Raw genomic sequence first — 68,356 nt, 5'->3', positions numbered from 1 at the left:
CTGACCCACCCAAGTTTGCATCTCCCCTAAGTTGTGCTGGTCTTGTCCCCTCTCTGAGTGGACTCCAAGCACCTGGGGTGGGAGCAGTGTCTGTCCCCTCTGTGGAGGCTACAGGGACGGACTGTTTATTGGACCCATGCTCACCCGGCACCATCCTCTCCTTCTCCCTGTCCCCATCTGTTGCCCTCAGTCCGGCCTCCAGGCCTATGCCCAGGACTGCTCTTCTATCCAAGGTCCCTCCCCTCCTTGGGCCCATCCCTTCCCCTCCACCCCTTGAGCTCAGCTCTAGTCCCCACACCTCCTGGAAGCTCCCCAGGTGGAAGCTCACGGCCAAGACAGATGAGAACCCTGGTCCTGGGGGGTGGATGGGCTGCACCGGGCCGGGGAGGGGGGGCTACGGGTCATATTCTCAAGGCTGAGCAAGCCCCTCCTAGCACCATGCCACCCTCCTGAACAGGTGTGCATGGTGGGGGCACTGCTGGGGCACGTGTCCCTGATCAGGATCAAACCCAGTGTGACCCGCCAGGCCAGCCTTTGCCCCCCTACCTGCTCCCCATGCCCTGCTGGGCGATCTCATATCTCCCTGGGGTCCCGACTGAAGTACAGGAGCTCAGCCCACACCCCCCCACAAGGAGTCCTCAGGAATCAGCACCAATAAAAAAATACGCTTTACTGTGGACCTCAGAGTCTGCAGGGTAGCGCAGTGGGCACGCGGGGAGCAGAGCATGCAGAGCGCCGACAGGGTGCACAGCACATGGCGAACAGCCCCTCCCCTGGGCACCCCCCGGGGCCCTGGTCCCCTCGGGCTGCCCCTGCAAGCCTCGGGACCCTCGGGGCGCAGCCAGTGCCCCTCCTACCCGTCAGCCCAAGGAAGCTGGGTAAGCAGATGGAGCAGGACGGGCAGCCTTCTGGACAAGAAGACGGCCGGCACTCCGGCCGCTCTCAGAGCTGCCCGTCAGGGCCCCGCACCCCGAGCCCGGGGGCGGGGTGGGCAGAAGCAGCTGGTGCAGCTCAGCCGGAAGCAGCAGCGCAAGGAAGGAGGGCGTGGGAGCCCCCGCCTGCCAATCCAGCCCTGAGCTCCTCAGCAATTTTGTCTCTCTTGATTCAACAGCCAAGGAACATGGAGTTCACGGACGTGTTTTCTTCGTCTTCCTGAAACACCCAGAATGGAAGAGCAGAGAACGGCCACGAGGTTCCTGGGGGGCACTTGACACTTTGGGGGCAGAGCGAGTTGGAGGGAAGAGGGATGTAGGAGCAGGCGCCTGGGCCTAAGCGGGGGACAGACAGCAGAGCCAACGGCCCAGGCTTGTTTGGGTGGCGGGGGGTGCACGTGCGGGGCAAACTGCTGCGTCACAAGGCGCGGAGCACACACCGATCACTTGCTTTGGGAAGAACACCGAGCAGTAATTGTGCGAAGGGTGACACCGCTGGCCCTCAGACCGTCTGTGGAGGCTGGGCGGCACGGCTGGGACGGCCCCTCCCGGGGTGGAGCCAGGGTCTGGGTGGCAAGGCGGGCGTCCACATTCTGGTTCAGGCAGCGAGGGCCTCTCCGGCCAGCCCACCGAGCTGCCTCCACTGCAGGCAGGTGGTCTCATACTGCCGTGGCATTGAGGGTGGGCCAAAGACAAGGCGGGCCTCCCACCTGGGGGGCGGCCAGGACAGCCAGGAGGGAGACGGCGGGGCTGGCTGCCCGGGAGGGGAAACCAGAGCCTCGAGGGGAAGTGGCAGTGGGAGGGCCCTGCCCCGGCATCCCAGGTGCCTATGAAGGGCCAGCTCACTTCCAGCAGCGCTCCAGGGAGCCGTGGGGCTGGATCTTGAGCTTCTGGGGGCAGAGCAGCTTGGTGAAGGCTCGTCGGAAACTGTAGTGGCACAGCGGGTAGAGGACAGGGTTGACAGCCGAGTTGGCCCACAGCAGCCAGAAGGATGTCTCGTACCAGTAGTCAGGGACGCAGTGGCCATGGCAGGCGGCCCGGATGATCATCAGGAGTGTGTATGGGGCCCAGCAGAGCCCGAAGATGCTCACGATAACCGCCAGCGACTTGGCCACCTTCTTGTCCCGCGACAGCCGGAAGCGCTGGGTGATGCTCTGGGATACCATCTTCATGCGCTTCTCCAGCGATGCGGAGGACGCCGAGGGCTTGGAGCTGCGTTTGAGCGAGCGCGGCCGCTCTGTGCCCCGTGAGGAGCTGCCGGAGCTGGAGGTGGGTGAGGCCGCGGCGCCCCCACCGCTGCCGCCCCCGAGGGCCGCCTCCCCGGGCTCGGTGCCAGGGGCTGCCTCGCCGACCCCGACCCCGTACCTGTGCAGCGGCACGGCCTCCCCTCGCCCCTTGTGCCAGCAGCCCCAGCAGCCCGGTGCGGCCGGCGGGGGGGAGGGCTGGGCCTCGGGCGCGGGCTCGGGGTCACGCGCCCCATCCAGCCGGACACGGGTGCGCCTCTGGATGTTCAGGTAGATGCTCAGGTTGAAGAAAGTGACGCTGAGGAAGGGCGTGAAGAACTCGAGCGTGGAGGCCGTGATGAGGAAGTACCAGTTGTAGAAGAACTCAGCGTAGCAGTGGCCCTCCGGGATGGCGCTGCCCCCGGACAGGTACTCCCAGCTCAGGATGGCCGGCCCGTACAGCAGGAAGGCCAGCACCCAGACCAGCACCATCTTCTGCACGGCCCGCCGCGTGTCGCCCTGCTGGGCCCGGTAGGACACCTGCCGTGGACGTGCTGGGTCAGGAGGGAAGGGCACCGGGCCCAGGCGGCAGCCACAGTCGGGCTGGGAGCACCCCCCACACCACCCCCCGCCCGCCGGCAGCCTCTGGGCCTCTGTGCACGGCCTCACTCCCCTCCCCGCACGGATCCTGGGCTGGCGGATGCCCCGGCTCGCTCGCCTACAGTCGGAGAGCCTCCCTCAGATCAACCCTGAATGCTACCTCTGTGCCAGGCTACCTTCGTACTACCCCCACCAGCGGTGAGCATCCTGAGGGTATCTTGCCATCGTCCCCTGTCCACTGAGCGCCCACCGGGCACCAAGCTCTGTGCTTGGCACCTTTTGGATGTCTCAGCAGCTCCATTGCCATCCTCACTTTCCTGGTGGCTCAGGGAGGGAGGCGGAGAGCGCAGGTGGATTGGCTCAAGGGGGCAGAGCTGGGGCTTGACCTCGAACCCATGCTCTGTCCTCTGTCTCATGGCCTCTCTAGACTAGGACACATGAGGCCCCCAGCAGAGGGCGCTCAGAGTGACTGGTAGAGCCACCAAGGAGGATACGAGAGGGCAAAGAAGAGACCAGTGCTCCAGCTTCTGCCCCCGTGCCTGCACGGCAGTGACGCGGGAAGGCCAGGCGGTCCAGCGTCCCTAACTCAGCGTGACCACTCACGCCAAGGGAAGCTTGTGGAGCCAGAAGCTGATGCCTGACTTCCTGGGGTACGCTCGCGCGCACACACACACGCACACACACGTATGTGTGAGGGTGGTGGAGGTACCACCAAGGGCCTCTGGCCCAGATCCTCCCTCAGCTCTCAGAACTTTGGACCTGCTCCAGGGTGGAGGCTGAATTGTCCCTCTTCCTTCAGGAACACTTGAAGTCAGGTCCAGAGAGTGCCTCCTGCCTGTCCCAGGACCCATCCTACTGGCAGCAACTGGCTACTGAGTGGGTAGCTGACCACAGAGTTCCCCGTATGTCAGGTGTGAGGCCAGCAGGGGCCAGGCTCACCTGGTTCCGCCTACAGCTTGGAAGGGCCGTCCTCTGCTGTGGCCCCTTCCTGACCACCCCTCCTCCCAGGACGGAACATGGGCAGCGCATCCCAGACTCACAGCGCGGGTGACTGACAGGAAGCGGTCGTAGCTGATGAGCACGATGTTGAAGACCGAGGAGGTGCAGAGTAGATAGTCCACCACCAGCCACAGCTTGCAGAGACCCCGGCTAAAGGGCCAGCGGCCAGTCAGCACATAGGGCACGTAGAGTGGGATGCAGAAGGCCCCTGCGGGAGAGTGGGGCCAGGGTGGGCCATGGCTGGGCGGGCGCGCGGGGTGAGCCCCAACACAGTGGAGAGACAGGCAGGACTTGGGGGTTACACAGCGGCCACTTTCCTGGGACCAGCAAGCCTTACCTTGCCCTCCCCTCCACCCTGTCTCTCAGGCACAACTTCTACCCTGCCCCTGGCCTTCAACCCCTGCCTAGCCTCCAATCCCACTGGCGTCCCTTGAACTTGGGGGCAGGAGGGAAGATCCAGGGGTGGGGACCTCTGGGCACCATGAAACCCTGAGCCTTGATTTGGGACTTCCAGACCAGTCCTCCCAAGCCCAAAAGGAGGAAGGAGAATTTCTTCCCTCTCCTTCTGCCTGCTGGACCCCAGCCCTATCCCGGCCCTTGGACAGCCCTTCCTCATCAGCTCAGAAAACGAGAAACCCTTTCTCCTGGCTCAAAGGGCATTTGGCTGCCGCTGCGCCAGCCGCTCCCACCAGTGTCTGGCAGACGCACCTAGCAGCCCCAACAGGTGTCTGGCGCTCGGGCCCCCTCCGCGAGCCCCGCCCCCAAGCCGGCAGCAGCGCACGGACACGTGAGAGCGCGCTCCTCCGAGCATCTCCCCCACCCCCACCCCGCTTCCCCCACGGCCCCCTCCCCCACCACGGCTCTAAAAACTCCTTTCTCTGTCCCCTCCCCCAAACCTCTCCCAGCGCCCTCCGCATGTCCTGAGTCCGCCAGCAGCCTTTGTTTGGCTACAGCGCAGGAGCCGCGCTGCACCCGGGGCTGCTGCGCCTTGCGCCTTGCCAAGCGCCCGCGCGCCGGGGCCCCTTCCCGAGAAACATCCCTCCCGGGCCCCCGGCCTGTGGTGTGGGAGGCAAGGAACTTCGCCCGCGCCCACCGCCCCACGGGTCCCGAATGCCCCCTTCCCAAACAGGGCTCCCCGGCGGGGCTTGTGCCCGAGCAAAAAAGACACCCTAGTCCACGCTCCAATCCCTGCTGGCCCGGCCGAGCTGGGCACTCCTGGGCTCGGGCGGGGGCTGGGGGCTTTACCCACGAGGAAGTCGGAGATGGCGAGGTTGAGCAGAAAGAAGTTGTTCTGGGTGCGGAGGCTCGAGTCGGCCACGAAGGCGAGCATGACCAGCGCGTTGCCGAGCACCGTGGCCACGATAAGCAGCGCCATGAGCGCGGCCAGCACCGCGGTCCAGGCGGCGGAGAAGCCGCGCGCCCCGCCCGCAGCCGCCGCCTCGCCCGCCAGCGCCCCCGACGCGTTCAGCGGCCCGTCGGGCGGCGTGCGCTCCATGGCCCCGCCGGCTCAGGCGGCGCCGGGGCGCGGGGCAGGGCGCGGATCGCCGGCCGGGCGGCCGGGAGGGGCCCCAGCCCGGGAGCCTGGTGTTTGCGGGCTCTCGGCCCGGCCGGCTTCCCCGGGGGGTGCCCGGCGCATGGTCCGCGGGCGCCGAGGCCCGGGACGGGGCCGGAGCGGGCGGCGCCGAGGGGGCCCGGGCCGGAATCCGGGCCGAATGGGGCCAGCGGCACCACCGCTACAGCCCGAGCGGACCTGGAGCGGAGCGAGAGCCCGAGCAGCCGCCAGAGCGCCGGTGCGCCCCGAGTGCAGCGCGCCGCCGAGTTCGCCCCGCGCCCAGCCCGCCGCCCCCCGCGCCCCGCGCAGCGCCCCCGCCATTGGCTGCCGCCCGCGCCCCGCCCCCGCCCCGCCCCCGCCCCGCCCGGCGCCGGCAGCACCACGGACAGCGCCGCGTGCCCGCCGGGCCGCTGGAGCCCCAGCCAGGAGCGCACGGCGGCTGGCGGAGAGCCCGGCCCGAGCGGGCGGGCGCCCGGGCGGGGGGGGGCGCTGCTGCCGGCCGGCCGGCTCCCACAGGAGCCGGTCCCTGCGCCGCTAGGCCTGCCCCGTGCCCTCAGCCCCGGTGACCCTGGCCGGCCCTCTTCGAGAGCCGGGGACACTGTGGGGACCTGGAGTGAGGGGGGTACGCTTTCACCTGCGCTCGGGGGAACTTGCCCTGTGAGACCCCTCCTCCTGTCATGCTTCAGGCAAGCGGGTTTCAGGGGAAGGAACGTCCCAAAGAGAAAGGATGGGAGGGGTCTCTGGGAGCGGGAGCCCCGGCCAGGGGTCCGCTCCAACCCCATATGCGTGGGACTCGGGGTCTCAGTCTCCCCGTGGGCAGGCCCCAGCGCAGGGTCTAGGGTGACCTGCAAGGCGCAGACAGTTGTGGAGTTACATAAGGGAAGATGGGGAGCCAGTGGGCCCAGCCGGGAAGGGAGCACACCCACCTGGGGCGCAGGCGGCCCCAGGTTGAGGGGGGAGAGGCCAGAGGCTCAGGGCTCAGCCATGGGTCCCCTCCCCCGGCTGACAGCGCGGTGGGGCGGTCACTGCTGCAGGGACAGACGAGGTCACTGCGCTCAGGGCGCAGCCGAGGCAGCAGCTGCGGCCGCGTTAGCGCCTGCAGGAGGGGGTGGGGGAGGAGAGGCGGCGGGAGGGAGCACCCCTCCCCCCCAGACACACACGCTCAGATAGACAGGGTCAAGGACAGATTCAGCAGGAGGCACTTACGGCAGACAGACAGATGCGCCCACACTCAGACACACAGACACCCACAGACCAGGGAAACAGCCACCCAGCGTTAGGCTGGGGACCCACCAGCGGCAGACACACACATCAGACAGCAGACAGCCAGGAGCAGTGCCCGAGGGAGAGAAAAGCAGCGATTCTGTTCGGTCTCCAGCCGCGCACATCTGCGGAAGCCTCGAGGACAACAGAAATGGGCGAGTCTGCGGGGGGGGGGGGGCAGTGAGGCTGGGGGAAGGGGCTGCTGTCCCGACCCCAGGCGCTGGCACACACAGGCACCCCCATACTTACAGTAGCTTCCTGACCTGCAAGGACCCACCCCCTTCCCTAGCCCCAAGAGGTACTTCAGAAACTTTGGGAAGTGGGGGAGACTAGGCTCCCTCTAACCCTTCCTCGGAGTTGTTTGCAGCAGGAGACCCCAGACCTTTGCCCCAGCGGACCCACTCTTCCGTGGCTTATGGCAACCTTCGCTGGAGGAGGAGTGTGGGGCTCCAGCTCATCCTCCCAGAAGCCCCCTCTGAGTGTCTGGCTATACTCTTCCCCTCCAGAAGCCAGCCCTGTTCCCCTTACAGGCTCCCCAGCTTCTCCTCACCACGCCCCAGTGTGCCTGGTGGGCAGGGCAATGCCAGGACCGGGCAGCTAGTTGGTGGCGAGACAAGTCATGGGGAGAGTCTCTGGAGTAGCCGGGTGCCACTGGACCCCACTGCTCCCATCACCCAAATTCTCCTACACCTTCAGTCCTGGGTCAGGACTCACTGTCCCCCATGCTCAGCCAGCAGCTGCCTGTTGAGCAGAACCCCCCCCACCCCCAGGCTCTGTTCTTCCCCAACCACTCAAGGCTGGCTTTGGCCAGACAGTACTGTGTGGATTGGATGCCCTTCAGCCCTGGCCTTGGGAGATGGGAGTTTGGTGGGGACTGAATGGGGGCTCTGGCTCTCTCTCACTAGCTGGGAGCCTCCTTTCCAGCCTCAGTACCCCCATCTTGGAATGGGGGCTATGTGCCGCTTACCGTACAGGATGGAGGGCCAAGTCAAAGGGAAGTCTGTGCAGAGGGCAGCCCTTCTGTAGTCTCGGTGAAGCTGGCCATGGTTGTCCTTAAGGCCGTCAATATTCTGGAGCCTTCCCTGGCAGTCTTTGGCCCCACAGCAGCTGGAGGGGGCATGGACTCAGTTCAGACCCTGGCACCAGGGGGCCAGCTGAATGACACAAAGGAGTCGTGTTTTTCTGAGTGTGGGGATCTTCCTCTGTAAGTTGAGGCCATCAGGAGAAGGAGGGCCAGGGTTGACCCACAAGTTTGAAGGTGACCATGGCCAAGGCTGGTGAGTGCCTCCTATTGGCATTTACATGCATGACCTCATTAACTCCCATTTGCCCTCAAAGGTGGGTAGGATTGGAGGTCCCTTTGTAGAGCGAGGAAGCCACCTACCCAAGGTCACATGAGGCTAGAGCCCCCTCACTTAACGGCCACACTCTTGTCACCGGAGGGGACAGCCTTCCAAAGCACAAGTTCCCTGAGGTCAGCCTTGACCTTGGCTGGACAGAAGCCTGATGTCCTCTGGGCTGGGCCCAACTTGGCCAAGGCAATTTGTGGTGAATGAAGCAGGTCCTCATGAGGCTACGCACAGGATATCTTGCCGTGGGGGCTCTGTCCCAAGTAATGGGTTTTCAGGTCCCTGGATGGCAGAGAACCCTCCAAGACCCTGGGAAAAGCAGGTGGGGTTTGGGGCACAAGGGCAGGCCCCTGCTCTGGGCTCAGCAAGACCCTCACAGAGAGAGTGGCCTGGAGCCTCAGTTTCTCCATTTGTTGAAATGGCTGACATATTGTGCGCCAAATGTCCCATCCAACAGAGAGACCATTGAGCAAATGCCCATTCACACAAACTCTGGCCAGATTCGCCAAACCAGATCCCCTGCAAACCCCTCACAGAGGAGATAGTTCACCCACTGATTTGTTTGTTCATTCATCCTTTGGACGAGGTTTTATTGAGCACCTACTATGTATCAGGCACTATACTAAGTTGACCTAACAGAGGAAGGCAAACACCACGCAGTAAAGAAGCCACGTGTGCGTCCACTGGTTGTAAGAAATGAAGCAAGGCAGGACACAGAGAATGCCAGGGCACAGGGCTGGTCCGCCATGGGGCATGCCTCTCAGCTCTCCTTTCAAGAGAGTGGGGTGCAGGGCCAGGACTGTGGATCCGCTGCTGAGATGGAGCTGAGGTGAGGCACACGCCTTCCCAGTGGGTGAGGCTTCCAGCGCCTGGTGGGGTGTGTGGTGTGAGCCGGAACATGGCCCTGATGAGAACATCTACAGATTCCGTGGCACTGCCTAAAGTCTGGGGGGGGCGGGGCCTGACCCATCGGGGTCGGGGTAGGGACAAAGGCTCTGGGCCGGAGCCCTGTGGATGGACAAGTGACCGTGGGGACCAGTGTGAAGGGTTCTGTATCCCCAGAAATGGCATGATAGCACAGAGTGGTCACATCGGAGGCCACATGTGGGCCAGGAGCATGGACTCCCACCTGCCTGGGACAACCTGGCTACTGCCATCTCTGAATGTCTGACCTACCAGCCACAGACACCAAGGCTGAGCCCCCAAGTGGCCCATTCTTCGTGGAGAACAAATCGTCCCCTGGTGGCGAATGGGCTAGGTTGGGCCCCTTCTGCCATGGGGGGGTCTTCACAGACCTGCTCAGGTGTGGGCTTGTCACCGTGATCTGGGGCCTCACGGAAGCCTGATCCAGGGACGGGGAGGCCCCCAGCCCAGGGCCCACGTCCCAGCGAAGGGCCCACATCCCAGCAAAGGACCCACTGGCTCCGTTGTGTGCTGCCCCACCCCGCTTCACCGGAGGGGACAGCCTTCCAGAGCACAAGGGCGGGGCAACGTCCGAGAGGATGGGCGCCGTCCCTCAGGATGCAGTGTAGTGAATCCGAGAGTTTTACACGGCGCTGCACTTCCAGCGGGAAGAGAACGAGCACCCTGGGCCCAGTGGCCCACTGAGGAATTAGTGCCCCCCACCCGGGGCCCTGCAGGGTTACAGGTCCCTCCCCCATAGGGCACACGCTCACCGGGAGGCCTGGGAAAGAGCCCTCTGAACCGGTTGCCACGAGCCCCCGGAGCCCAGAGAGGAGCAGACAGCAGGGGGAGTGACGGCTAAGTCAGCAGGAGCAGGTGGGGCCGCTGGTACTTCCAGTGGCCGGGGTCTGGGCCGGGGGGGGGGGGGAGACACGTGTGGAATTCAGGGCCCCCCTGGCACCATGGTGTCCCCTGCGTGACTATTATGTGTGTGGACAGCGCCGCTATCCCAGCCTGAGGAGGCAGGTAAGCAGGGGCTCAGCCCCTCGGGAATGAGGAGGGGGTCACACCCCAGGTAGGCCCCCAAGACCTGCAGAGGTGACAGCAGAGGTGGGGTGTGGCCGGACAGGCAGGCTGCACAGCAGAGGAAGGAAGGGATGAGCCCCAGCTGAGCCCCGGGAGCAGCTGTAATGACGGGGCTGGTGTGTCTGCCCCCCCGTTGGAGATCTCCCCCCAGGAAGAGCGGCTGGGGCACCGCTGGAGGAGCCCCCACGTGCAGGGAGACAACCTGCAGCACGAGGAGGGGTGCTACTCAGCTGTCCCTTCCAGAGAGAACTGACGAGGCTGGCGTCACAGCCCCGGCTGCCGCGAGCAGTGGGGACTCTAGGGGCCGTCTGCGCTCTGGGCTGCCATGGGACGGACTGACACAGGGCTGCGCCGTGTCTGCAGCCTTTCCTACCCACCCTCCTTCCTGCGCCTCTCCCTGCACGGACCTCAGACCTGCTCTGCCCTGGGGGAGCTCCTCACCTGCTCCCTTTCCCTTTCTCTGTCACAGGCGTCCTCAATCATCTCACGACCCTGAACCCCATCTCAGTGTCTGCTCCCTGGAGGACACAAGTCGACACAGGCCAGGTTCCAATGGTGAAAGGGCGGTCAGTGAGTCTCCCCTGAGAAGGGGACTCTTGAGCGAAGACCCACAGGAGGGCGGGGGGAGGGGGCAGCCAGGTGGGTGTCTGGACGGAGCAGCGCTCGGGGCAGAGGGGAGCTCGGGAGCAAAGGGCGAGGAGTGGGGGCGCGTGTGTGCGGCTGGCACACAGAGAAAGGGGAGGGCGTGGGAGAGAGCTCGCATGCTGCCTCCAGCCATGGTAGGGATGCTGAGGGGGAGCCCCAGGATGGCTCGGGAGACACTCTGACAGCAGCCCCTGCTTTGGTGCAGAGTGCCTGGCAGGGCTGAGGGCAGAGGCCGAGGGCCGGGTACTCCGGTGAGGGCAACGCTGGCCGGGCAGGGGCGTGGCCGTGCCGGTGGGAGACCTGGCCAGATTCTGGCGTTTTTTGAAGCTGACCCATGAGGCGTGCGACAGAAAGGCGGAGGTCAAGCCTGACTTCAGGGTTTGGGTTCCAGTGGCGCTGAGGAGGGCGTAGCACCCGTGAGCTGGGAGTGTGCAGAAAAAGCAGGTTGGGGGACGACGGGGTGCTGTGAGGTTCAGTTGCCCACGGACATTCCGGAGCAGAGGTTGTCAGGCCCCCCGGGGCCCAGCCCCAGCTCCGGAATCTGGAGCCCGGCCCAGCGGCAGCCCGCCCACGTCCTTCTGAGTCTCGGGTCAGAGGAGCTCTGTGCTAGAGGAACAAAGCTGGGTATTGCCCACGTCAGACCAGCAGGACACTGTCCCTTGTGTCCTGTGCTGTCACGGGGCAGTGGGCTCTGCCATTAGCCACCCTCACTGTGCTAGAGAAACCTTTCTCCTTCAACCACACGCACGCCCGGTGCTGTTCCTGCAGAGCGGGGCCCCTGCCGCACGGGACGTGGCCCACTAATGAGGAATAATGAGGGAGCGCAGCCGTGAGGGCAGCTGCAGGGCGACCGTCCCGCTAGTTCCGGCCAGGCACATTTGCCAGAGCGCTTGTCAGGGTGCTGGGTCCAGCGCTGGGACACGTCTTCAGAGGCGCCACTGCTGCTTGCTTTCTCTTTCTGCAGGAGCTCATTTGAATATGGGAATGCAGATTTTTCTTTTTTTGTTCCTTGTCTTTTTTTTTTTTCCTGGTGACATTCTGAGCCAGCTCCCAGTGCGTCCTGATGAGTTCAGGGCCCGGGTGTGATCAGAATGGCTCTGGAGGCCACCAATTTGGAATAAACGCTGAGTCTGATTTCCCTGCCTTTAGGGACAGAGCTGTACTGGGCCCAGGGCCCAGGTGGCAGGAAGGAGAGCGCGGACAGGAGAACCAGGGATATAATTGCTATAGTTTGTCTGCAAATGACAAAAACCAACTCAAAAAGGACCAACGGAAAGGGGAGTTGATTGTTGCCTGTGACTAAAAAGTCCAGGGGGTGGGTTTCAGACACGGCTGTATCCAGGAGCTCAAAGAACACCTTCTTTCCATCTGTTTTTTCCCTGTATTCACTATTCCCAGCAGGCAATGTCTCCCTAAAATCTCTCCCTTCAGCTTCAGGCTGCCCTCCTGTGCTCTCATCCACTCTGCAGGACGAAGGGGGGGCTGCCCACAGACATGCAGGGTGAGCCCCCCTGGCCTGGCTCAGGCAGTCAGGTACGACTGCCTGAGCTTGCAGCAGCTTCGGCTGACACCATGAAGAACCCCACCCCTGTGGGGGGCAGAGGAAGAGTGGGGAGGGGGAAGGGTGGTGGGCAGGGAAGGAGAGCCACCCACTGCAGCTACCCCGGGGGCCTGGGGGGTGCCTCTGCTCCTTCCCCCAATAGGGCCTTTGTCGGGGAGGTCAGGGGCCTGGGGGCAAGTGGACCTGGGCACTGAGAGCTCAATGGGGGGCCCCCTGAGACAAAGCCCTGGGCAGGGGTCCCTGGGGACAGCTGGGACTGCAGAGCGAGCCCTCTGCCGGGGCCTCCGCTGTGAGCACAGGGCGCAGAGTGAGAAGAGTGAGCAGGGGCGTGAGGGGTGAGGGTGGCTCTGTTCCACAGCAGACCCAGCAGACCGCGAAGAGCTGGGCAAGGCTGCTCAGGAGGACGCCTCCGGCTCGGCCTGCGGGAAGGAAGCCTGCAGCCCTGTCTGGCCTACTTCTTGCTGGCCTGGAGCCAGCGTGGCTGCTTAGAGGCTGGGCTACCCCAGCCCACAGCCTGGTCAGAGGCGCGGCGCCCAGACAAGCCCAAACCCCACTGCAGCCCCTCCTGCTCATCCTTCCTGGGGGGACCCCCACCAGGGCCTTGGTCTCCACTGAGGGAGCAGAGAGGCTGAGGGCAGGAGATGAGCACTTGCAGAGGCTCAGAGGCTGGCTGAAGGGGGCGGGGACTTGGCCCTGGGTCTGAAATGTCCTCACCTTGTGCTCTTTCCTCCCAAGGATGGTTCCTGGGTGGAAATATCAAACATGAAAGAAGGGTAATGTCAGGAGGGCTCCCTGGAGGAGGTGCAGCCTGGAAGAAGTCTGGTCCGAGGGGTATGTGGACAGCTGCCTGGGGAGGGGCAGGGACAGCTGAGGGGCCAGAGGGATAACAAAAGCCTTTCTCTGAGGAAAGAAGCACCTACACCTTCTGGAAAGCCCCTCCTGCAAGATCCAGGCTGTCCCTCTGGATGTGCCCACCTCCCGGGGCTGGCTAATAAGTATCTGCTGAATGAATGAAACAGGTTTCATCTGTGCAGGTTCCCTCCATGGGCAAAACATGAATCCGTGGTGGAGAAAACAGGAAAGAGAACTCAGATCTTGTCCACCGCGCCTCCTCCAGAGCCCTGGGTCGGGTTGCGTGTGGGCCGGTGTGGGGCCTCGGGGGTGTCTGGAGGGCTCAGAACCCGGCCCAGCCTGGGAGCCCCCACCACATCCCCAAGAGTATTTGTGGGGCCTCCATGGCTGTGACCCAGCATGGCTGCAGGTCCCCTGGGCCTGGGGACCCGGACCAGGCACACACCATGGCCCCCCAGCCAGTGCCGCTCCAGGGCCTTTGGACCAGAGCCCATGGGACCAGGCCCCGGATGGTAAATGTCAAACCTCTGGGGGTTGCCAGCCTGGAGAGAGGTGGGCCATGGGCCGCGCTGACCAAGGACCCAGCTCCGGGGCTTGTGGCAGTGGGCCAGTGGGGAGGGGTGGGCCCGTGTGCCCAGGGTCCTCTTCCTCGACGGCAGCGGCACCCCAACCCCAGAGCTCCCTGCCCGGGACTTGTGCCCTCCCTGCCCTGAGCCAGGCCTTTGTCTGGACTCCAGCTGGTCAGTTGCTGGCTGCCACCTGCCTGTCCTTGGAGGTCCTGTCCTTGGAGGTCCTGCCCTGACCGGAGCATGTTTCTGCTGCTTCCTGCCCTCTGCCTGGCAGCATCTCCATCACAGCACATTAGATCCCCGGCACGTCATCCAGGGCTGACCTTGTCCCTCCCTTCGACGTTCCTGTCCCCCCACCGGCCCTCTCCGCTGATGACCAGGTGGGGTGGCCCCGGTGACCGCAGCCCATCTGCAGACCCCAGGCCTGGGGGTCAAGGCTGGGCAGGCTGGGCTGGCACCACGTGCCGCACACAGGGGCCAGTGAAGCCTCTTCCCGTGGATGGCACAGCTGAGGGCGGCATGGTATGGGTAGGGTCATGCATCTGCAGCAGGGGACAGGGTGACCTCTGGGCTGGGCACGCTGGGGGCCGCCCTGGGACTCTGGCTGCTGCCCGGTTCCACTCTAGGGGGGAGGCTGAGAGGCCGATAGTCCCCTTCTTAGACCTCGTCAGGGTCCCCCAAGGCCCAGTTCCGGCCCTGGAACCTGAAGCCTGGCCAAACTTCTGTTCCCACCCGTGGGTCCCCATGCCGCCCTCCCCACGGCGGAGCCCTCAGGGTCAGCCTGGCTCCTCCTCATCTTGCCCACGCTGTTCTCGGAAACACTGACGCTCGGCCCGGAGGACGTGTGTGCACGCTGCGAGCCCCGCCGCATGGGATCTGAACCAGGGGCCCACATGCCCGCAGCCTGGCCATGGAGAGGCGCCTCTGCGGACTCCCTGAGTCGCCCAGGGCTTAGGGTGGCTCCCTGGGGGGACCTGTGCTTGTCAGGAAAACACTGAATGAGCCAACTGTTTAGTGCTGGGGGTGCAGGATCCAGTTAAGGAAGATGTCCCCAAAGTCCCCGGGAGCCAGGTTCCAACAATGGCTCCACCAAGGCGACCAGCAGAAAGTGGACAGTGGAGTCCCAGCCCCCGACCCAGACCAGAGACTTGCCTTCTGTAGGGGCACAGCGGGGCCATCGGAGTTCTCCCCAGGGCCCTGGGGGCGGGGCGCTAGTTACCCCAGTGAGACCCCTGTTCATTCCCCCCAGCCCCTGCCCTCTTCCTCCCCCTGCCCTCTCCCCCTGCCGCCCCTGCCCTCTCCCCCACCCCTCCCTGCCCCTGCCAGACTCAGCCTGGGTCTACCTTTTCCTGGCACTGCATAATCCTCTCACATTTTCTAAATTTGCTCTGCTGATTTATGCAGAGCTGGAAACATCCATATGATGAGTAATGAGCCCTTCTCTGGGCTCTATTTTCCCATCTGTACAATGGTGTAATACTGGATAAACCAGTGTCTAAAAGCCTCCTGGAAACCTTTGGGGCTCCCTGGAGCCCGTCCCTGAGTGACTCACCTGTTCACCATCTGGAAGGGTGGCCCCAGCCCGGGATGCCCTGATGGGGAGGAGAGGGCTCCAGAGGCCTCTCCCCACGTGAGGACAAGTGGGCATGGAGACTTCCCCCCAGAGCCTGCATTCCCAGCCCCAGGTTCAGCCGTGCTGCCCTCTGCATGGCACAGCATACGGCCTTGTGCCCAAGCCCCTGGTCTGCCTGATCATCCCTGAGTGCTGTGCTGATGTCCTGCGTCCCGGTCATGCGCCCTGCACGGGTCAGCCTGTGGGCAGAGGTCCCGCAGGGGAACCCAGGCTGCTCCTGGAGACGGGAGTGGACGCTGGGGAGAGCGCCCGCCGCCTGGCTCGCCCAGCCTGTGCCCTCCTGTCCCCACAGGTGCTCCCACACACCTCGGTCTCCTCCGGGCGCCACCAAGCCCTGGAGAAACAGGCTGGGAGAGACCCCCTGTCCCAAGCGGCTGGGCCCGGACTGGCACGGGCCCCACCGGAACGCCAGCCGTCTGCCCAGACCACCTGCACCCCCTCCTGCCAGCAGCCAGGGGCGTTTACGGAGCGCCTACTCTGCGGCTCGGCTAGGAGCCCGGGAGGCAGTGTTACTCCCACGGCCGGCGAGTGGGTGGAGCTGTCCGGCTGGCTTCGGCTCTGGTGGTGCCCTGGGCCGTGCGACTCCGGGCAGGCCACCTTCCCGAGCTGGGGCAGCTCTGGCAGAGTTCCCAGCATGAGGCCTCTTCCCCGGAACAAACCTGACCGGCTCACCCAGCCTGCCACCCTGCCTGGAGGGGACCGCGCTACCCAGCTGGCTGCGTGCAGTTCCCGAAGCCCGGAACTGGAGAGGCGGCGCCCCGTGCACCCTGATTCCTGTACTGAGCCACCCGCAGAATTTGTGGGGCTGAGTGCAAAATAAAACTGTGGGCCCCCACCCCAGAAATTGAGAATGTCAAGGCGACAACAGCAGAGCAGTGAATCGGGCAAGGAGCCTCACGCGACTGCACGGGCTGCAGACCCCTGAGCCGTGACGCCCCCCGCCCAGGGCACAGCCCAGCCTGCGTGGCCACCTCCGGCCCCTCTCTGAGCCACAGAGGCAGGCCTGGGGCGTGCCTGGCACATGGTTGCTGTGCCCTCCTCTCCCCTGCCCTGCACCTCCTAGGGATGGCATGGAGGGAGCACACTGACCCCCAGAAGAACCCCAAGTGCCCCAGTGTTTCCTACCCAACACCCCCAGCCCCACCTGCTGGAGTAAGAGCGCAGCTGCTGGGGGAGGGGGTTGCCCCTGCAACCAGCTCCACCCTGGACCTCAGGCTGGTTAAATTGTGCCCCCTCTGACCCCCGAACCTGGCAGCTCCCCTGGCAAGTTAAATTGAACCAGCCAAGCTGTCCTTCCTCCTGCTTCGGCCCACCCTACCGGTTCCCCGCACACAGATGCACCCACACCCCTCCCATCCCATGTGGGCCCCTAGGAAGGGTGGAGAGAGAAGGAGCAGAGCCCACCCTCCCCCCTCCTTGCCTGGGGTCCCCTGTGGCCTCCTGGGGCCATGCCTGCCCAGGGTGGCACCCCCGTGCCGGCACAGCAGGCGATCCACGGGTACTGCAAGAAGGAGCCACCTGCCTGAAGTCAGGGCACAGCCAGGAAGGGGGAACCTACAGGCCCCCGGTGAGCACTTCAGTGCTCAGGGACAAGGCTGAGCATCCGCCAGGCACGGGGCACAAGCCGTGTGCAGCAAGGGAGTCAGAGACTGGAGCCGAGAGCTCTCCCTCGGGTCCGGTGCTGCCTCTTCTTCCCAGAGCCCATCTTGTGAGGTGTCCACACTTCTCTGCCCCCACCCTGGCCACAGCTGGAGCAGACCTGGGAGCCACAGGACACTGGGTGGTCTCAGAGGTCTCCATTCAGAGAGGCCAGCAGGCAGGTCCTCTGACCAGCGCCCACCCATAACCTTCTCCCCTGGGTCCTCTGTTTTGTTCAGGCTGGCAGTGCACTCAGCTTAAAATGCTACTGTCCCACCAAGAATGGCATGGGATGCAGTTCTGGCCAGTGAGATGTGAGCAGAAGTGCCTGGCGCTCTCAGGGACAGACCCTCAAAGAGAGCTGACTCCCCCGGTGGGGCAGCACTTCTGTGCTGCTTCTCTCTCTGCCTCCTTCTTCCTGGTCGAATATGCATGAGATAGCTGGAGTGCCCGCAGCCATCTTGGGCCATGAGGTGAATGTGAGGATGGACGCTAGCTCTAGAAAAGTGGCACAACAGGGTAGGAAGTGGGTCCTTGATGATGCACGGCCCCATGTCAGCCCTGGACAGCCTGGGCTTGTGTCATGCAAGACAGAAGTACATTTCTATCTTGTGTTATTCTGAGTTTCTATATATGCAGCTCCAACTAGTCCTAAAGGGCAGACAGCCAAATTGGTCCGAATGTTCCCCCAGCAAGGTAGGAGGCCACTCCAGGATTGTGCAAAACACTCCATGAAAAAAGGTTCCTAGTTCCAATAAATCCTGGGTCTGCAGCTAGGCCTTCTGTCTCTGGGAGGCTCCCACATACACCAGAATGAGAAGGGCCCTGGGACCCCCTGCCTTGGAGGGGGACATTTGTTGGCTTTATTTACATAGCTTTCCCAAAACCTACTTGACCACGGAACACTTTCCCCCAGAAACACCTAATAACAGAAAGTCCTTGGGATTCCATGGCACCTGGTTTGGGAAGGTGCACTCATAGATGCTGGGCTGCCGCTGGGTACACAGTAAGTGCTCAATAAATGCTAGGGCTGCTACTGAAGCTAGAAATGGGGCCTATGTCAACTCAATGAGCATGGAAGTCAGGGCCCCACCAGGCCCCTCATGCCTGCTTGTTCTGGCCTCTGCCTTGCCCTTTGTCTTGGCCCCTGGGGGTCAGCTCACTCCTGCCCATTCCTTCCTGGGGCAGACTGACCTCAGGGCCGCCTTCCTCCCCCAGAGCCGGGGGGCACTGCTGAATCAGGTGGGGTCGAGCAGGGAAGAGTCGGCTCGCAGAGCCTCAGCGGTGAGGAAGCCGCGGGGTAAAAAGTTGGTAAGAGGAATGCATCTCTTTTTCTTTTGGCAGAATTCAACGGGTGCAGATTGCTCAGGTCCCAAAGCCATGGGGAAAAAAAAGAAAAAGCCCTTTGCCGCTGCTATTGATAACTTGTCTCTCTTCACGTGGTGGGTTCAAAACTAAAAATACTCTCCTCCGACGATGGGGAAGCCGAGTGCTGTCACGTTGCAGAGATGAGAAAGTTGCATGGGGAAGGATCTGCTTGGGGCACGTGAGGGCCGGGGCCAGGCCTCGGTGGCCAGCGCTCTCTGGCCGTCCTGGCTGCATCCAGAAGAAAGATGCCCCAGCATTCCGCAGAAGGGACTGGAAGATGTCCTTTCCAAAGGCCTGGGGGTGGGGCAGGGAAAGGAGTGAGTTCAGGCCGCGCCCCCTGCAGAGCAAAGGCCAGGCCAGCAACGATGGGCGCCCAGCCCTCTTGAACAACCAGCCCCGGTAGGCTAACGGGGTAGCTCTGGCTGCAGACCTGCTCTGCAGTGGGCAAGTTGCTCTGCTCCCTGAGCCTCAGTTTCCCCGTCTGAAGGGGGAGCGATCATCTCTGTTCTGCCTCCTCATGGTGAGATAGACGGAAGTAGGACAATGCAGGTGAATGTGCTTCCTGAGGGCAGGTCGGGGCGTATGTGCCCACAGTTGGGGACTTTTGGAGCCCAGGCTCTGGGCCCACAGGTCAGCCACCCACAGGGCTTGTGGGTCATGGTACCAACTGATGCTCATGCAGGAGCTGGGACTGGGAGGATCCAATTCTGGGGTGGTGAGTGACAGGCAGACGTGACTATAGGGTTGCTCTTGGGCTTGGCCTGGTCTGAGAGCAGTTCCAGTGGGAGCAGACACCCCAAAAGTTACCTACTCGCCCAGCACTTCTCAAAGCTCTGAGAGCACATACATGGATGGATTCTGGGAGTCAAGCCAGACCTGAGTGCTCAGGATGGAGGAGACTCTGGGACAAGCCTCCTGCCATGGGGAAGGTGATCAGTCAGTTGATATCAGGACCCATGAGCCCCCCAGAGGTCCCAGCCACCCAGGAATACCTGGGCGTCTTATTCAGGTGCAGACCCCAGTCAGAGAGGTCTGGGAAGGTACCAGCCTTTTCAACAAGCTCATGGGCCATGCTGGGCCATGGGTCTGCAGAACCACGCGGTGCCTGGACCACTTCCTCCCCACAGGCCTGAGGTGAGTCACTTTCTGGGCCTGAGGCTCAGTCTGAGCCTCCGCACAGTGGACCTGGCACACAGCACCTACTTGATTGGCTGTTGCGCACACGTAAGCCCCTGGACCCTGGAGAACACCAGCTGTCATCACCACCATGATCACTGCATGGCCCCAAACCCTCTGTCTCCTCTTCTGCTCCTGTCTTCCATCCCATTCTTAGAGAATTTTGCCTCTGGAATCAGCCTCTTGACCCAGTGAAGATCATGAAAATTGCTCCTGATTTGGTCCCATGCACCATCCTTCCAGCCATCAACTGAGAGGGGATCCCCACTCAATCCTGGCCATGAGGATCAGGGAGGACCAGCAGCTGACCCTTGGAATTCGGTTTATTGCATCTGTTTAAAGGGGGTAAACTGATATCCCAGCTGCAGGGCCCAACTGCGGTCAGACCCTACCCGACCCCAAGGCCAGGGCAGAGGCGGTCAAGCTCCGCCCCACAGTGGTCTGGTGGTCCGTGGGCAGACAGGAGACTCTGTCCACTCAAGCCTCTCCTCTGCTGTAAGCCCTCTGATGTTGCACTCGCCCCAGAGGTCATGGCTGAGGGGTTGGCCAGTAGGTTGAACCCCTCCGGGCATGTCCTTTGCATTAGGTCAGAGTCTTGGAGACTCATCAGGGTGATGGATGGTGGTTCTGGGACCCTGCATTGGACTTGGGCCAGGCCCACAAGGGAAGCTTTGGAGTATCTCCATGGCAACAGGCCTTGTCCTTGTCCTGGCTTGGGGGCCTGCACGCACCTTCCGCGCCTGCTGGGGTCGGTTTCTTCAGGGGTAACCATGGCAACGCCTTTGTTTCTGAGGCCTGGCCCCGCCCCCTCCTGGTTTCTCTCTACAGCAGAGGTTGGGAGAGCTCCTTTTCAGTCCCAGCACACCAGCGGCGCCGCTGACAGGGCCCACCAGTGAGCCGGGCCAGCCTCTAGGATGGGGGATGACAGGCTTTCTGGGCCCAGAAATGCAGCCTGGGCCCCCCCATGCCAGAGACCCCATCCACTCTCTCAGGCCCTCATCTTTAGGGGGCAACCAAGACCTGCTCCTGCCCTCAAGGCACCCCTAGTCCCGCTGGGGGCGACATGTCAGTCCCTCCTCCTTGCTACAAATGAGGAATCACGTTCTGAGGAGGGAGTGCAGAGGCTCCAGTGGGTCTGACTTTGTGGAAGAGGCGGCAATGAGCAGAGCCATTTCAATGTACCACATGGTCACGGGTAGTCTATGGGTACTCTCAGGGTTGCAGGGACCTGGTACTCCTTTGTATTCTAATAGGCTGAAGCAGCAAAGAAAACAGAATCGCTCATATAACTGAAAAGTCTAGGGCAGAGCTTTTGCTTCAGGTGTAGCTCTTCCAGGTGACCCAGGATATCTGCTTTTGCGCTCCTCTGGGCTGGCTTCATTCCTTGGTGGCTTCTCCCCTCATGGTGGCGAGATGCCCACTAGTAGCTCCAGACATGCATCCTTCTCTCACCCAGCCTAGTTCTTTCTGGAGAGGTCTGTGGGTAGATGGGAGAGTCATTTGGCCTCAGCCTTCCTTCTGGCCTGAGCTCTCTGACTCCCTGCAGAAGTCCCAGGGCTGACCCTCATTGGCCAGGACAGGGTCTCTTGCTCACCCCTGAACCAGTTGCCATGACTCTGAGCAACTAGCCTGGTTCCTGTTACTCCAAACCAGACCCATGATTTAAATGGGATGAGGGTGGGAGAAATATGGTTTGCAAAGGAAAATCCGGGTGCTCATAGGCTCAGGGAGATTATTCAACTTGCCCAAAGCCACACAGCTGATAAGGATGCAAACTCAGGGTCTGACTCCAGAGCTTCTGGGCTCCATCACGGAGCCACTACAGATCAGCGGGTTTTAAAGAGAGGAATGAACTGTCAGGAATGTAGCCAGAGGGTAAATTGGTGCCGGGTTTTGATGAGAGATGAATGGTAGGCCAAGAAGGGTGGACGATGGGGAGCCCTGCAAGACGCCTGAGCTGAGGGGGACAGCTTTGGGAGGATGATTCCCGCCTCCGCCCGTCCCTAGGAGTTGGGAACTGCGGGCGCAGAGCTACCTGCCCGCGGAGCGCCCCTGGCACCTGACTCGCTGTTTGTAAACTCAACTCGTCCAGCCACGCCCCTTCCTCCCTCTCTCCCGCCCCTTTAGGGTCAATATCTGCATAACCCCGCCTCTCCCTGCTGTGACTGGCTGTCCGTGACATCACTCTTCCGCCTGGGCGGGACTCCCAAGCGGCGCGGGGGGGTTGCCGCTCCCGCGAAACGAGTAGCATAGTCCCGCCTCCCGGCGCGACCCTCGGGCAGGGCGCTGATTGGGCGGGCGGCGGCTGACGCTCTGGCGCCGGGCGCTGCGAGTGGCGAGCGCGGGCTGTCAGTCTGCTCGGCGGCCGGCCGCACTTCCGCCTCGGTGTCAGCGGGTCGCGGGCCTGCGGGGCGGGGGCGGGGTGGGCGGCGAGGCTCGGCGGGCGCCGGAGGGACCGCGGTCCAGGTGAGCGGCCCGGGACCTCGGCCCTGCGTCGGCGGGGTTCGGGCGGGCGTTGGGCGGGCGGGAGGCCGGGCGGGGCCGGGGGGTGGGGGGGGAGGGGAACCGGGGCCCCGTGTTCCCCGCCCGCCGGCCAGGCCCGGCCCCGGCTCCCGCTCCCCAACCCCGGCCCGACCCCCGCCGTCCGCCCCGCCGGCCCGCCAGCCCGCGGCCCCGGGGAAACTTGGGAGGAAAGTTGGCGGCGGGCGGGGGGCGGCGGCGCGGGCCCCGCGTCGCCGGGCAACTGCGGCGCCGGAAGCCGGGTGGGCTGGGAGGCCGAGGCGCGCCTGTCGGCCCCACTGGGGGGCGGGGGGGCGGGGGCGCGCTCGGGGGTCGCACGCGCGCCGCGCGGAGGGCAGCGCCCCGCGGGGACCCGGCCGCTCAGGCGACCACCTGTGGGAGGAGGGCTGGGCGCCCCGCACCTGGCGGGCCGTCCGGTCGTCGTGCTGCGGGCGCTCCTGGCCCGGCTCGATGTCACCCAAGTTAGACGTGAGCTCTGATGGCACAGGGAGCCTCCGGACTTGTTGAGTGCACGCGCAGGTCAGGGCCGCGGGCAAGCGCGGGGTCGGGCCTCCCGCCTGTGCTGGAGGAGAAGCTGGGGCCAGCACGGTGCTGCGGGGGAGCCGGGCTCACGTCCCGAATCTTCATCCTGAATGTCAGTCCAGGACCAGCTGCCGACCGACTGGAGCCAGCAGCTGCAGCGTTAGCCTCTTTTCAGGACCGCCTGGGCGCATCTGGAGACCTGGCCTCGTTCAGTTCGGTTCAGTGGGCATTTCTACCATGCCCGCCGCCTGCCTGGCCGCCTGTGGCCTGACCCCTCCAACCCAGTGGGGATGTTGGGAGGCCACAGCCCTGGGGCTGCAGGGGGACCCAGGTCCTCGTGGCTCCTTGCTGGGCAGCAAGGTGGAAGGCCCTTCCTGACGTTGTCTGCTGGGCGGTGGTTTCCTGTCTCCCCTAGCTGCAGTTCCTTCCTCTGGGACATGTGTCATTTACCTGCAGGGCTGACGAGCATATGACACGGTGGCACATAGTAGGAGCTCCAGAGGGCTAGTTCCCTTTCCTCCTGCTTCGGACAGGAACCGTATGGGCTGTACTTCCTCCTTGTCCAGCGCAGTGCGTGCCTGGTGCTGTCACTGAGAACATGACCGTGCAAGGATGATTGAGTCTCCCCGGTAGAATTTGCTTTTCCTGTTTGCATCACATGTCCTTGTGTTAATAACAGCTCCTAACTCAGGGGCGTTAATATGTAAGTTGTTTTCCCAGGACTGCTGTGAGCACATTAGATCCACTTCATTCATGTAGTGCTGACATTCTTAGTGGATTCATGAGGAAGCTGAGGAACAGAGAGGTTAGGTGACTTACTCTAAGTCACACAGTAGTAGATGAGGGAGCAGGGATTTGAACCCAAGTAGGCTGGCTTCAGAGTTTACACTCTTAAGTATCTCTCCATATTGCCTTTTGAAACCAAAATTATTTACAATCTCCTCTTTGCATTTTCTTCTGGACTATTCTAATTGTGCTGCATTACTCTGTCTAAATTGTATTTCTTACAACATATATACCTGATTTTCATTTTTTGTGAGCATGAGTGTTTATAAAACCATTTTATTTCTTCTAAAAGAAAGTAATTCTCCATCTGGCTATCCCAGATTTTGCTGAAATACTCCCCCTGCCGCCCACCTCCTTGGTCAGCAGTGAGGTGGTTGAGGTCCGCTGCGTGGAAGGCCGAGTGAAGGAGCAGGCTGATGATGGACACACGCCCAGAACTACAAGGTTGTGGCCCGCAATCAGCTCTGAGCACACCCCCTGCGGCCGCTGGGAAGCATGCACTTCGGGCGTTCCGTGTCCCAGGCGCGTGTCGGGGTCAGACTGGTGTTCTGTGTGACACTGCTCACGGGTACCACTTGCCTTTCACCCTCGTGTCCCTTAGCCGTGCCCTCTGTCCTCCGGGAAATGCAGGCAAATGAGTCTTTTAAGATTTTATTACTTTCAGCTAATTATAAAAGTGACGTTTGCTTTTTGGTGGGGAAGTTTTTGAAACTTGTTATGTATTCTTGTACTGTCTTCACACAGGGGGTCAGCTGTCTCTTGCAAGTGATTTCTTTAGTATTTCCGTGAAAAGCCAGGGCCTCGTCTTTTCCTGGGACTTTGGCTGTGGCGGCCATGGGGCAGGTGGGGCTCACAGTGAGGGAGAGCCGTGATGTCGGTCCTTGAGGTGGCCGGCATGTTGCATTCAAGAGTTGGGTCATTCTGAAGGCGGTGGGGGCAGCGGGAAGCGCCCTGGCCGGGGGCATGCAGGTTCTGGCTGTGGCACTCTGACCTGGGGGGGGCAGGGTGACTTCTCTTTTCATGCTTCCAGGGTCTGTGGCTGTAAATCGGGTTACTGTGAGGGATGTATGTGACAGTGTCGTGGCGAGTGCCCAGTATTGTCGCAGGTGCTCCGCACACCTTCAGTCCCCGACCAGAGAGCGTTGACGTTGACCGTGATGCACAGACACACACGGATGCAGGCTAGAAGTGAAGCCCAGGGCATCTTTGGTAGGCAGGGCTACGTCCTGTTGAAATGCGTTACAGTGAACTTGCTAGTTCCGACTATTGAGGTGAGGTTGTACAGGACTTATGCAAGCACCCCTGGCCCCGTGGGGATCCCCGTAACTCAGCAGAGGGCCCTGCACGCATGGGGACGTAACCCTGCACTTCGCTGTTGGGGGCGGACACTGGGCTTGGTGTTGAGCGCACACTGCCTTGTGAGCGGCTCAATTCTGAGCTTGGAGCACTGACTCGTAGCTTGGGCCTGAGAAGGAGTTAGTGTTCGAACATCACTGATTAATAAAAAGTACCTCCGTCCTCAGGGTTAGTATCTTAGGTTCTAGTACGTAGGTTCTTTAAACGCAGATTCCACCTACAGTGACTGACCTGTGTGTCTCTGCGGTCAGTTGTGCTCTTTCAGAGCGTTTGGTGTTGGAGTGCGTGGTGCTCGGGTTGGGGTCAAGCCCCGACTCAGAAGCATGGTGTGGGGTACAGCCCATCCCGGCAGCTCTCCTTAATAAACGTGTGACTGAGAGCCACGTAGACGTGTCTGTGAACTTTATGGCGTTTTTCCCTTTTCTTTCCAAACTCAGAAAACAACTTCGGGTTATCTGGCAGAATTTCAAATCACCGTTCTTTCAACTGGATCTTCAGGTTACACAAATACTATAGTCTTTGTGTTGAGCTAAACAGTGGACGTAAGCCCTTACAAACAACTGTCTTGGGGCACCCAGCTGGCTCAGTCACTAGAGCATGCGACTCTTGATCTTGGGGTGGTGAGTTCCGAGCCCCACGTTGGGTATAGAGATAACTTAAAAAAAGTTTTTTTTTTAAGATTTTATTTGAGAGAGAGAGAGCATGAGAGAGAGAGCGAGATCACGAGCAGGGGGGAGGGGTAGAGGGAGAAGCAGGCTCCCCGATGAGCAGGGAGCCAGATTCAGGGCTCCATCCCAGGACCCTGGGATCATGACCTGAGCACAAGGCAGATGCTTAACTGAATGAGCCACCCAGGCGCCCCCAAAATAAAAAAAGAATCTTAAAAAAAAATGAGAAGGACTGTCACGAGGAAGCGTGTTGTTGGCAGATCCCGGCCTGCCCTCTGCCTCTGTTCACTTCATCTTTCTGTCAAGATGGACCCTGCAGGGTTGTTTTGAGACACAAACTCTGGGCTTAGTCCTGGCCGAACTGGCCCCTGGCTGCACAGCCGTGGGGCCTGGCCGGGGGGCGCAGAGGGGAGTGCTGTTCTGGGCATCATCGCACCAAGATGGTCTATTCCGGAAACCCCGGGTCCCTGGGTGCTCGGGATCTGGGGCCATCCCCAGGGCTGTGGCCTGTCGGCAGTGGGAACCGCCTGGGTGGACAGGCCTGACTGACTGCTGAGTTCATACCTTTACGAAGGGTTATAAGGTGCTCGGAGTAAGGCTTGTTCCAGGCTGGTGCAGGGGTTCTGGGGAGAGAGCGTGATATACATGAGAATGGTCTGTAGGAGAGCTGTACTGAATCCAGATTCTAGAAAAAACTATGGCAGCCACGGGGCAGGGAAGGCTGTGTGTTTTGCTGAACAAAAGAAGGCTGATCAAAGGCTGGTCGTGAGAAAAGTTGAGCTGCAATCTGACACCCTGAGCCACCTGCTTGGCTGGAAAGTGACTTTTACTGCCTTAAAACCAGCGTGACTGTATGATTTAACGTCCAAACTGGAAACCTGTAGAGTGAAAAGAAGCACCGTGAAGAATGACCATGGTGACAGGTGCAGCGGGGGCTGTGTGGTCACACTGTCAGGCCCCGGAGAGGGAGAGGGATCCTGCTGAGTTAGGTACCGAGCACCTCTGTTCCAGGGACTCAGTACCCAGAGGGAGAGGACTGCAGGAGGGGTCCCCTGTGCTGGGGGCCAGCTCCCTGAGAGGTGCTGTGGCTTCTTTCTCTACGGCAGCTGGGCTTTGGGTGGAATGCTGATGCCTGTCAGGGTAGAAGGCTCCTGGATTAGCATCATGGGGTTCTTAAACTGGCTTCTCATCAGAAAAACCTGGGGAGTTTTGTAAGAAGTGTAGGTTTAAGGCCCTGCCTCAGATCTCCTGGACCTGGGCTTCCAGGGATGTGTGTGGCCTCCTGCCATTATTCTGATGGGCCTGGTGTGGCCGGGGTGGATTCTTGGATTCTCAACGCCCTGCATGGCGCCGCTGGCCTGGGGGCTGCTTGGCGGTTTTCTGTGAGCACAGCCTGGAGGCCGTGGTCGGAGCTCCCTGTCCAGTGTCCTCCCGCATTCTCTCGGGCTGCGTGTTGGAACCCCTTTTTTCTGTGTCACAGAATGACGAGATGGATTAAAACAAACGTGTGTACGAAAGCTGGCATTCGTCCTTGGTGCTGGATTCTAAGCTCCTGTTCCTCAAAGTGTGTGATGTGTTTCTGGCGCTCGCTGTTGCACGATAAGCAGGTTGGTCGAGTGGAGGCCAGGAAGTAGAGGGAGATTGTCGTGGGTGGTGGGGCGCTCCGCTCCCACCTGCTGAGCCGGGCGGCTGGCCCAAGTCCCAGTGGGAAGTGCGGCTCCCACGCTGCCGCTCCCGGGGTCAGGCTGGTCTACGCTCCACCTGCCTTTCCAGGCCACCCTGTTGGCATGGAGAATGGTAAATAATCAGCGATTAACACGAACGTTTGTTTACGTAGCATGATGAGTTCGTTTACCTTCCTCAAGCCTAGAAGCACTCTGTTTCTTGCGTGGACTCCTAACAAAACCCAGCCGTCCTTGTGTGATGGCCACTAAACTGGCCCCGCGGGTCTGGATGTGAGTCTGGATGTGATGCAGCACCTTCTTAAGGTAGGGCTGCCGCTTGCCCATCTGTGGGAAAGCAGAGCTGGAATCTGCCCCTCGGTGCAGAAGCTATAAATTCTGTCCCGTGTCAGGCAGCTGATTTCTGTGATGATGACACGGACCTGGGAAGGCAGAGACTGAGAGCCACACACATCGGAACACACAGCTCCCTCCTTGTGCCCTGAAAACGGCACCCTCATGGAGCTTCACGTGCCCCTGGATGGAACCATGTTCCACACAGGTCTCAGGAAGCGGTGTCTGAAGGTCCGTCTCTGCTTCTGCCCATAGTCAGTGAGACCCGGGTGTGAGAGGTGCCCCGGGGGGTGGGAGGCAGACAGCCACGTGCGGCTCCCCTTGTGAAGGAGGCTGTGTGCCTAGAGCAGGTTGTCCACCAGCTGCGGGAATAGGAGGGCCTGACCCTTCCTTAGCGGGTAGTAGGCACGGCACAGGGAGTGCACGTTGAGCAGTCCAGGGCTTGGAAATTAGAGTGCACAGCAGGCTTGGCCCCATGTCCTTACTGTGGTTTGGGGAAGGCTGCTGCTGGTGGGACTGGCCCCTTGCTTCCACCACTCCCTGCTCTGCCGGCTGCCTCCTTTCCACATGCGTCCAGGTGGCGGGACCACCAGAGCTTTCCAGGGCTCCCGGGCGGTCAGCGTGAAAGTCACCCATGGTCTCAGCCCAGTGAGGCCCTGGAGCGTTGCGTCCGGGATGGATGCTTAAGTGGAAGGCGTTCATTCAGTTCATTAGGATACATGAAAGCAAGCGTTCCCTTCGTCTGACACGTCGGCCACGTTTCAGGTGCTCAGGGCTACTGCATCAGACCGAGCAGACGGGTGCGTCTCCAGCAGGACTGGAGGTTCTGGCTCTGGGGCCAGTGCAGGTTGAGTCTTTGTTTCCATTAATTTTTGGTGTTTTACAGAAGAAAGAAACTGGGAACTGTGGCATAGTGGGGCATCAGTAGGGCGAGGGTCTTTAGGATTCCAGGTGACAGGTGGGTTTTGTGTGCAGAGCGGACATTTAAAGACTAAAATGCTAAAACGTGAGTGACCACAAGGGCCGTGTAGCCAGGAAGCACTGTCTGCCCGCAGCGGCGCGGCTGTGGGAGGGGTGAGGTCTCTGGAGGCACGGGGACGTGTGGCCCCGGGCCCCTCGCTCCTGCCTTAGGGGCTGCCTAGTGGAGAGATCCAGTGGGCTGTGGCCACCTCAGGGCCGGCCTTCTCCTTGGGGTGTGTTAGCGTCACCAAGCAGCCTTGGTTTCACTCTTCTGATTTCCTTCTCCCGTGTCTGTCTTTCCGTTCTTTACTCCCCACTCGTGGCCAATTGTGTGCATCGTGTGCTGAACTGTGGCTCGCACTCAGGAGTGACAGTGTTCCCCGTCCCTCATGGGCCACTCTGATAACATCTTGGTGCCGTGGGAGCATCTTTCCGGGGTCTGCCCGCCAGGCTGCCCGTGGGGAAGGAGAGCCCCTGCAGGGAGGCAGCGGAGACTTTGGTTTTCTCCATCACTAGCCTGAGGCTCCCCGTGTCCTCGGCACCGTGGATGCGCACAGGTTTCCAGAAGTGTTTGGCCTTGACCTCAAGAGCCCCAGGGTGCTGAGAGCCCTGCAGCTGCTGGTGGAGGCGGCCGCGGCCCGCTCACCTCCGTTTCTGACAGGCGTGACGGAAGCCCGGTTTAGGCAGTAAAGCCGTCAGGCCCAGGGCTTTTCTTCACCGCGAGGTATTTGATCACTGATTCAACCTCCGTACTAGTCAGAGATTTTCTGTTTCTTTGTGAGTTGGTGTCGGTGGGTCCTGTGTTTCTGGGCATCTGTCCGTTTCAGCGAGGGCATCCAGGTGGTTGGCGTGCCCTTGCTCACAGCACTCTCATTCAGTCCTGTCTATTGATGTAGACTTGGTAGTAATGTCCAATTGTAGTTGAGTATTGTGTCTTTTTCTCTTAGTCTGCCTAGCTGCCCGTGATCAATTTTGTTGGTCTTATCAGAGAACCAAGTTTTGGTTTCATTGATTTTTCTCTGTTTTTCTATTCTTCTTATTCCCTTATATCTGCTAACGTTGGTATTTGTTCTTTTTCCTTCTATTGTAAAGTTATTGATTTGAGACTTTTTTCTTATTTTTTGATGTTGGTGTTGTTTCATCGAGTTCCCCTCAGCACTGCTTTCGCCACATCTCCTAAGTTTGCATATGTTGTATTTTCATTTTCATTTGTTTCTAAGTATTTTCTAATTTCCCTTGTGATGTCTTTGATCCCTTACTTAAGAGCCTGCCATTTAATTTCCACAGTTTTGTGAATATTCCAGTTTTCCTTTTGTTATTAATTTCTAACTCATTGCCTCACAGGCAGAGGAGATGTTTTGCATGAGGTCTAGTTTGTGAAATCTATTGAGATGTAATTTGTGGCCTAACATGTGGTCTCTGCTGGACACTGTCCCGTGTGCTTGAGAAGAACGTGTGTCTGCTGGTGCTGTTGGGTGGCACGTTCTGTGTGCGTCTTCAACCTGCTTGGTTGGTGGTGTGAAGTCCTCTGTTTCCTTACATACCTTCCATCTGGTTGATGCTTGCCAATGCATTTTTAAATTATTAAATAGAATTTATTTATCTATAAAAGTGCTTTTAGAATATTCATATTGCTAGTGTCTTTTTCTTTCTTTGTGAAGATCACACCTTGTGACCATGAAGATTAACCTCTGGGTCCTTTAGCTAGTCACTTATTCCGACGTGAGTAGATCTGTTTTTCTGGGAGAATCGTACAGGTGGATTTGCAAGACTGGAGTGGTATTTGTACAGGGGTACTTGTATTTGTACAAGTGGTAGTGGGACATTTTGCATTTGGAGGCAGGCTCCTGGACGTATGGATGGCAGTCAGTGCATACTGTAAAGAGAGCTGGATGGGGCTCTTCTCAAGGGAGTGGGCATTTTGTGGGAGACTGGGAGGAATGGTGGTGTCCTGGGCTGGTGTCCCCCTGAAGAGGCTGGGAGTGAGGATTCACTGCAACCCCTGGTGGGAGGTCCCCACATGGAGGGATCAAGACCTCTGCCTCCTTCGTCTGTTCCCTCCATGAGGCCAGGTCAGCCCTGTGGCATCACCCTTGGGCCTAAGGGCAGTGCAGAAGGACAGCAAGATGACAGGAAGCCAGTGAAGATGTGCAGTACAGGCTTAGTTTCCTGGGTTTTCTTTTTTTTTTTTTTAAAGATTTTATTTATTTATTTGTCAGAGAGACAGAACACAAGCAGGGGGAGAGGCAGGCAGAGGGAGCAAGGAGCCCGATGTGGGACTCGATCCCAGGACCCTGGGATCATGACCTGAGCCGAAGGCAGACGCTTAACCGACTGAGCCACCCAGGCGCCCCAGTTTCCTGGGTTTTCTCTGCAGTTAGAAGAGGGGACAGTTGAACAGAAACAGCTAATTAAAAAAAAAAAAAAGTCCTTTCCTGAAATACTGTCTTCATGGATGCACAATAAAATCTGCCTGAAGAAGAACATATGTAGGAAATACTAAATTCTGCCTTCGTGTTGATGCTGTTTCTTGAACAGTTGACTTTTGTACCTCCGTCTACTGTGCTAGAGGGCTGAGGTACAAAGCCTGAGTGCCCCTCAGGTGCATAGCCTTCTTGCCTGGGGGGGGGGGGCTTTATGCACACGGCCCTGCACTCCCCTCCGCAGGGTGTGTGGGTCAGATTTGGGGGTGGGAGACCCACGCCCAGCGCCCCAGGCGGCTCAGCTTGCAGGCAGATGACCAAGCGCTGCAGGGCCCAGGGCAGCGGGAGCCCCCTCTTGTGCGACGAGGTCAGGGGGGTGGGCGGGCGTGTGAAGGACCCAGGGCTGGGATGCTCACGGGAAGCCTGCCCCACAGAGGCCTCCCAGAGCCCCCCCCCCCCCAGGCCTGGTACCAGGTGGCAGTTGGCGGATGTTTGTGGAAGGCGTGAGGGAAATCGCCGTTCCGTGTTGATGGTCGGTGGCAGCGGGGAGTTCGATTGCCCAGGCAAAGTGAAGACCGCTCTTTCAGGAATTACCTCGAGGCTGTTGGAATTAATCACTGAACTTGTAAAATGTGAGCCAGCCCGAGGGGTGCTGTGAAAACTCCGTCGTTGGCCTTGTGGAGCGCTCGGGTGGGGTCTATGAGAGAGGCCTTCCCGGCGGGGTCCGCGCCCCAGCGGAGGCCGGGCTGACAGCCAGCGTGTGTCCAGCCTGCCAGAGCCTCGCTGTGGAGATTGCCGTACGTTTTGATTGACTTACTGTTAACATTAGGACTTTTGTTCTGGGTGAGAAAGTGTATAAAAAAGGAAAACGTCATGGCCTTTAAGGTACCTTTCATCCTGGGAGATCGTCAGCGCACAGGAAGGCAGGCGGCAGAGCCCGAGGGCCCCCCGCGCGGACACCCCGGCTTCCGCAGTGACCGGCTTCGGCCGCGGGTCGGCCCCGCCGTCTGCTTCCAAGTGACGTGGAGGAAGCTCCCAACGTGTCTTCCGTCCACCCGGATGTCAGTGTGTAGCCCTAAAGAGAAGGCCCCTTGTAAAGAATGCCATTACGACACGTGGGCCTTTTTTTAAAAAGTACCTTATTTGAGGTTTAAGTGATGTACAACGAAGCAGCCGTACGTGAGCCGTACCGTAAGTTGGACCCACGCACACGCCCCGAGCCTCCCCGCTCAGTCGGGATCGCAGGCCGGCCTCCACTGTCCGCCGCGCGGTCGTCCTGGGCGGTGCCTGCAGACCGTTCCCGGGGCGGCTGGACGCGTAGCTGACGGGCCCCAGCACCCGGGGGACCGCCCTCCCCGCGCCCTCCCCGTCCTTTGTGATCTGTTGCTCCGAGAAGCTGGGTCTGTCCTGCACACTTCCCGGGAGTCTGGGTTTTGCCGACTCTGTCGTCGGGCTGGAGCTCGGCGTGTTTCTCCGTGTTCCTGACGGTGGTGGTTAGAGCTGGAGGCCGGGCCACGTCTGGGCTGGAGTTTCTGGGCGCAACGGCGGAGAGGGGGCGGCACGCTCCTGTGCGGGGGGGCACATGGTGCACCCGGCCCGGGTCCCGCAGCGCTGCTGGTGGGTGGCACGGGGACGGCACGGACGCGGTCACTCGTCCCGGTCACGCAGCAGTGCCGCGCCCGCACTCTCGCTGCCTCTGCACGGATTTGTCAGAGCCCGGCTGTCAAGGGGCCGTTCTCTGTCGTTCGGCCCGACGGTGGCCCAGAGCCCGCGCAGGAAAGAAGGCTGGGTGGAGGCTTGGTGCTCCCCTGTTGCCGACTGGTTTCAGAAGGGTATGTGGGCATCACCCAGGGCGACCACCTTGTCTCCTTCCCAGCATCTGTGGGAGCTCGAGGCCTAGCTGTGTCCGACGCGTCTCCGTCTCTTGCCGCGTGCTGGCGCTCGGTCGGTTCCCTTGTTGCAGCAGGAGCCTCTGTGGGCTCATCCTGAGCCTTGTGACACGACCCGCTGGCTTCGTGCTGCCTGAGAGGGATCCCAGTCCTGGATTCCGCCATTTCTCTTCCAGGGACCCTGGTTCCTTTGAGTGGCTGTGTGTTGTAGATGGGACAGGTCATGTCGGAGAGGAATTGGAGGAAGCAGTAACTTCTCTAACGTGCTCAGGCAACAAATCCTGGACTGCTGAGTGAGGCTTTGTATGGGTGTTTCCAGAAGCTGCCCAGTGCCTGGCTCCGCATGGCGGGAACGAGAAAGGGATCTCTGAGAGAACCTTTCAGGGCAGGAAGAATGGAGTAACTTCATGCCGATTTGTTTCATAGTGTGGAAGCTCGCGTATGCTCAGGACAGGGCCAGAGATGAGCCGCTTTGGAGGCGTCACCCAGTGCTGTGTCACCACTCCAAGGATGGAGGGCACGTCCCTCCCTGGGGACCGTCTGCGCCTTCGCTGCCCTCAGAACCGGGAGGAGGGCTCTGGGCGCCACCTCGGTGCTACTAACACAGTTAGACGTAGACTCAGCTTGTTTTCATAAAAAGTCAAACCTTTTGGGACAAGGGTGACTTTCTGCTTCAGTCTCTTGCTGTTTATAAGATACTGCTCTTCATAAAGGGATGCGTGAGTTCTGCTAAAATAATTTTGAGAAAATATAAGTCGATTTCAGTTTGTGTCAGTAGCAGCTCCCTTATCCAGCTGCCTTAATTCTCTGGGATGGAAACTTGGTTTGAAGTTGGTGTGACACACGCACTCGAACATCACTGTGTACTTCCTTGTTTGCGGCGACCTCCAGCGGGAGGTTCTGGGGTGTGCTGGAACCCCAGACGCGTGAGCGCCTCGCCACAACTGACCTGCCCTTCCGCCTGTCCAGCAACTTCCCCTACCTCAGTCATTCCGTGGTTTTCTTTTTTAAAGAGGGGAGGGGGGAGAGAGCAAGCGAGCGCATGAGGTGGGAGGGGCAGAGGAAGAGAGACTCTCAAGCAGGCCCCCACCCAGCACAGAGCCCGTTGCGGGGCTCCATCTCACGACCCTGAGATCACGACCTGAGCCTTTAAAAACAAGAGTCAGACGTGCCCCTCATCGTTTTCTTTTTTTTTTTTAATTTATTTTTAAAAACAGAAGTATAGTTGACACAATGTTACATTAGTCTCAGGTGTACAACCCTGTGATGCTGAGCTCACAAGTGTAGCTGCCATCTGTCACCACGCCGCACTGTCTCAGCGCCATCAGTGACATCCCCGTGCTGTGCCTTTGATCCGAGACCGTTCACTCCACAGCTGGAAGCCCGGCCCTCCCCCTCCCCCTGGCAACCGCCAGTCTCTTCTCTGTATGTACAGGTCTGTCTCTGCTTTGTGTTTGTTTCCTTGTTTATTCATTTGTTTTTCGGTTCCACATGTAAGTGAAATTGTATGGTATTAGTCTTTCTTTGACTTGTTTCACATAATAATACCCTTTAGGTTTATTCATGTTGTTGCAAATGGCAAGATTTCATCCTTTTTATGGCTGAGTAATATTCCACACACACACACAGACACACACACACACACACACACACACACACACCATCTCTGTCCGTGGACACTTTGTTGCTTCTGCACACACACACACACACACACACACACATCATCTCTGTCCGTGGACACTTTGTTGCTTCTGCATCTTGGTTATTGTAAATATTGCTGCGGTAAACATAGGGGTGCATTTATCTTTGAGAATTAGTGTTTTTGTTTTCTTTGGGGTAAATACCCAGCAGTGCAATTACTGGATCATAGGATAGTTCTATTTTTAACTTTTTGAGGAACCTCCACACGGTCTTCCACGGTGGCTGCACCAGCTTGCAGTCCCACCCACAGTGCATGAGGGTTCCTTTTTCTCCATATCCTCACCGACACCTGCTGTTTCTTGTGTCGTTGATTCTAGTGTTTAGCATTTTCTTATATATAACTGTAGATAATGATTTTTAAAAATAACTTCAGATGATTACTTATTAATCTATTATTCATTGATGGATATTTATATTGTGAATGTTTGTCTCATATTTTTTGAAATCATACATTTGTTAGATCATTCATTTAATTTCTTTGCTTAAATTGTAATTGAGATTGATTTCAAGAATGGTGATTGGGTATTTTTTAAATGTTTCTAAACCATGAAACTTTTGAAAGCTAAGTATACAGAAATGTGTTTCCCCTTAGATCTCCAGTGCCTGTTGGGTTTTTACCAAAAGGAAAGTTGACAGCATACGATTCCTTACACGTCAATGTAGGTCCAGTACGATGACTTCGTAGAAAGGCCGAGACCAGGTGGCAAGGGAGCCCGGCTACCGAAGGATGAACGGCGAGGAGGAATTCTTCGATGCCGTCACAGGTGAGCGGGGCAGGAACTGACTCCGGGGCCGCGGTGTCCCGGTCCCAGACTTGGCCTTGGGGGCATGAGAAGGCTCGGTAAAGCCGTGCAGGCGAGAGGTGGGAGCCTTCGTTGGCACAGACAACTGAGCAGAAGCGTGCGGGGGAGGCTCTGGGCCACAGGTGATCACAAGAAAGGGCAACCGAATTTCATCTTTAAAAGAGTTACCCTGGAGTGTAAACGCTTTTATTTGCATCCCTAAGTGAGATGCTCAGTTTTCTTACGTCATTTGTAGTCACTGATCAAGCCTTGCTGTCTTCATGTTAGAACTAGATCTGGTTTAGCTTCGCTTTCCCAAGACTGTTGTCGGGACTGATACACAGCCTGTCGTCTGTCCCATAGATGACGGTGTGAGCCTGCCAGGAACTAGCGCGTGGCAGGGCCTGTGTGTACGTGTGTGGGGCGGGCGCGGGGTAGGGGAGGGCAGGCTGGGCTGGCTCAGCTCACACTGACTTAGAACAGCCTCTTCTCCCCGTCGCTGGGAAGAAGCCCTGAGCACCTGAGGCAGCAAGCGCGCCGTGACCGTATGCTCCTCACGACCCTTGACGTTGAAGCTGGCCATTCCTTCTCTGCCCGCCATCCCTCATGATCAACATTTGGAACGTCGTGTGTCGTCTGCTGAGGACCGTTAGTGGTGGGAGGGGACTTCAGGAGACTCTTGTAGTCCAGTGCCCTGCTTGTTAGGTAGAGGATTTTAACGGCAACTCTGAACTACTTCTCGGGGCCAGGTTTTTAGTGACGGACTCTCGGGTCAGCGGGGCTCCTTCTGCCTGCTCGATTGCTGTGACTGTGCCCTCTGGGCCTGCTTGGTGGCGTGTGCCGCCCCATCGGTCTCGTGGAGCCCCCGCAGGGCTCTCGGGGCGTCCGTCACTCGCCAGCCGCGCTCCTCCCCCCAGACCAGGGTCGCAGCGGGTTGGTGGACTGGCAGCCCCGGACTACTGACTTCTTCTTTGAAACCCAAGAAGCAGGAGGCGCTGAGTTGCCTACGGTTTTCAGAGGCCAAATTATTAAGTCCTCTTCCGTGATCTCATGGCTGCAGTGCTCCTCCTAGATGTGCTCCTGGGAAGCGCGTCGGTCTGCCTGACCTGCTCACTCCTCAGTCACCGCTCGCAGCTGATTCCCGCCAAGCATGGTGGTCGATAGGGACGCAGGCCCTTGGGCCACCGGGCCCTTGTGGGGACGACTGCGTCTGTAAGCAAGAGAGCCGGCCTCGCCGCACCCTCTCTTCGGGGTCTCGTAGGAAGTTTCCTTTCGCCTGGGACCAGTGTAGCCAGATTCCTGAACATCTCTGAACTTGGCCTGGAGGGTTTTCTCCAGAGAGGACTTGAGCTTTGTGCAGCGTGCTGTTTGGAGAAACTCATCTCTGCCTCTGCTCATGGCAGGGGCGTGTCCCTGAGACCGGCGGAGGCAGCTGTCTGGGGACAGTGCTTTCTCACCTCAGTCCTTCGGTTCCAAACCAGATGATAGAAGAAAAGCACCGAGTCTCCCAGTGCAGTGACACAGCCCGGAGAGACACAGGGTGCTGATGGCATCACTGCGGAGGCCTGGTCTGACTCTAGCTCTGTGGGAAAAGTGGCACAGAGTATCCACGCCCAGCACGGACCAGATGAATGGCTTGGTAGGCAGCTCCTTTGGCCAAGGATCAGCACTGTTAAAGGGGAAAGTTTTATTTTTATGTTTTCTATTTTATTTTTTAAAAATTTTATTTATTTGAGGGGCGCCTGGGTGGCTCAGTCGTTAAGCGTCTGCCTTCGGCTCAGGTCATGATCCCGGGGTTCTGGGATCGAGCCGCGCATCGGGCTCCTTGCTCTGCGGGGAGCCTGCTTCTCCCTCTCCCACTCCCCCTGCTTGTGTTCCCTCTCTCGCTGTGTCTCTCTCTGTCAAATAAATAAAATCTTTAAAAAAAAAAAAAATTTATTTGAGAGAGAGAGAGCACGAGCAGGATGAGGGTCAGAGGGAGAAGCAGACTCCCCGCTGAGCAGGGAGCCCGACTTGGGGCTTGACCCCGGGACTCCGGGATCATGACCTGAGCCGAAGGCAGACGCTTAACAACTGAGCCACCCAGGCGCCCCAAGGGGAAGGTTTTAAGGTGCATGGAAAACGTGTACAGAAACAGACCGACCTGTTAGAAGTGTGTGCCTCCAAGTGATCAGATTACAGGTGATTTCAGGCTTCTTCGCTTATCTGTCTTTTCTGTTTTCTACAATAAATGTGTGTTATATATGAAAATGTTTAACCTGTTTACATAGTGTTGGCTTGATCTGAGGAAAGACTTCAGCATGATTGTCAGTGATGAGTTGCCTTGTTTTCCTGGGTGCACATTCAGGCGGGACCTCCTAGTGATGAGGGACCCGTGGGGACAGGGACACTGGCGGAGGGTGGTGAGGCAGGTCCTGCAGGACAGGGTCTCCTTAAGAAAGGAGCAAGGGGCGCCTGGGTGGCTCAGTCACTTAAGCATCGGCCCGGCTCTTGATTTTGGCTCAGGTCATGTCCTCAGTCAGGGTCCTGGGATCAAGCCCCACATGGGGCTCTTGCTCAGCAGTCTGCTTCTCCCTCTGCCCCTCCCCCCTGCTCGTGCTCTGTCTCTCTCAAATAAATACATCTTAAAAAAAAGAAAGAGTGAAGTTTAGGCTGGGGATTAAATAGATGTTGCTCTTGGGTGGGTAGCAAGATCAGAGGCGACAGGCTGTTTGAGGAAATATTGATCATTAGGAGGCTCGTTTTTAACAAACCTTGCAGAGCCATTGTGTGGTAAGTATCAGTGCTACATCTTGCGAACCTGTCACCGTGGAGGAGCAGGAGAGAGGATTTTGTGCATATCCTCAGGAAAGTGTAGCAGCAGATTTGTTTATGTTTCGGGTCTGGCAGCGCTCCCCCGCCTGGCCTTATGCCCTGGGCCTCGCCTTCCTCTGCCAAGTGAGGGGCTGGCGGGAACTGAGCTCCCGCTGGGTCTCGTGTCGTCCCTACAGTGGTCACGGCCACGGCCGAGCGCCGCAGTCCCGGAGCCCCTTCCCCGGCTGGGTGGGCTTTGTTCTGGCAGCCGCGGCTGAGCGCTCGCGAGCCCGAGAGCAGAAGGCGTGCACCGGCTGATGTGAGAGGAAGCGGGCCTCCTTTCCCCTGTAGCGTTTGGGAGAAGGCCCTCCTGGTGGGGACGTCCTCAGGAACCCACTGCCCGAGCTCTCTGTTGACGTGGGATGCTTGCAGAGCTCCAGCTGCTCATGCCGCGCTTGGTTTCTTGCTCACGGCGTGAGAATCCGGCAGGGCGTTCCTGTACTAGAGAAGCTACTGCCGTGGCCTGTATTCTAGAACAGACCTTGTGCAGGGGCAGAACACGCTGCAGCCTTGAGGCGGGCCCGAGGGCCATCGGGGCGGCCCGCCGCACACGGTGCGAGCCCCGACCGGAGCGAGGACAGACCGCTCCCCGCCTGACAGCAGAACCCCGGGCGGCGGCCGCGTCTGAGCTGCTCGTGGCAAAGCCCCCCGAGGGCAAGCACGCCTGCATTCTCTGCCTCGGCCTCGGGCTCTTGCTGGGCAGAGCTGATGGTTGCAGCATGTGTCCGTCAGAAACCACGTGGGCTTCAGATAGTCTGCTCCATGGTCAGGGCTCTTGGAGGGGGGCTTGATGTCTTCCCAGTCCTGCGAGAATGACCATTCTGCTTGTTGTGCGCAGGCTTTGATTCTGAGAACTCTTCCGGGGAATTTTCAGAGGCAGATCAGAGAGTTGCTGGAGTGATGCGCGTGGATACCGGCAGAAGCAATGGGATTGGAAAGGTCGGGGAGAGGCCCCCTCAAGAGAATGGGATTCAGAAGCACAGGTATGTCATCCTGCACGTGTGATTTAGAATCTTCCAGTGTATCTGTGACCGCCCCCCGCTGTGCTGCAGGGCACCTCTAGCTCTCCTGAGCCCTGAGCGGGAGGCGTGACCCAGCCCGTGTCACCTGGGCCCTGGGGCCCCTGGACGGCATCCCATGGCGATGGGAAGGTGGCCTCCGTCCATCCCACGATGACTTGCTTTGTGGCTTGAGGGAGCCCTCCAGCCTCACCCCAGACCCCACTCTGAGCCTTAGACGCCCGTGCCTGCTAGATGTGTGCACAGGGGGACTCAGGCGCCTCGCCCACACCTCTGTTCATCCCTTCATTCGCTCAGCAGATGTCAGAGCACATATATGTGCTCCTTAAGAAAGGAGCAAGGGGCGCCTGGGTGGCTCTGCTGACCTGCATGCTCAGATGGCACGCCCGAGAGCAGGCCGGGCTCTGCTGACCGGACCTCTGCCATCATTCCCTCAGCGCCCCGGGAATCTGGTTCATATGTCGGCCCGATGCCGCCCTCCTTCCCCCATGCCCTGTCGCCCAGCTCTGACCTGCTGGCCTCGTTCCATGGGTCTGGGCCCCTCAGCCCCCCTAGCTCCTCTGTCGTACCCCAGTCCATCTGCACTGCTTCTCCTGCGCCTCATGGCGCCTGTAACGGCTTCCACACCCTCTCCTCTCCTCTGTGCTGTGGGCAGTCGTCTTTCCACAAGACTGGTCGGACTGGGCCTCCTCCACCCCGTGGTTGGAATTCTCGGCCAGTGTCCGCCCGGTCCCCGGCGCTGGCTGACAGAAGTGTCTCAGCTGGGATAGGGGACTGTAAGGTCACCCTGCTCTGGGGCGAGGGCTGTCCCTACTCCTCTGGCTCCGGCCCCTGTCCCGTTGTCCCTGGTCGCAGCCGACAGGGGCCTCTTTCAAGTCCTCAGGGGCGCCCAGGCCTTTCCCACAGTGGAGCTCTGCTCTCTCCCTCGGCCACAGCGCTCTCCTCCTGTGTCTCTTTAGTTCTGGCTTTTCCCTCCTGACTCCAGCAAGGCTCACCTCGGGGGGCCCCTTCCTGGCCCTGGCCAGAGCTACAGCCTTCCACGTGGCACCCCTCGCAGTTCGTGCCTGCCCCGCCGTGGCTGCTCCTGGTGTTCGCGGAGCCCCGGAGGAGAGCTGGGGCTGGAGCCGAGCGCTGGGTGCCGGCAGCCTGGCCCGTGGTGCTGGCCAATGTTAGTTTTCTTTCCCATTTCATCTCCAGCAGCCCTGTTCTCCTCTCCCTCTTATCCCTAAAATAAACAGTGTGCCCTGAGCTGGTTGCCCCTAATGTGATGTCCCCAGGGAGAGTGTGCCTCCCGCCCGGGCCAGCACCCACACTGTCATTGCTCGGAAGCCCGGAGCCGCCAAGCGGAGGCGTCTGAGCCGGGTGCTCCTGCCGCAGGTGCAGTCGGTGCTTACACAGACCCAGAGGTCAGTGGGGAGCACGGGGCAGCTACAGGGACCCCAGGACCCAGGCGGCACCTTCCAGGGGCCCCTCACGCTGTGGCTGCCTGCTGATAGGCTGTCTTCAGTGAGTGGGTCCAGCGCGCCTCCCCCCAAATCTGGATTCACAGCCCACTCAGGCACCCCCTTTCCAGGAGGAGAGAGCATTTCATCCCAGCTCCAGATTCCCAGGAGGGAGACTGGCCGTCTTCTCCTGGAAGCTGGCGGGAAGAGAGCCTGACAAGGAATGTACCTCAGGAGAACAAACTCACGTTTGAAAGGGGCCTACGGCAGGCTTCTGGAAAGGTTTTGTTAATTCAGTTCCCTCTTGTGTCCTTGTGGCCCGGCCTCTGCCCGTGGGCCCATGGCTGCTCCAGGGGAGGGGTGCCCTGTCCCCACTCTGTGGAGGTGAAGGAAGGTTGTCTGTGTGGTCACGACCGTTTCCCGGGAGACCCCCCAGAGCACCGGTGCAGAGCCTTCCTTTGGGACCAGAGAGTACTGTAGCTGCTGGAGCAGACGGTGCGGTGTTTGCATCTGAAAACCGACCACTGAGCACAATTGTCGGTGGGAAGTGAATGTCACACTGGCGGAATTAGTACGTGTTTCTTGCTCACTTCTTTACAGGACGTCATTGCCCGCCCCGATGTTCACCAGAAGTGATTTCAGTGTGTGGAGTATTTTAAAGAAATGCATCGGCTTGGTAAGTTCAGGTGGACTCATTTTGGGGCTTTAAGCCAAAATGTTTTTATTTCCTGTGCGTTTGTTGCACTGCTGCTACTTTAAGAAGGTGTGCTCTGCGTGTTTATGACAGCGTGAAGTGAAGGTGATGAAATAGGAGAGGGACAGAGACGTAAAGGGAAGAGGAGAGAAAAGGCCAAGTGTTTACAGACAGCGGGAAAACAATCCCGCAGGTCACATGCCTGACGTAGGGAGCGCCCCATGACGGGCTCGGAGTTGGCTGGCTTCGGACGGTGGGCTCCCCGATGCATGCTGAGGGGAGGACGTAGGCAGGCGTGCAGGACTCAGGGCTCCGCCCCCCAGCCCCCCGCGCCGGGCTGCAGGCAGGGCTCAGCCGGGTTAGCAGCGGGAGCGTTGGGTGATTGGTGTCCGGGGCCACAGGCTTTTCTTCCCATGGTCTCTGGGACGGTCTCGACTGTCTTGGGAATGTGAGCTGTGCCCCTTGGGAGGGAAGAGCGCCCCACGGGCCGCGGGGTGACGCGGACTCCAGTGAGTGTTGTACCCACAGGCATGTGGCCCTGTCCCTGGCGCTCCTCACAGGCCTGTTGCTGCCTTTGCTTCTGCCCCAGCTAGCGGCCTTTTTCCCAGAGGAAACTGCATCTTTTCTCCCACTTTGTATTTTGAAATAGTTTTGGACTTCTAGAAGATTGCAGAGGCACACTGAGCCCTGTTTACCCTTCACCCAGCTGCCTGTCACAGTGGGCTCTCATGTAGTAGCCAGAGCTCAGTGAGCGAGGGGACGAGGGGACTCGTCTCGGAGCATCACTGCTCACCGCACACGGGACTTGCTTTCCCAGTGTCTCCCCTACTGCCCTTCCACTAGAGGGTGGGGTGTGTGTGTGTTTGTTTGTTTTTCCAAAGATTTCATTTACTCATTTAACAATGAGATAGAGCACAAGCAGGGGGAACGTCAGGCAGAGGGAGAAGCAACTCCCCACGGAGCAGGGAGCCCGATGCGGGGCTCGATCCCAGGACTCCGGGATCATGACCTGAGCCGAAGGCAGACGCTCAACTGACTGAGCCACCCAGGCGCCCCTGGAAGGTGGTGTTTAGACACCAAGGCCTGGCGCTGGATGTGCTCGCCCCTCCAGGGCTGTCACCACCCCAGGCCTCTAAGCAGACAGAGCTGGAAAACCCAAGTACGCATTCTGACCCTGCTTGCACACACACGCACGTGTTTTTATACGTGTTTCTTACCTTTTATTTTTTTTATGTTTTGAGTTTTTTTTAAGATTTTATTTGAGAGAGAGGGAGAGCACGCGTGCATGAGCAGGGGGGAGAGGCAGAGGGAGAGGGAGAAGCAGACTCCTGGCTGAGCAGGGAGCCCGATGTGATGTGGGGCTCCATCCCAGGACCCTGGGATCATGACCTGAGTGGAAGGCAGACACTTAACCCACTGAGCCAGCCAGGTGCCCCTATGTTTGATTTTTTAAAAGATTTTTATTTTTCAGATTTTATTTATTTATTTGAGAGAGAGAGGCAGAGATAGCAACAGAGATAGAGAGAGCACTAGCAGGGGGAAGGACAGAGAGGGGGAGAAGCAGGCTCCTCAGTGAGCACGGAGCCTGATGCAGGGCTCAGTCCCAGGACCTGAGATCATGACCTAAGCTGAAGGCAGATGCTTAACCGACTGAGCCACCCAGGCACTCCTACTAAAGATTTTTATTTTTAAGTACTCTCTACAGCTAACATGGGGCTTGAACTCACAACCCTGAGATCAAAAGTTGCATGCTCCTCTGACTAAGCCAGCCAGGCACCCTGCATGTCTCTTCTGTTTTAAAACGACACGGTTGGGATTCTTTTTTCTTAGTGTTATCTCCCACGTTTTCCACTGTGTGAGTAGGTCAGGTCCAGACAGGTGTGTCTGTCTGAAGATAGGTAATGAACTACACTAGCTCCTTGATCTTGAGGCTTGTTTTCATAAACTGACATCATTACATTGCATTCCCCGAGGAATCCAACTTGGGGATAGGATGCATTCAGATTAAAGCTGAACAAAACACGTGGGTCGGCACGTTCCTGGAGCCGCACCAGCTCAGCATGTATGGGCTTTGCCTCTGAAGTGGAGACGCCGCCGCTCTCTTTACTGCTTAGCCTGCTGAGACCGCGGCGACGCGCTGGCCACGTGGGCTGGGTTGGGCACGTGCTGCGGCAGGCAGGGCTGAGTCCCGCCCCAGCTACTGCGGCATCCCCGGCGTCGGCCAGCGCTCATCACCCCCAGCCACACTTCATCGCTTCCTGCCTCCCTTAGTATTTTGAAGTAAATTCCACTTGCAAATATGTCTTGTATTGCTAAAGGATACAGATTCTGTTTGTTTTTTTTTAATATTTTTATTTATTTGAGAGAGAGAGTGGAAGGAAAAGGGAGAGAGAATCTGAAGCAGATTCCATGCTGAGCACAGAGCCTGATGTGGGGCTTGATCCCAGGACCCTGAGATCGTGACCTGAGCTGAAACCAAGAGTCGGATGCTTCACTGACTGAGCCACCCAGACGCCCCCAGATTCTGTTTTAACACGACCACAGTCCTGGTACCCTAGTGCAGGAAAGTACATAGTCTGTTAATGTCATCAAATTCCTGGTTGTCTCGAGTGGCATTCCAGTCTCTGTGGACACCTCTTTGTTACTTCTCTCCTGACCTGGAGTTCCTGATGCTCAGTGCTTGAGTTGTGGAGCTGAGCCCACACAGTCACTCTGCCTTTATCTCCTGGGATGCCGCTTCTGTGCTGAGAACACACCCTTCCACTGCTGTGAATGTGGTTTGCATAAGGAAGTCAGGGTCAGTGAGTGACTCGTTCTTTTTCAGTTGTCAAGTGATGTATTTGGTTCACTAGCCATTACCCAGCATGACCAGTATAACCAACTAGCTAGTCTTCTGTTGTTTTTTAAATTCATGGAGTTAAAGCTCCTTGATGTGTTCTGGTCCCCGAGCTGTTCTCTTTGGCTGATAATAGCGTCTTCAGGTTGGCCGCAGTCCTTCACAGAAGATGCTCTGGCTCGTTCTGTACCTTTCTTGTCCAGGATCTGGAATCGGCCCCTTGTCCAGGGAGAGAGAGGACTCAAGACCACAGCTGGGCCCCAGAGAGGCTATCAGGTTGCTTTTTCTAGGTTTTTCCCAGGAGAGAGAGCTAGGAGCTGTTTTGATTTGTTTCAACGATGCTTTAAATTTGGGATGACAGGATTAATCTAACCTCCTCTGTCTTCTGTCTGTGCCTCTTTTCTCCCACACCGATAATCCCAGTTTTTTTAAAGATTTTTATTAATTTATGTGAGAGAGAGAGAAAGAGAGCATGAGCGGTGTGAGGGGCAGAGGGAGAAGCAGACTCCCCGCTGAGCAAGGAGCCCAACATGGGACTCATTCCAGGACCCTGGGATCATGACCTGATCTGAAGGCAGACACTTAACCGACTGAGCCACCCAGGCGCCCCCTAATAATCCCAGTTTTTAGCAACACTGGAGATGTCTGATTTAGATGAGCACGTAGTGACTCACCTGCTCTATCCCACATGCAAAACGGTTCTGGGGAATAGGACCAACTCTGCTGCCAACAGCATGTTTACTGAAACGTGCAAGTTTGTTGGCTTTTGTGGCTCATTTCGTCCTTAGGGTGCATCTCAAGTCACTGTGTCGTGACCCCTTCTCTGGTTGGCTGTGCCTGAGGGGCTTGCGTGCATTCATTTGTTTCACTTTATTCTTGATGTTTGGAGATTTCCTTTCTAAATTAATTTTGTTTCAGAATTGTAAATCCAAAGTCAAATCTTTCGGATGAGATTCTGGTGTATTCCATTAAAAAAAAAAACTTTAAAAAAAAAAAAAAGGGCGCCTGGGTGGCTCAGTCGTTAAGCGTCTGCCTTCAGCTCAGGTCATGATCTCAGGGTCCTGGGATCGAGCCCCGCATCGGGCTCCCGGCTCAGCGGGAAGCCTGCTTCTCCCTCTCCCACTCCCCCTGCTTGTGTTCCCTTTCTCGCTATGTTTCTCTGTGTCGAATAAATAAAAATAAAAAAATCTTAAAACAAAAAGTTTCTGGTATATTGCAAGAATTTAGCTTCCTGTCCCTGATCTCTCTGTGCATGTCCCCTTCCCCTAGAGGGGACCACTTCGGGACTTCCTGGCCTGTCTTCCCGTGCATCAGAAAACTGATCGTGTGTCATCTCCTCCCTCTTTCTTTAGACAAACAGGGGCTGCTCCACCTTTTCCCTGCATGGTGCGGCCACGGCGATGTAGAGCTGCTTACTCCTGTGGTCATTGCATCGGGCGGCCTCCCGGGGCTGCCCATAGCTCCTGGGGCCCTGTGGGACGTTTGAGTGGTGTCTGGTGTTTGGCTGGACCAAAGAGTAGGTGTGTGTGCGGTTATGCTCCAGCAGCCAGGCCCCCGGGGGGGCCTCTTTACTCCCAGCCATGCCCCAGGCGGGTTTGGGTGTTGGCGCTTGAGCAGGTGAGCAGTGGGGTCTCCACATCGTGTACCTCCTTTCTCCTGAAGAGTAAGGCGAGCATCTTCCCTGCGCTCCGAGCAGGGTGGGCCTGAGCCCTCTGGTGACGGGTCTTCCCTGCCCCTCCTAGGAGCTGTCCAAGATCACCATGCCCATCGTCTTCAACGAGCCTCTGAGCTTCCTCCAGCGGATCACAGAGTACATGGAGCACGTGTTCCTCATTCACAGAGCCTCCTGCCAGCCCCAGGCCCTAGAAAGGATGCAGGTGGGTGGTGGGCTCCTTTCAGGGGGCACCGGACATTGAGCTTGGGTGGGTGCCAGACCGTAGTTTTTAATGAACCTGACACCACCTGACCAGCCACGTCGTGGTAGGCACCTCACCAGGGGGACGTCAGAGGAAGGGCGTGCATGGCTCACACTGACTTTTGGGTGCCGTCCTGCTCGACAGCTCTGGCGTTTGTCCCAGGGCCTGATCTCCACGGGTGGCGGGGGGCCCTGTGCCTTGGCTCCTCCTGGGTCCTTTCGGGACTGGCACCCTGTGTGCATGCGGGCACGGCAGCCAGACTGACCAGTTGTGTCGCGGGGCCGCAAGGCCGGGCGGGCCTGGGGGGGAAGCCGCACATAGTTCCTGCTTGTGTGGCTTTGAGGAAGTGCCTGTGATAAATGGCATTTCTCCGGAAGTTCTGTAATCTCAAAACATGTGACAAGCGGGAGACTGAGGTCACCAGGAGCGCATCCTGGCACCGAGGAGCTGCGTGCCCGTGGCGCCCCAGTGGCCCCTCGCTCACCGCCATGTGCGTTGCTCCCAGTGCGTGGCAGCCTTCGCGGTGTCCGCAGTGGCTTCCCAGTGGGAGAGGACCGGCAAGCCCTTCAACCCCCTCCTGGGAGAGACTTACGAGCTGATCAGGTAAGGGCTCAGGCCGTCAGGGTCGCCAGGGCTAGGGACGCAGAGGGAGAAGGTGCCTCGCGGCCGCGGACACAACACATCACAGCGCCCGGGGTAAAGCGGATGGAGATGGGAGAGTGTGCTGGGCGTCAGGGTGCACTGTGCAGGAGGGCGGGCGGGCTCGTGTTGCACGAAGAGGGAAACAGGCCCTAGTTAGTAAAGCCAGCCCGCGTCACCAGGGCGTCTTAGTAACTAGTGTCACAGAGGGGCAGCCAGAGCTGGAGAGCGCAGCAGCCACAGAGGGCGTCAGCGCAGCCTCCCGAGGCTGGCGAGGGGCCGGGGCGACTGAGAGCCCTCTGGGTAGAGTTCCTTTCGGGCCCTCCCCAGCCTGCCCCCAGCTTCTGACCCCGTCTTTGAGGCCCACACACACCCCCAGGACCAGCCCTGCCTGTGGCGGTCCTGGTGGGGGCCCCGGGAGGGTGGGCTGGGCCTGTTTGGGGTGCTCTTCTGACCCCCCAGACCACACGAGCGAAAGCTGACGACAGTGTTGTCTTTCTCCATCACGGGATCAGCCGGGTGAAGGGCAAGCTGTCCGGCCCGGGCCGTGACTCCGTGAGCGTGAGCGTGGGGCTCTGGGAGTGTGAGACTCCGGGAGCGTGAGTGTGAGCTTGCGGCTCCAGGAACGTGAGCGTGCAGCTCCGGGGGCATGAGTGTGAGCATGCGGCTCTGGGAGCGTGAGTATGGGGCTCCGGGAGTGTGAGCGTGAGCGTACGGCTCCAGGAGCGTGAGTATGGGGCTCCAGGAGTGTGAGCGTGAGTGTGCGGCTCTGGGAGCATGAGTGTGAGCGTGCGGCTCCAGGAACGTGAGCGTGCAGCTCTGGGAGCGTGAGCGTGAGCATGCGGCTCTGGGAGCGTGAGTGTGAGCGTGCGGCTCCAGGAACGTGAGTGTGAGCGTGGGGCTCTGGGAGCATGAGCGTGCGCAGTCCTCTGTGGGGCCGTTTGGCGACGGCAAGAGTAGTTTTACTCCACCTCTCCCTGGGTCCTGTGGAGAGCTTATTGGAATGTTTTATTAAATAAAAGTTTGTTTTTTAATTATAGAGCATGTTCCTTGTGGAAAGCGTGTAGACGGAGCAAAGTGAGATGAGTCAGTGATCCTGTAGGGTTAATGTTTTGGTGGATTTCCTCCGTGTGTCGCGTGTCGTGCGTGTTCACACGGTGTGACTGCTAATTTGTATCGCTTGCCACCTCACCTCGTGCCGTCCTCGTGTCCCCACGATACGACGCGCCTGGGCGGGGTCACGCCGCGTGTGCCGTCTGACGTGCGTGCGCGTCGCGGTGTGGTCCCTGGTGTCTGGGCTCTAGAGTCCTTCAGGTCGTGCCTCTCGGGCTCTTTGCTGCCCTTACGAACGCGTGGTGACGATCACGGGTGCTTCAAAGGTGAGCACGCGCTTGTGGGAGCCAGGCCGCACTCTGGGCGCTGGCGGCGCTGACGAGCGTGTGCAGGGGCGCGTCGGGCCTGGTTTCTGAGCTCTGCGGGCACAGTCATCACCCGTAGCCACGCACGTCTTCATGGGAACCCCTTAGCAGCTGGGGAAGCGACAGAAATGTCTAGTGTCAGGCTCTCGCCTGTGTCTGGCTGCCCCTCACCTCGCGGCCCCCCCCTCGTGGGCCCCCCCCGCCGCGTGGCCCCCCCACCGCGTGGCCCCCCCACCACGTGGCCCCACCCACCTCGTGGGCCCCCCGTCACGTGGCCCCCCCACCGCGTGGCCCCCCCGTCACGTGGCCCCCCACCGCGTGGCCCCCCCCACTGCATGCTGCTGGCGCTGGGGGCAGCGGCCCGCTGTTCTGAGGGACTGACCGGCTGGCTGGCACTGAGTGCTCAGGCACCTGCTTTCGAAATCCCATTCCCTCGAGAAGGCTGGCGGGTCAGAAGGCACGGTTTTGCCATGGGGTGTGCTCGCGGGCGACGGCAGCCAGGAGGGGACCCTGGGTGAAGAGGGCAAGTCCCTCCTTCTTCAGTTCAGAGACGGGGAAACTGAGGCCCACCTGAGGGAAAAACCTGCCCCGACAGTCACTCTTCAGGGAAATTTTGTTCTGAATTCACGTGGACAGTTCTTTCTTTTCTAGAATCACGCCTCTTGAGCGACAGTTACTCCCTGCCGTGGTCGAGATTCTGACCTTGTCTAGCTCTGAGGAAATTGTTAGTATTTTCATTTATTCAAAAGCACCATTAACATATCTCGGAAAGAAAAATTAAAACATAATATAAAAGAAGTTTTAGACAACGGGAGACAAGCAATACGGATTAAAAGACTGTGGATGACCCCGAGATGCTGGACACGGTGCGACACACCTTCCCATTCGTCTTTTCCAGGAACTTCATTCAGGGGTTGAGCCAGTTTCCACTGACGGAGACGAGCCCTCCTCCTAACCTTGCAGGTGCCGTGTGTCACATGCTGGTGTCCAGGTCGCGCGTGCGGCCTGTCCCCTGCGGGCAGGGCCCTGCGGGGTCTTCCTGTTTGAGGAGCTACGTAACTGAACCAAGTCATGCTCCGTGTCTTTTTCCCTACAGATTGCTCCTGTAGAACCAAAAATAGCACTTTCTTTTCTTAGACAAGTGTTCATTTTGTAAATTACATACCTTGGTAGGCAACCTTTTAAAATCAAATTTTTCAACTTTTCTTTCTCTGTAACGGTTGGAAATTCTGATTCCAGTTAAGTTAGTAATTATGTGGTTTAGCTTTTATAATTTTTAATGACTACAACTGTAGGTGTATTCACAGTTCCGGAACAATTAAAAACTGACATTTTTATTGAAAAAGAGCGTGTACTAAAAATCCTATTTCCTGGCCAGGAGTGTCTTGGGGCATCAGACATTCCATCACGAAACTTCCAGAAGCCTTAGAAGAAGGCTAGAGAAGAACCCCCTTAGGCGCTGGGCGTCCCTCGAGGACTAAGATGGCAGTTTGGTATCGGGGCCTCTACGTCCCTGGTTCCAAGAGACACATCTAGATCTGCATGTTCCGGGGGGGAGGGGGGAGCTGTGAGCAGAGGGTCAGGGTGGAAGAGGCCCCTCCGCACTATTCCGTGTTCTGTCTAGTGTTCAGATGTGCCCCAGAGGCACAGTGGATGTGTGTGCAAGTGTGTGTGTTTGTGTGGGGTGTCAGCATTAGGCTGTCAGAGAGCAGGTGGTGGATATGTCTGCCCCCTGGGGGGGGGCATGGAGCGTGCGTTCGCCTTTCTCAGTGCCCATCCTGGACACGTGGGCTGGGGCTGCGGGGCTCCCCCGAGAGGGGTGCTGAGCCGGCCTTTGTCGGATTTTACGGTCTCTGATGTGGCGCTCTCCCCTCTTGTTTTTGTGCCTAGGGAAGATTTAGGGTTCAGATTCATATCGGAACAGGTCAGCCACCACCCCCCCATTAGTGCATTTTATTCAGAAGGCCTCAATCAGGACTTCCTGTTTCACGGCTCCATCTACCCGAAGCTGAAGTTCTGGGGCAAGAGCGTGGAGGCCGAGCCCCGGGGCACCATCACGCTGGAGCTGCTCAAGTGAGTGCGGCGGCCGGAACCTGAACAGAAATGCAGACTCTTCCTTCCAGTGTGGGGGGGTCACAGCCTTTCCCTGTTCAGGCCTTTCCAACTGCAGGAGCCCCTTCAGATGGGAACTCCCTGTCAGACCCCTCCCCGGGACGGGTGCGGTTCGCACGCCTGATTGCTGTGCGCCCCATGTGACCTGAATCGCCTTCATCGCCGCTGCTGCTAGCTGTTCCCGGACGTAGGAACTTCCAACAGCCACCGTTTGCCCTCCCACGCGGTTCCTGAGGGCTGGGACCGGGGAGCCACATAGCAGGCCGCCCTGGCTCAGGGCCCCTTGAGGTGGCAGAAGCCATGGGGTCTTTTATGACCTCATCTCAGAAGTGACCCTAACCTTAAACCCCCGTTGGTCACACACAGACCAACCCTGCTTGAGGGCGGGAGAGAGACGCGGGCTGAATCCCAGGAGGTAGGGAACTGAGGGGCATCCTGGAGGCTGCCCACAGACCCGTTAAACCTTCATCCCAATGCTCCCCCATGCAGTGTTGCTCAGACATCTCGCAAAGCAACAACCGAGTCTCTAGCAATTGCCTGGATGTTGCAAAACCATTGTTAGACGGGTCCGGGCCGCGGAGAGCTGCTGGTTCTCGGAGGCGCTAGTCTTGCTCACCTAGCCTGCTGTAATGAAGCATCTGGTATCGGTTTTGCTTCGTGGCTGGTGGCCAGAGAATAGCAGTACCTGAGTCCCATGCATCTCCGGGCCCAGTGAGGGCACCCCCTTTTCTGGGAAGCGTGCCTGTCTTGCGGTGGTCTTTGCTTTCTTGAGGTGAGGCATGCAGAACTGAAACGTGGCAAACCTTATTGATTAATGCATTTGGGTTCCCCCTGGAAATTTGAGGGGTTCCAGGTATTTATCCTGAACACTTCTGCTCTGAGCTGGTCTCTGCCCTTCAGTACGGCTCCCTGATGCGGCCTCCCTCGAAACACGGGTCTGTGCCCTCGATCCACCTTTGTGGGGCTTTCTCCTTGGGTCAGGCCTTTTGGGGAGCATGAGGAGTACACGCAAAGGTGTTTGGAAGGTTGTTCCCAGCAGTCGCATGTGCCCCAGCGTTCCTGCCACGGAGCGGCTCCCCACAACCCTGGGCCGGCCCGGGGCGTGCGGCTCTGCTGGTGGAGGGGCTGGTGTGCCCACAGCTTCCCAGGACAGCCGTGTCTCTCTGTCTCGGTGGTCTCCTGTCGCTTATTAACTTGTCCTGACATTTCAGTAGAAAGCTTTGTTGATGCTACAAAGGAAAGCAGAAATAAATTTCAAACAAATGCTAAATAAATCGCCACCGTTGGAGGGAGTTCAAAGCAATATTCGGCTCGTGTACAGGTTTTAAGGCAATTATGGTTTAATTCTGTCTGGTATTTCGCTTCTTAGGTCACGCAGCGTCTTTCGCTTTGCTGGCCTCTGACTTGCTTGTTTTCTGGCATGTTTCCCAGACACAATGAGGCCTACACCTGGACCAACCCCACCTGCTGCGTACATAACGTGATCATCGGGAAGCTCTGGATAGAGCAGTATGGGACGGTGGAGATTGTAAACCACAGGTAATAGCGCCCAAGGTGCCGTGATGGTCACAGGACACGTGGGACGTGCAGACGCGCTGCGTCCTCGAGGAGGCGCTGTGTCCGTCCTCGGGGTGTGTGTTGCTTGCACGGAGGGCCGGGCCCAGTGCCCCCTGGCGCGGGTGCTGGTCGGTGCTCGTATCGTGTCTGGTGCCCCTTGTTGCTTCCTGTTTTCGTGTTAGTCACAATAGTGAATTTATTTTGAAATTTTAAACTACACTGAAGGATGGTGTGGTTCCCAGATGAGAAAGTCACTACCATCCTCAAACGCTACCCACTGTCCATACCTTCTTCCTAGGAGCTCATGACCTATCGGCTTTGTTTTCCCGCAGCTTTATTGAGATATGGTTTGCATATCATAAAATTCACCCACTTAAATTGGAAACTTAGGTGATGTTTAGTGACTGTACTGAAGCGTGCCTCCGTCAGGGTTGGAACCTCTCGGTCAGCGCAGCGAGCTCCCCCACATGCCCGCCGCTGCCCCCACCCTGGCCGCCTCTCTTTCCCCGTTCACCTCCCCCGGCCATTTCTCATCACACAACAGAAGCCTGTGTTTGTTTTCCCCGCAGAACTGGAGATAAGTGTGTGCTTCATTTTAAACCCTGTGGATTGTTCGGGAAAGAACTTCACAAAGTGGAGGGGCACATTCAAGACAAAAAGTAGGTCTGCGCACGGACGGTTCAGCCCGGGCTCCTACGGCGTGCGCGCACCTTGTTAGCGATGCCGTCATGCCAGTGACGTCTGTTCGCGGGAGAGAAAAACGATGACTCTCTTCTGTTTAGAAAAGACATTTCCTTATTGAGTCTGCAAGGGGACGAAGGATTAGTTTAAAGTGTAGTCTCTGGGTTGTGAGTGAGTGGGGTCTGTCCGTCCGTCTCTTGAGGATGAAAGATCTGTGTCTGTTTTCTTTTGATAAAATGGACGTGAGGAAATTAGGTGTCCTCACGGAGAGCTAATCCTGCGGCTTTGCAACCAGAGCTGAGGTTGGAAACGTGAGCGCGGGTCTCCTCCTCTCTAGCAGCGCCTGCTACCGGTCGTCGGCACAGCTCCAGCCCTCGCTTGTGAGGGGCTTTTAAAGTGTTTGTGAGCAGAGAAACGGTCAGAGTCCACAATAGATTTTCTGGGGTTTTCTCTCCTTTGGGTTACTTACCTTATGTTTTTGGTCTCAAATTTCCCATTTTTTTTCCCCAGTAAGGAATTTGGGTTTTATATAATGTCATGAAACTCCTGCCAGCTCCGAAAGCCATACATTTTTTTTTCTTTTTTACAAGTAGGCTCTGTACCCAACGTGGGGCTTGAACTCACCATCCCGAGATCAAGAGTCACGTGCTCTACCAACTGAGCCAGCCAGGAGCCCCCTACACATTTTTAATTAGAAACAAGTTTCCAATGTAAAGCAGTGGGTGCTTTTGCTCCTCCTTCCTACTCTTTGGGTAGCAGAAGGTCACCTGCTCAAATGGCCTGTGAGATGCTTTTAGGCTTTAGACTCTGAGCACCTTGCCCACTGAAGTAAGTCGGGACTCAGCCCGCAGACTTTGGAGGACAGCAGTTCTCTTCATGACCGCGCCCGAACAGCCTCTCCCTGGTGGAAACAACCCCAGCAGAGACCGTGGTCGGCTTGCGTACAGACGCGGGCCATAGGAGCGGAGTCCGTGCCATGCCTTGAGGCCACGCTCACCAGCCCTTAGGGGCTGCAAACCCTGTTCTGATTTTCTGGTTTTCTATCCCAAATTGGAGTGAGCTCTTTCCTAATGTTCTACTTCTTGGAGACAGACCATGTCGGCCAAGGTGTCTGCTGAGTGAGGACTGGCTGAGTGTCCCCCCACCAGTCCCTGCGTGCTAGTTTTCCAGGCTGAGCCTCTGAGACAGGGGTGCCCTCCCAGGATGTCACGCGCCTGGCAGAGTAGTATTTCCAGGGAACGCATGGCCACTGTGCTTTCCCTGCAGGAGGATGCAAAAAAGAAAAACAAAACGGTCCTACACTATTGGCATTCCTTTTGGAATCAGGCAGAGTGCTCTGGTGGTTGACCTGGAAAGTCTCCAGAGATTATTATTAGATGAAAAAAGCAGGCGAGTGATGATGTGGGCATCTGATTTGCGGTTATATTGAAATTGAAAGGCTATTGATGTGATTTATTGGGGGGGGGACACAGTGCGTGGAAGTTTGTGCATTTCAGGGATGGTGACCAGACAGGCAGTGCAGCCTTACATGACACCAGACGCCCCGTTTCTCACCTTCTCTGGGTGGCGGGGCCCTGCCAGCCACCCTTCGGGGCTATGTGTCCTCATCCTCTTTGCTGCTTTGGCGAATCAGGCCCGAGCAGGGACCCTAAAAGGCAGATTTTCCTCTTTGCACTTATGTCCAGAGAAGTCCTAACATTTATAAGGAGACAAGCCAGAACGGGCATTTATTCCATGGTCAAAATTAAGGTGCTGCATGTTTAGATGAATGATTTTTGATTAAATTCCCTTTGACAGGGTGCCTGGCTGGCTCAGTTGAAAGAGCACGCAACTCTTGATCTCGGGGTTGTGAGTTGGGTGTAGAGATTACTAAAAAAAATAAACTTTAAAAAAATAAATAAAATAAAAATTTCCTTTGCAGCAAAAAGAAGCTCTTTATGATCTATGGAAAATGGACAGAGTGTTTGTGGGGCATAGACCCTGCTGCGTATGAGTCCTTCAAGAAACGGGAGAGGAGAGGTGACCAGCGGAGCAGGGCACAGCGGGAAGGGTTTTGCTCCCCCAAGGGGGGCCCCCGGGGCCGGGGGGGGGGGGGGCGGGCAGGGCTTTCGGCTGCTGGAGTGCTGGGCATCAGCCTTCCCTCTGCTGGCTGGCTGTGGGGTCCTAGAGTCTGCCTGTCGGTGCGAGCCTGCTCGTCTGGGCGCTGCGTGGCGCTCGGGTTTATCTGCATGTTGACCGTGCAGAGGCGGCTGTTGTCGGCCGCGCTGGGGTTCCTTGGTGCCGCCGCGTCCCCCCTAAGCCTGGCAGAATCCAAGTGCACCTGCGTTTCTCTCTGGGAACCCTGTGCTCTGAGTGCTTCTTCATACCCTTCCTGTCTTCTTGAACCTTGTTCGCTTAGACCCTCCTCAGAAATCAAGAGAGTGTCATGTCTGTGTTTTTAGGTCTGAGAGCCAGGTAATATATTCCACAGTCGAAAAGTTTTGGCAAAGATACTTTTCCCCTGGAGCTTTGGAATTCTGATGATCTTAGGGCTAGTTATTCTTGAGCTTCAAACTGGAAGTGGTAGTTCAAAAGAGATGTCCGATTTTTTGAGGTAAGAAGTCATGGGCCAAACCCAGAGTGTTTGGTATTTCTGTCCTAAAGGTGTTGGGCCTCCCCCAGGGTTTCAGTGTCTGGCCGTGTGGCATTCTTCTAATGGTGCTCTTTGACTTAAAAAGAAAGTTTCATTTAAAGACCACACAGATTTAGAACGGGAAATCCATTGAGGATTGGCTTTTAATGCCTTAGCTTGGCTTCATTGTCCTTTGGGTAGCCTAGATGTGAGAGGTGGTTTTACGTGAACACTCATCCCCGAGTGGCCTTTATTGAGCTTCTGGCAGCAAACCGCATAGCCTATGGCCAATAGCACCAAACCCTGTTGGAGTCAGCTGGGGGGTCCTGAGGCCACCTCATCCTACTCCAGCATTCTGGAACAGCCACGTGGGGGCCCACGTCTTTCTCTAGGCCCCACTGAGTTTGAAAAGTAAGGTGGTGGTTGCATCTTCTTCTTCAGAGGTGGTCTCCAACTGGGGTTCAGTCTAGAAGCACTGAGATACCATGAAATCCCAGACGTGAGCCAGTTATTGACTGCAGGGAGAGCTGCAGCGTGTGGGGATGGTCTCTGGCTCAGGAGAGCCACCCTTAGCTTGAACCGGACCAGCTGTTGGGGAAGGCATGGCCCCCTCCAACGGGGAGCAGACTTGCTAGCGTCGCTTTGTGCTGCGTGCACTTCTCCCCACAGGAAAGCGCTGCCTAGCTGCTGGCCTCTGCTCTCTCTCAGGGGCCCCAGAAGAGAGAACACCACCATATCTCCTCACTGGCGAGCGCATCTTGCCCTGCCCAGGGCCGTCGCTGGGCAGACAGTTGCTCAAGAGTAGCTCTCCCTCCAGGCCGGCTGTCTCAAGTTTTCTGTGTTTCAGGACAACGGCTCCCAGAAAGCTGATGGCGACGTGCTGGACTCCGTGCCCGAGGTTCAGGAGACGGTGCAGGTCATTCCTGGCAGCAAGCTACTCTGGAGGGTCAACACTCGGCCCCCCAACTCTGCCCAGGTTCGTACGCCCCCCGCAAGTCCGGGCCTCTCTGTGCCCCCAACCCCTGGCCCGGCCCCTCAGCTGTTCCTCAGGCCATTGTCCCAGGAGAGGGGCCCTGTGTCTCTGGGTTGGACCGTGCTGCAGCGTGAGTCTGTGGGGGCTCCTGGCCCTCCTGGAGCCCCAGCCGAGGCCTGGCCTTGGCCTGACCTCCCGGCAGCGAAGGCTGCGCTCTGCCAACATGTCGTGTGGGCGTGACGCACCCCGGCACGCGCATGGTGTGATGACTGCCTGCTCTAGACAGCCTGCACCGGCTGGGTCTTCCTGAAGGGCCTTCCAAATCGGTCTGAGACCTTGTTTTCTGACTTACCAACTTAGAGGTTTAAATGCGTTTTGTTATTTTGAAAATTACACTTACAATTAGTATTACGTATAACAAGCTAACTAATAAATGCAATAACATTGTGTAATAAGTTTATTTTAATATCTGTTGTTAATTATTTTGTTCAAATGTAAGTTACACATACAACATGTTATACAGTTTTTTATTGTATTTCACATCCTATTAACGTAGCGGAACACTGTAAAATAAGTGAAAGGGAACAAAATATCCCCGTGTGCATATTACGTAGCATAGCTACAGTTTGCTCTCGGCAGGGTGTAAAATAGTATGACGGAACAGAAAAAAAGCCTTATTTCTTTTCAGGGAATTCCTTTTACAAGTAGTGCTTGCTCTTCCCTCCTTTGGTTCCCTCCGTGTGTGGAGCTGCCCACAGACGCTGGGTGCACTGGGCCCCAGGAGCAGAGCTGGAGCACGGGCTTGGCGCGGCCCCCGGCCTGGACCCCTATCTGAGGTGGCGGCAGGGACCTTCTCCGCACCTGCCTGGGGCAGGGGCGCGCTGGGGGCTCTCGGGCCGCATCCAGGCGGGGGGATCCGCAGGGCAGTCCCCAGGAGATGGTGGCACTCAGCTGCTCCAGCGGCTTCAAGCTGTGAGCCGTGCGCAGAAACCAGTACCTTGGTGGTCACAGCCTCTGTGCGTCTCTCTCCAGATGTACAATTTCACCAGTTTCACCGTCAGCCTCAATGAGCTGCAGAGCGGCATGGAGAAGACCCTGGCCCCCACGGACTGCCGCCTGCGCCCCGACATCCGCGGCATGGAGAACGGCGACATGGGTGCGCACGCGGGCTGGCGGGGGAGGGGCGCACGGGCTGCAGGTGGACAGATGGGGACGTGCAGGACAGTGCTTCTCATGCCCTCCATGCTGGGAGAGTTTTAAGAATTCTAGCCTGTTGCAGACCGATCCTTTTGCAAATACGATGCATTAAATTACAGGAAAAAATGAAACAGAATGTGTGCAAAATATAAGTCCCCGAGGTTTTATTATTAGCATCAACAGACATTAGGGTAATGTTCCAAAGATTGCACATTTTGTCCGTTAAAAGTCAGCATAGGCCCCACGTCCCAGGCTAGTTGGCTCACGTACCGTGGACGTGTCTGTGTGACGGAGCTGGCCACGTGCTCGCTCCCCCGCTGCCTCGGGTCAGGCCAGGAGCCCGGGACACCCCCGGAAGTCTGTCTGAAGTGGCCCTGGGACTTGTTTACATGGTTGGTGTTCAGTGGAGAAAATGTGCAGGGCAGGCGGGCGGGCGGGCAGCCCCCCGCTCTCGAGAGCCAGCCTCTGAGCTCGCACTCGCAACCGGGCAGCAGCCCTCGGGCTCCCGCGTGGCAGCTAGCTGTGGGTCACGTCCACAGGAAGTGGCTCCTGCTGACCCTGCCCTGTGGGTTGAGTTGCCCGTGAGCCTCACCACGCCCCTGTGTGAGGCTGTTTCACAGGTTCTGCTGCGCGCCCCTGCGTGGTGGGGGCACACGGCTTGCCTCTCCCCGAAGCCCTGCTGGTGTCCGGGCACCGCCCCACCCTCGCCCCAGAGTCTGGTTTGCAGATGATGACATTTTTGGCCAGTGGGACTTTCGTCTCAGGTCTGGAATGGGGCAGTTCCAGCATCTGCTTCCTTTAGCGCTCACCTCTGCTTGAGGTCAGCTGGGAGCTTCACTGTCAAGCCTGACTCCTGACCCAGACCGTGTGCTTGGCCCCCAGATCTGGCGAGCCAGGAGAAGGAGCGGCTAGAGGAGAAGCAGAGGGAGGCCCGGAGGGAGCGAGCCAAACAAGAGGCCGAGTGGCAGACGAGGTGAGGCCTCGGTGGCAGGGAGGGGGCAGTGGCGAGGGCCCCACGTGCACCTGTGGCTGAGCAGAAGCTCTTCCGGGGTCCCATTAACGTGGGGCCCATGGCACAGACGGGCCGAGTCTCCCAGGAGGCGAGCATGCACCCCGCGGTGCCAGCACAGGTCAGCTCAGACCCGGGCCTCGCAGTCCTTTCCCCGGCGGGTCTGACCCTGAGTGCTCCGCTCAAATAGGGCACATTTTAAAAGGAAACGTAGTCTGAAGCAAGCCATTAAGGGGAGGCAAACACAACTTTCAGAAAGGCAGCGCTGTAGAAGCAGCCGTGTGTTTAGCCATCACCCCGTGGCCCTGCCACGGGCACGGCTGCTGTTCTGCACATCACCTGCCACGTGGCACAGGGGGCCTGAGCGGCCACGGCCAGGGACAAGGTAGTGCGGATGGGGGGGCGTGTAGCCCGTGTGCCTGGGGGGCGCCCGCAGGTCAGGACACGCCTGTGCTCACACCAGGTGGGAGACGGGGAGACGGGGAGCGGCCACTGCCAGCCCTGGGCCGCCTCCTGCTGCCTCCCCGCAGAATGGGGGCACTTGTAGTTTGTCAGGAGTCACAGTTCAGTCAGGGAAGTGCCATGACACTTGAGCATAACTAAAAATACACACCTTAAAGTGTTCGTCCTACAGAAGTCTTCAGGTGGTTCTGAGCTGTTCACTCAGTGTTCTTTCCAGTCACACTTCATACTTTGTCGTAATTGTTCTCCAGGCCCAGGACGACCACCTCCAGGGACGGTTATGTGACCAACATTTTTAAAACCAATTCTTCGTGCTTGGGCTCTCAGTGTGATTAGTATCATGCTTTCAGTAGTTTGATATTTGGAATTGCCTTTGTTCCCAGAAAAGGCTTGAAAAGAGTTAATCTTTCATTGTTTTTCTTTAAGTGGTTGATTTAAAAAATATATTGTGGAGATAATGATATTTTGTCCTAAGATGATGACTTCTACTTTGTGAGCCCCCCCACATCCACTTTATGATAACTTGCAGGCATCCTCTGTTGTCTTCATGTTGTGCAACAGAAGTAGAGGTGGCCCAGGGGGTGGGGTGGGGGGGCTGCAGGGGCAGGGGGGAGGGGGCTGCAGGGGTGCAGGGGGGCTGCAGGAGTGGAGGTATGGGGTGGAGGGTGGGGGGCTGTAGGAGCAGGGGCATGGGGTTGTGGGGCCATGAGGTGGGAGTGCGGGGGGGCTACAGGCACGGGGGTATGGGGGGGCACCGGGGTGCAGGGCCACGGGGCAGGGGGCAGGGGTGCAGGCGGCTGCAGGCGGGGCACGGGGGCGGGGGGCTGCAGGCGTGGGGGTGTGGGGGGCACGGGGGTGCGGGGCCACGGGGCGGGGGTGTGGGGGGCTGCAGACGCAGGGGCACGGGGGTGCGGGGCCACAGGGTGGGGGGCGAGGGTGTGGGGGGCCGCAGGCATGGGGCACGGGGCGGGGGTGTGGGGGGCTGCAGGGGCACGGGGGTGTGGGGCTACGGGGCGGGGTGCGGGGGGCTGCAGGCGCAGGGGCACGGGGGTGCAGGGGTGCGGGGGGCTGCAGGCGCAGGGGCGCGGGGGCGCGGGGGGTGGGGATGGTGGTTTGCACAGGGCACAGGTGTCCCACAGGAGCCAGCGGGGGCTTCCTAGGGCGCACGGCCGGAAACGCAGCCCGGTGGCAGCCACCACTGTCCCTCTGCCCGCAGGCTCTCCCCTCTCCCCAGGTCGACGCAGGCTTTGAGGGAAGGCAGCACTGTGCGCCTTCCCACCTTGAAAGGTGCGGGCGCTGTTGAGCAGCCGGGCAGCCTCTGCTGATGGCCCAGCGTGTCTTCTGTTAAATCCTTGAGGTTTTGCTGGTGAAGTGGACCCCGGGCTTGTTTAGAGGGAGAGTCCGAGTGAGAATGTGGTTAAGCCTTCTCAGCTGAAGTGGCTGCCCCGGCCCACTGAGGGCTGCGTGTTGCCGTGGGGACCCCCGTGGGAGGGACCGCGGCCCCGACCGTGCCCCCGCCTCCTGAGTGCCTCGTCTGTGTTGCAGGTGGTTCCACCAGGGCAGCAACCCACACACGGGGACGCCCGACTGGTTGTACACGGGGGGCTACTTTGAGCGGAATTTCTCACGCTGCCCGGATATCTACTGAGGGGCTGGAGTGGCCCCGGGCCCCGGGACCCCAGGCTGGACTCCGTCAAGCGGCTGCTCAGAGCTCTGGTCGCAGCAGAAACCGGCTTTTCCAACGACTATGTTCGTGGCGACAGCACCATCCCCGGTCGAGGATTTTATTCTAATTAACTTTTGATTTTGCCAAACATTTTACTGCTGTTGCAGCCTCTTCATAAAGCTTCACTTGGGATCATCATGTTCTCATTAAGGGTGGAAAAGGAAAATCCTTTGCGGTCCCTTCCCGTGACGGGACTCTGCTGGGCTTGTGTAGCTGACGGCACCCTCTTCCTTGTAAAGTTTATCACTAAAGTCCGCGACCAGGGGGGCTCCTTTAGTCATAAATCCCTCCATAGTCCTCCTTGTAACGCAGAAGGGTTTCTGAGACTGTTTTGAACGTGAACTGATAACAGGGGAAGATGGATCTTGAAAAAAATCCTTTGAAGAGCTTTATACAGGCCAGGAATTATGGTAATACAAGAGTGAAGATTTTCAAAGCATCAGATTGAATGAAATGAAAAGTTGTCAGATTCTGTATTTTTTACCAATCTTCAATAATGTAAAGATTACTTTTAAAATATTTAAGTTAAAACTACTTGAATAGTATTTTGCTGAAAAGCAAGATATGCATTAATCACCAATTGTATACTGTCCAAACCGAAGCATTCCCATGACACCCTGGGACAGCCGGAAACCTGGAGGGGTGCTGACGGAACCCCCTGGGCGGCTCCCAGCCGTGAAGGGAGCCCCGCCTCTGGCCTCGTCCACACCCCTTGTCACCAGGGCGTCCTGGTCAGTTCAGGCCACGCCACGTCACAGTGTCACTGTTCCCAGCTGTGTCCCCGTCTTCCCAGCATGCACATTCAGACGCGGGCGAGTCACAGCGGGTGTGCCCCACGGGAGAGTCCGCGGCAGCCTTTGCTCACAGCCCTGTAATTAAAGTTATTTAACAAAAAATAGGTGTATGTCCATTTTAGCAAACATCTGTTCAAGTGACTGGTCTTTCTGTAGAAATGTCAACACCACAGGGCGCAGCAGGGCTCTGAGCGGAAGGCTGTCCTCTGAGCGCATGCACACGCTTGCACACTCAGGCCCACACGCAGTCGTATGTAGGGAGTGGCGGGTTCTCCCTGAGAGGGTGTCGTCACTGTGTGTCCAGGCTTCAACATCACATTTGTAATTAAAACACTTTTAAAAGCCAATACTTGTTCTGAAGGCTTGATTTTGTGGCTTTGGACACAGGAAGCCAGGGTGGTGGGAGGAATCGAGAGAATCTGCTCGACGGGGACATGAGCGGAGGCGCAGGGTTTACCCTGGGGACGCTGTTCCGAGAGCAGATTTTGGGGTGTCTGGTTGTCTGCGTGGGGAGGCCTTTGTGGCCGGGGCCGGGCTCGTTCTCTGTGGGCGAGCGCAAGCTGAAATTGTCCAAGGGCACAAACCTAGGACACATTTAAAATGACAGGATTTAGGGCATTTTAACGACTTCTTCTGGATGAATCCATTTCTCACAGCCACCAGTCATTGGCCAACAAGTTTTGTGCCTTTAAGTCCGCCGACGAGGCCGGGTCTCAGGGGTGCGTTGGCATAGGCCCAGCCCAGGCGCCGGAGGGGGGGCAGGACAGCCGGCGCCAGGGCCCAGTGCGTCCAAGGGGCCCTTGTCACTCGGCTTATGGATTTTAACCTGCCATTTCTGCAGATGCTGACACGTAAAGTTACTGCCTCTATTTTGTTCCCCTTGATAATCTCGGACGTCAGATGTTGGTCTGTAATAAAGAGGTTTTCGGTAGAAAATGCATTTTAAAAAACAAGCACCTGCTACCGGTGCATTTGGCCTGTGTGGAATGTGATGGCCTTCTCGGCCACGTGATGTCCTTGTGGCTTTGGCATAAGGGCCCAGGAGCTTTTTAGAGTCCTTTTGTAGCTTAGAACATCCGTGGAGAATGAAAAGTAGAGCATGCTTTCCCCAAAGAACTTGGTATTTTGGTTTTATTTCCTTTTGAAGTTAGGGTTCAGTTACATGTCCCTGGACTCTGTGCATTTATCAAGAGCCACTGGAGATCTCGCCATGGACAGACAGACGCTGTCTTGGAGTCTGTCTTGTGTATGGTATCAACTAATGTCATGGGGCCCCCTGGCGCTGACCAGATTTCACAGGCCGCCTCGTGTTGGGGACAGTCCTGTCTGGGTCACGGGGCTGGCACAAGTCTGTCCCGGAGTGGCCCGGCCCAGGACCTCACAGCACCGGCCAGGGTGTGGCTTGTGCTCGGGAGCGGGCTCTGGTCCCTCAGGGACATCACCGCATTTTGCCACGCCAGGCTGCCACGGAAGCCAGAAGCCGCCAGAGCACTCTTGTCTCCGCACGGGCGGACGTGAAACACGACGGTGCAAAGGGCTTTTCCTCATAGACACGGCACTCTGGGAGGGTAGCGGCCGCCTGGGAAGGTCGGCGAAGTCCTCCACAACGAGGTGGAAGCTGGAGAGGCCGCCAGCAGGGTGCCTCTGAGGAGCAGCTCTGAGGGCTTTCTAGGCCACCGCATCCCCTTCCGACCCCACCCACAAAGCTCATGTTGCCCGTGCTTGTGGGAGGGTCAAGCCCACAGACCTGCCAGACGCATGATCTGGTGTAGGGGACCCATGTCAGACCCAGCGGGCCGGCACTTGGAGAGGTATCGGGCGCAGCCTTGGCGGCCTCTGGGAGCCCCGGGCAGGCCCAGGGCCCATGCCTGGCCTCGTGTCCGACGGAGCGCGGAGTGACCCACTGGGGAGGCGTTTACGGTGAATGCAGAGGACACGCCGCCTGCTTGTGGGGTCCTTGTCGGAACACAGGATCAGGAAATCCGAGCAGGACAAGAGAAACCCCGGGAGTCTCCCCAAGATCCAGCCAGCCCTCTGGGCAGCCCCGGCCAGAAGCTGCTTCTCAGGACACTGGCTCTTTGAGAAAAAGTGCTCCCCAAGAGAGATGGTGACTGACTGGCTTTACCAGTCCCCAGTATCTGAGAAGCATGGCGGCGCTGGGAAACTTCGAGCTCAGAAGCACCAGTAACACTTCCCCTTGCGTTCCAACAGGAAGGGCAGGGGCCGTGAAGAGCTGCGGGGGACAGGCGGGCCCGGGGCAAAGTTCAGTCAGTACAGAGCTCCCCCTGTCCCGTTTCTCTCATCTCAATGTCCAGACTTTCAAAGGACTTTCTTGGGTCCGCAGTGGGTGCAAAGATTGGGGTCAGTACAGAGCTCCCCCTGTCCCGTTAGTACAGAGCTCCCCCTGTCCTGTTTCTCTCATCTCAATGTCCATCTTCCCCCTGTCCCGTTAGTACAGAGCTCCCCCTGTCCCGTTCAGTCAGTACAGAGCTCCCCCTGTCCCGTTTCTCTCATCTCAATGTCCATCTTCCAAAGGACTTTCTTGGGTCCGCAGTGGGTGCAAAGATTGGGGTCCCTGATAGGGCGAATTACTTTGGGCTTCACTGGCTTCTGCATTCTCCGTGTGCGGGTTTTGCAAAGTGAAAACAGCATGTTTGGCGTCTCTTGCTGGGAGTTTAGTGGACAGTCAGCCCAGTGGTTGTACGGCTCCTTGTCTCTTTGAGAACCAGATTGCTTCCGGCCGAGTGTGTGCGTGGCCGGCCTTCAACACTGTTGATCCTATCAGTGTAGCATGAAAATGTCAGGCAAGAATACGAGCTAGTGAGATGCACTTGTTTTTATAATATGTAATAACTGGCAGCACCGATCTGTACACAGAGAACCAACCACTCTTAGACTGTCTGGGGGGAGGCTGGTGCGGATCTGCGGAGGTAAATGTTAAACCCTAGCTCCAAAACCAAATTTCTTTGAAAATGGGTTGTAGCTGACATTTGTTTGCACTGAACAATTTTTCACTGTCTCAGCTGTTCTGGCCTCTCTGGAAAGGGCTGCAGATGGGCTACAGACGAGTCCCCGTGCACCGATGTCAGATGTTTGGACTGTGTGTTCTGTAGGGTTGGCCCAGCAAATGGATTGTTCCAGAAAATTGCTTGTCATGGTGGACAGCGGATTCAGGGGCACTTGTGACACCACTGGGCGGGCCACTGGATGGGTGAAGGGGTCTGTGTTCTCTGAGCAGTGGGGAGCTCTGAGTGACCATCTCTCTTCTCTCCTGGGAATCGGAGCCTATTGCTGAAAGCAACGAAATGCCCAGAACACAGTGTTAGTCTGACCTGAGGGTCCTTGTTGCCTGGCCACTGTCCTAGGCACCCAGCATCCACATGCTTTCTGGGCGGATGAGCTGAGTGGAGACAGTCCTCTGAATAGCCATGGTGGCTCTGGTCAGAGGGACAGACGGCCCACAAGATGGTAACGGCCTCGGGATGCCCAGCTGCATAGAAGAGGGGCTACCCCACGGGCTGCCGTGTCTGATGACAGGGATCACCAAGCACTCAGCACTGCCAGAGCCAGGACCTGCTGTCTTGGGAGCTTAATCCCCACAATTACCACCCAGTCCCACTAGTGGAGGGGGGAAAGAGGGTGCAGGAACGTGGGCTTGCCCTTGGTTTCACAGCAGGTAAATGGAGGAAGTGGGATTTAACCCTTATTTATAGTGAAGCTCACCCCGTGTGCACTTGACAAAATTCATACCGTCTCATAGCCACCATCAACATATACGATCAGATGACAAGGATGTCAAGACCATTCAAGGGGCAAAGAACAGTCTTTTCAAGAAACAGTGCTGGGAGAACCGGACCCCTACCTCACACCTTCTACAAAAGTAACTCAACGTGGGTCAAAGACCTAAATGTCACACCCCAGAACAAAATTATTTATTTATTTTTTTTAAGATTTTATTTGTCAGAGAGAGAGAAACAGAGCACAAGCAGGGGGAGTGGCAGGCAGGGGGAGAAGCAGGCTCCCCACGAAGCAAGGAGCCCGATGTGGGACTCGATCCCAGGACCCCGGGATCATGACCCAAGCTGAAGGCAGACGCTCAATTGACTGAGCCACCCAGGTGTCCCGAAATTTTTATTTTTTGAATTTATTTTTTTAAAGATTTTAATTATTTGGACCAAGAGAGCGCACGAGTAGGGGGAGTGGGAGAGGGAGAAGCAGGCTCCCCGCTGAGCAGGGAGCTGACCTGGGGCTCGATCCTAGGACTCTGGGATCATGACCTGAGCCGAAGGTCAGGAACCACCCAGGTTCCCCAACCATAAAACTTTTAGAAGAAAGCATAGGGCACAAGCTTAGCGACATAGGACTTGGCAGTGATTTCTTGGGTAGGACATCGAAGGCACAGACAAGAGAAAACATAGACATATTGGACAAAATGAAAACTTAACGTTTGTGCATCAGACAGTATCATCAGGTAAAAACGCAACCCACAGAATGGGAGAAGATACAGACAAATTGAACATTTGATAGGGTTTGACATGGAGAATATGCAGAGAACGTCTAAGACCAAAGAAACAAAAAACAACCTGATCCAAAAATACGCAAAGGACCCCATAGACATTTCTGCACAGAAGATGCACAAATGGCCAGTGAGTCCATGAGAAGATGTTCGGCGTCACTAATCAGGTGGGAAATGCAAATCAAAGCTACAGTGAGACCCCACCTCACACCCGTGAGGATGACGACTGTTGAAAACAAGCACACACCAAGTGTTGGCGAGAATGTGGATGGATTGGAACCCGCGTGCACTGTTGCTGGAAATCTAAAGCGGGGCAGCTGCTGAGGAAAACAGGACGGCAGTTCCTCAGAACGTTACCAGCAGCATTACCAGATGATCCGGTAGTTCCGCTGTGGTTCTGTGCCCAAAGGAATGGGAAGCAAGGTCCTGAAGAGAGATGTGCACGTTCACGTCGATGCAGTGTCCCTCACCATTGCTGAATCACGGGAGCAACCCAGGTGTCCACCTGGGCATGACCGGATGAGCACAATGTGATCTACGCCTACAAGGAGGGGAGTCCCGACACCTGCTGCCACGTGGACAAAGCTTGAGGACGTCGCGCTCAGTGAGATAAGCCCATCCCAGAAAGACAAAGACTGCAGGATTCCCCTTACATTACATACTTAGAGTCGTCCAAACATGAGAGGCAGCAGGATGGCGGGACAGAGGGGTGGGGAGTTAGTGTTTCACAAGGCGACAGGGACTCTGATGCTGCACATCATGAATGTATTTACCGCCATTGAACGACTCACTTAAAAATGGTTAAGATGGTAAATTTTATGTCTTGTGTATTTTACCACAAAAAAAAAGAAGGAAAGAAGCAGTCAGCGGTTAACAGGGGTTAGAGAGGAAGGAGAGATGGACAGGAGGAGGGCAGAGGACTTCAGGGCAGTGAGACCACTCAGTGCGGCACTATGATGCTGGGTACGTGTGTCACACATTTGTCCAAATGCACAGCCGGCGTGCAGGGAGATGGGCCGTTGGTGACACCGCGTGTCTGTGCAGGTCCACGGGCTGTCACGCGCCCTCCGGCGGGGGTGCTCATGGTGGGAGGAGGTGCATGCAGAGGGTTATGGGGGAGCTCTCAGTACTTCCTGCTCACCTTGGGACTGAACCTACATTTCCCCCCAAAAAGAAAGGATCATTAAAAGGAAAGAAAGACGATCGCAAAAACCCGCCTGCCAAACCATGTTGTCAGGGGGCGGGCCGCTGTGTCCTCACTTAGTTCTTTTTTTTTTTTTTTTAAAGATTTTTTTTAATGTATTTATTTGAGAGAGAGAGAAAGAGAGAGAGCACATGAGAGGGGTTAGGGTCAGAGGGAGAAGCAGACTCCCTGCCGAGCAGGGAGCCCAATGCGGGACTCGATCCCGGGACTCCAGGATCATGACCTGAGCCGAAGGCAGTCGCTTAACCGACTGAGCCACCCAGGCGCCCTGTCCTCGCTGAGTTCTGTCACGTTCTCTGCTCCGTGCTCCTGCCCTTCTCATCGGTGTGTTTTAACTTGTGTTTCTTGTATGAAGAATGGCGTGGGCTCTCTTCTGTGCCTCTTGCTGGCTATACCCCTCTGGTGACGTGTCCGGGCACGTCTCCTGCCCCCTTTCGAGTTGCACCCGCAGGCCCTGTGCCCTGCCTGCTGCCAGTGCAGGAGCCCCTGGGCTGCCCACCCCGCTGCCTTGTCCCCCATGGCGCCCCGCAGCTGGGGGGGCGGTGCACCCAGGGGCCTCGGCCATACCCGTCTGCCTATGGCCGCTGTCCTTCCTGGACGTTTGTCGTGGAACCAGCCTCAGAAGCGGGCCTCCGGCTCGAGGAGGGCAAGTACTCGGGTGAGGGTCCTGCGAGGCCACGGGCTGGGAGGGAAGCATGCTCTTCGGGGTCTGCAAAGTTGGTTTCCCTTCCTGCTGAGGCAGCTTTTTTTTTTTTTTTTTTTAAAGATTTTATTTATTTATTTGAGAGAGAGAGAATGAGAGAGAGCGAGTACATGAGAAGGGGGAGGGTCAGAGGGAGAAGCAGACTCCCCGCCGAGCAGGGAGCCCGATGCGGGACTCGATCCAGGGACTCCAGGATCATGACCTGAGCCGAAGGCAGTTGCTTAACCAACTGAGCCACCCAGGCGCCCCTGAGGCAGCTTTTTAATTTTTCCTAACTTTTCCTGCCTGCTGGCCCATGTTCAGGCAGCCAGATTGGACTTTCCCATTGTTGTCTTTGGTTTCCCGGAGCATCGCGTGCGGGGGTCTCGCTGTCATGGGCTCATGGCCGTGCCCCTCTCCCCTGTGGTCTCTGGGACCCTAGGGTTTCAGGATTGATCCAGGCCCCCATGGAGCTCATGTGTGTGGGTTTGATCTGTTGGTATTTACCATACTAGGAGATGAAATGAAGAAAAGTAAAAGTATTTAGCTAATTAAAAAATAACAAGCTCATTATTTATTAAATAAACATTTTTAATGAAAAACAGCTATATTTTCCAAAACAAAGCAAAATTGGTGAGTCTTTAGATCACGAGACAATGGATAAAGAAGTGGTTGTCCTTCAGGGGCACCTGGGCGGCTGGCTCTTGATTTTGACTCAGGTCATGATCTCAGGGTCCTGGGATGGAGCCTCGTGTCCGGCTCCCTGCTCAGTGGGGAGTCAGCTAGAGATTCTCTCCCTCTGCCCCTCCCCCTGCTCACGTGCTCTCTCTCTCTCAAATAAATCTTTTAAAAAAAGTGGTTATACTTCAGGTATTACACAGTACATCATATAGGAGTTAAAATGAACACACCAGACTTACGTGTATCAACGTGAATAAATCTTAAAAACTACCTTCCACTTTGATACTTTTTATAAAAAGCTTAACAAAGTTACCACATATAAGTGACAAATCGTCAGGCAGCACACATGGTGGCTTTGCTTTT

The 68,356-nt window shown here is 57.8% G+C and overlaps 2 protein-coding genes across 4 annotated transcripts; one reads left to right on the top strand and one right to left on the bottom strand.

Moving 5' to 3' along the window:
* Nucleotides 1-654: 654 nt before the first annotated feature.
* HRH3 (histamine receptor H3) lies at nt 655-5,249 on the bottom strand. Its single transcript, XM_032387685.1, has 3 exons — nt 5,000-5,249; nt 3,796-3,962; nt 655-2,695 (listed from the first exon to the last, which is right to left on the bottom strand). The coding sequence occupies exons 1-3, from the start codon at nt 5,247-5,249 to the stop codon at nt 1,775-1,777; spliced, it is 1,338 nt and encodes a 445-aa protein (XP_032243576.1). The 3' UTR covers nt 655-1,774.
* A 16,472-nt stretch (nt 5,250-21,721) lies between these two features.
* On the top strand, nt 21,722-61,251 carry OSBPL2 (oxysterol binding protein like 2). Of its 3 annotated transcripts, none has more exons than XM_032387684.1 (15): nt 21,722-21,815; nt 33,734-33,913; nt 34,853-34,953; nt 38,663-38,807; nt 40,886-40,961; nt 45,558-45,692; nt 46,237-46,334; nt 49,679-49,861; nt 51,332-51,439; nt 52,027-52,116; nt 54,060-54,180; nt 55,594-55,725; nt 56,755-56,878; nt 57,802-57,892; nt 59,936-61,251. In XM_032387684.1, exons 3-15 carry the CDS (start codon nt 34,917-34,919, stop codon nt 60,036-60,038), a joined length of 1,443 nt encoding a protein of 480 aa, XP_032243575.1. In that variant the 5' UTR covers nt 21,722-21,815; nt 33,734-33,913; nt 34,853-34,916; the 3' UTR covers nt 60,039-61,251. The 3 variants fall into 3 exon arrangements, with proteins under 3 accessions (XP_032243575.1, XP_032243574.1, XP_032243573.1); XM_032387683.1 differs by having other exon boundaries at nt 33,734-33,923; XM_032387682.1 differs by lacking the exon at nt 33,734-33,913.
* Nucleotides 61,252-68,356: the final 7,105 nt, after the last annotated feature.

The sequence above is a fragment of the Phoca vitulina genome, unplaced genomic scaffold, assembly GCF_004348235.1.
Source record: "Phoca vitulina isolate PV1807 unplaced genomic scaffold, GSC_HSeal_1.0 scaffold50, whole genome shotgun sequence".
NCBI classification, from domain to species: Eukaryota; Metazoa; Chordata; class Mammalia; order Carnivora; family Phocidae; genus Phoca; species Phoca vitulina.
Note: the sequence above shows the minus strand (reverse complement) of the source record. Positions and strands in the feature narration are given on the sequence as shown.

Coding starts and splice junctions, on each gene's coding strand:
- OSBPL2 (XM_032387682.1), top strand. CDS start 34,917: ATGAACGGCGAGGAGGAATTCTTCGATGCCGTCACAG. Junction 51,440..52,026: donor GTGGAGATTGTAAACCACAG/GTAATAGCGCCC, acceptor TTTTCCCCGCAG/AACTGGAGATAAGTGTGTGC. Junction 52,117..54,059: donor GGGCACATTCAAGACAAAAA/GTAGGTCTGCGC, acceptor TTTCCTTTGCAG/CAAAAAGAAGCTCTTTATGA.
- HRH3 (XM_032387685.1), bottom strand. CDS start 5,249: ATGGAGCGCACGCCGCCCGACGGGCCGCTGAACGCGTCGGGGGCGCTG. Junction 3,963..4,999: donor CATCTCCGACTTCCTCGTGG/GTAAAGCCCCCA, acceptor ACTCTCCCGCAG/GGGCCTTCTGCATCCCACTC. Junction 2,696..3,795: donor TCCTGTCAGTCACCCGCGCT/GTGAGTCTGGGA, acceptor CGTCCACGGCAG/GTGTCCTACCGGGCCCAGCA.